This window comes from Perissodus microlepis, chromosome 23 (assembly GCF_051167445.1).
Source record: "Perissodus microlepis isolate ML-2025 ecotype Zambia chromosome 23, ASM5116744v1, whole genome shotgun sequence".
Taxonomy (NCBI): Eukaryota; Metazoa; Chordata; class Actinopteri; order Cichliformes; family Cichlidae; genus Perissodus; species Perissodus microlepis.
The window spans coordinates 3,413,895-3,485,983 of record NC_140482.1 but is presented as its reverse complement, the minus strand read 5'-3'; the positions used below and the strand labels follow the sequence as shown (position 1 = coordinate 3,485,983).

General features: G+C 41.9%; 3 protein-coding genes across 6 annotated transcripts in view; 2 read left to right on the top strand and 1 right to left on the bottom strand.

The window, feature by feature from the left end:
* The first annotated feature begins 15,639 nt into the window (after positions 1-15,639).
* On the top strand, positions 15,640-30,190 carry cd99 (CD99 molecule). 2 transcript variants are annotated; one of them, XM_084921909.1, is made up of 14 exons: positions 15,652-16,023; positions 20,225-20,257; positions 20,340-20,399; positions 20,862-20,894; positions 21,111-21,158; positions 21,330-21,368; positions 21,711-21,764; positions 22,236-22,313; positions 24,249-24,269; positions 24,395-24,415; positions 24,792-24,812; positions 27,161-27,271; positions 27,371-27,424; positions 28,426-30,190. In XM_084921909.1, the coding sequence occupies exons 1-14, from the start codon at positions 15,963-15,965 to the stop codon at positions 28,452-28,454; spliced, it is 663 nt and encodes a 220-aa protein (XP_084778035.1). In that variant the 5' UTR covers positions 15,652-15,962; the 3' UTR covers positions 28,455-30,190. The 2 variants fall into 2 exon arrangements, with proteins under 2 accessions (XP_084778036.1, XP_084778035.1); XM_084921910.1 differs by lacking the exons at positions 27,371-27,424; positions 28,426-30,190 and having other exon boundaries at positions 15,640-16,023; positions 25,393-27,268.
* Positions 30,191-32,132: 1,942 nt separating this feature from the next.
* gyg2 (glycogenin 2) lies at positions 32,133-64,114 on the top strand. 3 transcript variants are annotated; one of them, XR_014799435.1, is made up of 10 exons: positions 32,133-32,431; positions 35,256-35,394; positions 37,704-37,878; positions 38,694-38,856; positions 39,889-40,015; positions 41,160-41,346; positions 42,096-42,218; positions 42,644-42,698; positions 42,779-42,910; positions 63,315-63,428. XR_014799435.1 is itself a non-coding variant. In XM_084921649.1 (9 exons), exons 1-9 carry the CDS (start codon positions 32,425-32,427, stop codon positions 63,432-63,434), a joined length of 1,173 nt encoding a protein of 390 aa, XP_084777775.1. In that variant the 5' UTR covers positions 32,138-32,424; the 3' UTR covers positions 63,435-64,114. The 3 variants fall into 3 exon arrangements, 2 of the variants coding, with proteins under 2 accessions (XP_084777775.1, XP_084777776.1); XM_084921649.1 differs by lacking the exon at positions 42,644-42,698 and having other exon boundaries at positions 32,138-32,431; positions 63,315-64,114; XM_084921650.1 differs by lacking the exons at positions 35,256-35,394; positions 42,644-42,698 and having other exon boundaries at positions 32,140-32,431; positions 63,315-64,114.
* A 7,514-nt stretch (positions 64,115-71,628) lies between these two features.
* mxra5a (matrix-remodelling associated 5a) overlaps positions 71,629-72,089 on the bottom strand; it is a 12,800-nt gene continuing 12,339 nt past the window's right edge. Inside the window, exon 8 of the mRNA XM_084922076.1 lies at positions 71,629-72,089. This exon is cut by the window's right edge and continues 2,268 nt beyond it. The gene's annotated coding sequence lies outside the window, so the exon portion shown is untranslated.

Genomic DNA, 72,089 nt, shown 5'->3' with positions numbered 1-72,089 from the left:
TGAAGACTGTGAATGTAACAGACAGTGTACTTTGGATAAAGCACGTGAAAATGACACTATGAAATAACACACTGTCTATTATTTTGTTTTTAATTAAACTGACTACGCAGATAAGCTACACAAAAGCACCACTGTGTGTTGGAACAGGAACAGAAAGTGATACTCTACCGCAGTGAGTCAACACCGAGTGAGAGCCTCATTACATGGCAAAATATAATGGCACAAAAGGAGGGTGTGTGTGATGTTTGGTGATGCGTGTTGTACCTTCATCCCTGACAATACTGCTGCTAATAGTTCTTTTACATAAACAGTCAGTAAATTAGAAACATTGGCTGATGGATTTAAATATAACATTTGATAAAGATGTCTCACATAAATGAACAACTTATTTAAATAAAGTTTTAAAGCTCTCTTTATGCAGTAGAACAACTAAAGCTAATGTACTATGTGCTAAGTAATGCTTTGTACAACGAGTGCAACGAGTGTGAAGACAGGAAAAGAACTGACTGTAAGCTCAAGACCATGACAAACTTCATTATCAAGCTGGTGTCATGATGGTGAGAATTTCACTCCCAGCCACTGAATTGAGGAAGGAATCTTGCCTTTTTCTCAATGCTGGTACAAACCCCATTCGTGCTGTATTGATCCCTTTGCAAAGTTTTTAACGTTCGTTCAATAAATCTCAGAAAATCAGTTTGGTTTCGATTCTCAAATTATTTTTCCACAACAGCCCACATGAGCGTTGAGTCCCCAGGTGGAGCACCCTCAACCACCAAGAAGGCGATTGGTAAACACTTGTACAGGCTGCACACTTGATCCAACATAAACTTCAAAGGTCCATCCATCTTTCAATGATCCATTCATTCATCAGCTGAACTTCTCACCCTGTCTCTAAGGGAGAGGCCGACCACCCTTCAGAGGAAGCTCATATCTGCTGCTTGTGTTCGTGATCTCATTCTTTTGGTCACTATCCACAGCTCGTGACCATAGGTGAGGGTAGAGACGTAGGTTTAAAACGAGAGCTTTGCTTTTACATTTAGCTCTTTCATTGCTATGAAGAAAGAACTTTCAGGAACTCCACCCCAGGGGCCCTGCCACCAAGGAGTTAACTGCCTCAGTCAGCTCAACCCCAGAGATAGACGACAATGTTCTCAGTGCAGGTGGAGCACCGCTTTCCCCTCCTGAGTCATCTGACAGAAACTCTTCGAGGCAGTCCGAAAGTCTTTTTCCATGGCCTCTCTGAACTCCTCCCACACCCAAGTTTTTGCTTCAGCTACTGCCTGAATCGCATTCTGCTTCTGTCATTCCCTGTCAGCTGCCTCCAAAGTCTCAAGGGCTAACCAAGCCAGACAGGACTCCTTCTTCAGCCTGGTGGCTCCCTTCACCTCTGGTGTCCACAATTTGGTTCAGGGGTTACCACCACAACAGGCATCAACCACCTTGTGGCCCAATGCAACTCAATGCAGTGGCTTCAGCAATGGAGGTGCTGAACATGGTCCATTCGGTGTGCGTTGAAGATCTCGCGGACCGGGGCCTCTGCCAGGCGTTCCCAGCGCACACTCATTATACATTTAGGTACTTGAAAGTTAGGTAATACAAGTAATAAGGCACAAGCTTCATTTTCAATGGTGCTATAATGGGTTTGATGTTTGTTAAACGTTTTTGAAAAAGTAACAGATGGGATGATCTGTGAATTGTCTTCTTGCAGATGAACAGCTCCTGTACCACACGAGCTGGCATCAACTTCAAGTTTAAAGGACGCTCAACAGAACAATGTTTTTGGAAGACTCAAATGCCGCCTGAAAAGCTGGAGACCAAACAAAAGATTTCAAAGGACGAACAAGTTCAGCTAGAGGACTAGGCACATCAGAAACATTTCTGCAAAACCCAAGATAGAAATCACACATTCCCAAATAAAGACGCACAGTTCTTTTGGTCTGTGGGACAGGAAAATCAGTAATTGCCACAGCGATAAAAAGAACACAAAGATGGCAAGAAGCTGTTGTATTATTAACTGCAATAGCCGGTCGCATGACAGCCACGGGAAGCCGACGGGTAAAGAGATCAGTTTTTATCGGATTACGTCGTGGAAGAAAATATTTTCAAGCCATGTTTCCGAAGTAACAAAGAGCCGACGGATGGCCTGGATTGCAACCATTGGAAGACCAAATATAACGTCCCAGAACGCTCCAGCTCACAGGTTAGTCTGCTCCAAGCATTCCCACAAAGGTCAGTCTTCTGTTGTAGTTATTACGTGATTTATCATAACATAAAATACAATATCATTGTATTGAAGCAATCAAGTGATGAATAACTGTTTTCCAGTATGATGTTTTGCAGTGTTGTTGTTTTTTTGTTGCATTGTTGATTTGTTTTTCACCGAAGCAGCTAATAAAGCACAATAGATTTTTACAATGTTGCCTCTTTCTTGTGAGATTCTATAATAGAATTAAACAATAATGCCAGTAATAAATAAAGACAATAAATTGAGTAAATTATGAAAAACTCATTTTATTTCTATTAGATCTGAAAATGTTGTGTAACACTACAACCTGAAACGACAAACAGATGCGTTGGCCTGTAACAGCAGCTGTGAGATGGAGTCGTCCAAATCACCAAAGTAAACTGGACCCGGGCTTGTTGCAGGATCTGGAGTTACTAAACATGTTGTGAGTTTGTGCACTCACACTTAGGACCATATAATAATAAATATGTGATGAAAGTTGGGCAGCACGCTAACGTCCTTACTCCACTCTGTATGCTCGTGTGGGTCTGACCTTTCACTCCTTTGATTTGTTCCTCGTACTTTCTTTTGCCTCTTCGTCACGTCTGTCTTCGTGCGGACCTGCCGTGTTCTCCGTCGTTTTGTACAGAACTGTTTTTGGGGCAAATAAAATGCAAGTAGGGATTAAAACCGCAGAATTAATGATTACCGGTGCTGGAAATGCTGGCGCTTGATGCAGTGTTTTGATTTTGTTGCCACTCATACCCACAATGCAATGTGCAAAAGTCACGTGGTCTGTGAGTCTCTATTGTCTTCAGACACCGAGAAAACTGAAGAAACAGAAAGTTTACAACATGAATGTATTTGATCTTATCAGAGTCTCATGTTAGTGTCCATAAACAGTCTTGAGCAAGCAGAACAGAAAAAATGCAAAATAATGGATATTACTGAACATGTCCTCTTGTTACCAATGTAGAACATGTATGCAACATTATATAAACAACATACATGAAAACCATACTGTGTGCGCCTCTTGGACCACATGCAGAATAACATTCATGTTGTGGCTGTAGCCGCATCTGTAGCTCTGACCCACAATGCCATGGTTGTGCTCTCAACCAAACTCTGCTCTTGTGACCATTACAAACTCTACCTCATACAAACTCTACAGCACTTTGCATCTGTAACAAACCATTATTTTGTAACCACATATTTTAGCCAAGTTTTTTTAATCAATGCTACACTTTTATCATCTTATCCAATACATGTTTAATTCTTTCCATCAAACAAATGAACTAAATTAAGCATGAATCTATCACAGAAACATGTGAAATAAACAACTTTATTTTAACTGTCTCAGGGACAGTTACATCGTGGAAACATCTGAGCACAACAGAGATATTCTGACGATGTCAGAAAATAAATGAGTATGTCATCCAAGTAAGCTTCACAGTTTTTCACTTGAAACAAAACCTTTTGCAGTAAACGTTGAAAAGGTGCAGGTGCATTTTGCAACTTGAAAGGCATAACCGTGTATTGAAAGAAATGATCTGGAATTACAAAAGCAGAGATTTCAGAAGCGTTAACGTGTTAACGCAGCTTGCCAATACCCTTTAAAAGGTCCAACTTGGTAACAAATTTAGCTGACTCGACACTACGAATCCTCCCCCTCCTTCCTGGGATGAGGTAAGCCCAGAGACCAAGACTTCAACAGAACACAACTAAATACCTTACTGGGTCTTTAGATCCATCCCTCTACAACAGAAGAAAAACAAGGCACCAGTGAAGGATCACTCTGCTGTGGTTTGATCAACATTTCACGTCTATTCACGTTCAAGTTCAAATTCATGTCTGCAGGAATAACTTCGGAAACATCACATCTGATCATTTTTACAGAATTACTGGGTGACACAAAAGAGTCTTTTTCATCAAGTGTAGCCATAAATAATCCAGACAAATCCACAATTTCATCCATTATATGAGCTTGTGCGCGTGTAATTGTGCATGCAAGAAACACATCTGAAGATAGTGCAGCAGTCAACGAAACAAACCAGCGTAAGATGAATGGCAAAAACTGTGGATCAACGTCAGCTTTTGATTTTTCCTCAGCATCAACATGCACATTCAGCGGAGAAGCTGCCGGAGAAGCCCACACTGGCAGAGCTTTAGTGGCTTCAGCTTCCTTTCTCTGTAATGCTGGACATGCAGCGTTCAAATGTCCTCACGACAGTAAAAACAGACATGATCATTTGTTAAGAGAGGTTTTGGTGATTTTTTTTGTTCAGATGAAATTTCTTGAAAGAGCCATGAATCCTGAACAAAACACACTTTTATGAGTTGAAACAAACTCACCAGTCAAAAGTGCAGCATTAGTGAGGGAGGACACCTTTTGTTAACATAAATGAGTCACAATGCGTCAAATGCTTTTTGTATGATACGTTTTAACTTTACATGAATAACACCATTTATCAAACAGAACTCTTTTCTCTTGCATCTCAGTGAAGGTCAGGTTAGCAGTTTGCTCATGTTGGTCACTTTATTTCAGTCAAGGTCACTTTAAATCACTCATACTGCAAACTGTAAAGCTGCTACGTTTGTCATTTTAAACCACTTCAAAGTCACTTTAAATCTCAATTGTAAATGGTAAATTTTAGACTGTTACTAAACCATTTTTTCCTTCAAAGTGTATATTTACTCCCCTTACCTCAGTCTCAAAGAGTATATATATTTATTCTTACTCTTCTTATATTTATTGTTGTTCTTTTGCACTGAATGGAACTGGAGCCTCGTCGTCTCGTCTCTCTAATTACTGAACTGTATATAGCAGAGATGACAATAAAGTTTACTTTGAATTTTAACGTGACTTTGAGCTGAGAAATTTGTGCTTGGTGGTGTTGATGAAACTGCAGGTGAGCCCTTTTCAAGCTCAAGAGCTCTGATATCAGTCGGTATAGCTCCATCTATCACTGCCACCATCCTCCTCTGCTTGTCCATCACTACAATGTTCAGTTGGTTAGCCATCACCAGTGTGTCACAATACCACAAGCACAATGCTGACTAATAAACTGGTGCTGAGGCCAGGAATGGAAACGTGCTTGGCTTTCATAGTCCTACAAATACCAACACAGGTGTAAAATGCCTGAAGGCTGCGTGTGCTGCCGTCATGAGAAACACTGTTCACAGTCAGAGGGTGGCCCGCCACATCTGGCCCGCGGGCAACCTGTGGATGCTTCATCACAATTATGTAGAGGATACCAGAAGATCCAGACATGCAACAGCAGATGCAGCAGAACAGAAGACCCCCTCAAGTACTGGGGAGTGCACAAAACTGTGTATCCTGTTTCAGTTCCTGGTGACGTGAACGTGGTGACCAACTTCTTCTGTTCCTAGTTAAAGGGTTTTCTCAAAGACCAGGGAAGTAGTCTCAAAAAAGGGAACCAGTTTAACTTTATTTACTGTGGAAAACTTATTACTTCTTAATAAAAACTCTAAAAACACAAACACAATAAATATGTTGCATTAGCACACATTTCCAGTGCCCCAAGCCAAAGAAAATATCGAGTATACCAAACAGAGAAATAAAAAGAAAGAATAAAGGCCAACTCATTAATGACACCTGCTGCCTCAATGTATGATGTAAAACCATCTGCCCCATGCAGTATGTAGTTCACTATCAGTGACAAATCCACGTCACAGGGTTTTTGTTTTATTGTATTATTTTATAGATAAAATTTGATGTGTTTATTATGTTTGTATTATGTCATACAACAACAAAGACCTATAAAATCGAGTCAGGTTGCCAGGATATTTGGGTAATTCTCACAACATTAGTGACAATTTTGTAGGTGTGAGGCTTTATTTGGCTGTGCAACAAACGCTGTTGCCAGTAGATGTCAGCCATGAGTGAAGTGAATGAATAGAATAGAATAGAATAGAATAGAATAGAATAGCCCTTTATTGTCATTGTACATGTACAATGAAATTTTGAGTGCTCCACACCAACTGTGCAGAAATAATAAGCAGGAGAAATATATGCAGGCAGGAGGAAGGCACACATTAGAAGAACAGGTTGGAAGTAGTGCATAGGACTTGAGTGGAGTCTGTCTTTGAGTGGCCTGAGTGATGATGGTTTCTCTGAAACACACAGACAGGAAAACGGGGAATCAGGAGTGGAGTCAAGAAAACAAAACACAACACACGGACACAACGGGCAGGTCGACCGGCGAGGACTGCCAGACCATGACAGTGCCTCATATTCATCATGGAGTCGGAAGGGAGAGAGGATGCTCTGCCTATTCCTGATAAAAATTAAATGTTATGTTTTTATTTTACTAGTTCATAAACAATTCTGCCCCCAGGTCCAAAACTTACATAAAAATACACTATAGACATACGTTATAATATATCTAAATGTACCTGCCCACTGGTTAATTACAAAAGCACGAGGAAGCAGAGACCTCGTCGCACAAGCACACTCCCAACCTATTATGAGAGTGTGCACGTTATTATATATAAAAGGTTTTTTTTGTTATTTTTACGAATGTCAAGAAGTCAAAGGAGACCACAGCATGGCACATGTTTAAACAAAAAGGTTTATGCATTAAAATTATTTTTTAATCAAACAGACATAACATACATATTCAAAGCACCACAACAATAGCCCGGTATCACACAATTACATGATCTTAAACTGAAGCTGTCAAATCATAATGAAGCAGTTTAATTCAAGCTGCTCTTCATATTTTTGCCCAGCAGATGTCACCAAAGAGACTGTGTTAAAAGTAGAGTAATGAACCTTTTTCAATTATGGAAGCCTGTTTCCGCCACTAAAAAAAAAAAAAAAGGATCCATAACTCAAAATTTCGAGTTATTTTCTCGAAATTTCGACATATTAACTCGAAATTTCGATTTATTAACTCAAAATTTTGAGAAAAGCAACTCGAAATTTCGAGTTAGCGCTGCCAATCAGTAATCTACGTGAATGACGTCATTTCCTTGTTACCCAGAAGCTGAAGCCCTCAGCTACAAATGCTACAGCTAAGCTACCGGTATTACATCCAGTCGTGAATGCACAGATTGCTGAGAGTTTTCAGCCTGGCTTCACAAATGATGAAATCCCTGTGTTATTATCTGAATCACATGGTGTTACTATCAGCAAACGTACTCGCGAAAGCGCCAATTTGTTGGGATCCATTTTTGAGTGCGCGTTCCTCTGCGCCATATGCTTTCGGGTAACGAGAAAGCGACCTCATTCACGTATATTTTTGATTGGCAGAGCTAACTTGAAATTTTGAGAAAAGTAACTCGAAATTTCGAGTTACTTTTCTCGAAATTTCGAGTTAATAAGTCGAAATTTCGAGAAAATAACTCGAAATTTCGAGTTATGGATACTAGCTGTTTTGTTTTTATTTAGTGGCGGAAACGGGCTTCCATATTCAATACAAGCTTCAATGCTTGAGAAAAACTTAATTTGGCCATCACTACTGAAAGCTGTTCAAAAGGACCTAAGAACAACTGAAACAAAAACCAAAGGCTTGGTTGACGGCCATTCTTCTTACAGGGTCACCTTGAACAATCCCTCACCTGCATCAACCCAGGTGTATAAAGCTTAAGCTCCTCCCCAGAATAAACTGTGTGTCACAGCCGCACGGCCATGACAAAAAACCCAGACATGAATAGGAAGGTTTCCAGACTACTTTATTTATTAATAAATAAAACAGAAGAAAACCTACAGTCAAAAAACACAAACTGAGGTGTGTGTAGTCAGTACCATCAGCAGAGTGAGGGAGTGCAAGGGTGGGACAATGGCGCATGTAATGGTGTTAAAAGCCAAACCAAACGCCTGGTGGCATTTGGTTTGGCTTTCCCCGAAGGAAAAGGAGCCAAACACAGCTATTTAAGGCTTTTTGTGGAGCCTTGGCTCACTGGCCCAGGTGTTGCCAGTGTCACTGATTGTGAACGCAAACTCCGCCTCTCCAACGCCTGCAAACAAGACACACATAAGCCAAAAGGGTCGTCACATATGCAAGCAGTTATTAGTTACGTTACATATCAAATACTTTTGCACACTAGCATCTATTTACCCCTTCTGAGGCTTTTACACAAAAACACCAATACACAATTTTGTTTACACGATTCAAGAGACAATTTAAAAAACTCTGATAAACTTCGTTGTTTTTTCCCCTCTTTCTTCCATAATTGGTAAGCTCCAAATTTGCCACTTCCTGTTTGACTCTTTGCAATAAGTGGAATGAGTCCTTGATCAGTGATCAAAGCCCACTGATCAATAACCATGAGTATCATTCACAGAGAGTTGGGGAATGGCTGCAATCACAGTATTGTAAGACGGTGACAGATGTACCCTTAGGCCCCCTCCTCAACTCAGAGATGGTCTTTCCCTTTTCACGTAAACGGAGAAACCAGTGAGTGAACAGAAGCGGACAGTTCTTTGGTAGCTAGCTCGTCTTGGATTTACACTACTTGCTTAGCCCATTGTGCAAAAAGCTCTGCAGTTGGTTTCTTTCTCCAAACTAGCGTCTTCCCACCAAAATCCAAAAATCAACAGCAAAGTCAGCAACAGTCCTTCCTGAAGTAAATCACTACTAGAGTCCTTAGCGAAAACACTTTTACTGTTAAGGCTCGACGTGGGGGACTCAAGCGCAAGACTCCAGAATCAGCTGTACACAAGAATTTATTCACAGAATCCACCAGGTGTATATACAGGAAGTGCAGAGTAGTGCTATATACAAAGTGAGGGACGGGGCTCCAGGGAAAGGGGTAGTCAGTCGTTCTCCTATTCTCCATACACACGACCGCAGTTCCACTCGACACACTGATTCACACAGGGAAGGTATCCAGGAGGTCTGTAGACGAGGAAACGAGAATTAATTACAACGTTCACAATAGACTCTTGACTTAAGTGAGCTGTAGCTTTGACTCTCACTGACGCGTGGTAGACAACGATCCAGCGAAGACCAGCACACTCCTCCTGGCTTAAATGCTGATCGCCTTGATGGGCATCAGGTGTGTTCCCCTTCCGTGGGCGTGGGCCGAGGACGTGAACCCACAATGAGTTCCGCCCCAGCGACAGAGAGGAGGATATGGCGTTATTTTTGTGCCACTATTCTGAGCGCACGTAAAAAAAAATATTTGCAGGTGCAAGTGTTGCATTTTGAGGAGAAATTTATTTTGAGCAAAGAAAAGCTAAATTTGAGTGAACAAAATTCATTGCTGCGTGCAAAACATGTATTTTAAAAAAAATTTAATTTTTTTTTAGTAAAATCCATACAATGAAGAATGTTTAAGAATTCTTTTGCTGCAGGGTCAGAAGGATTATCTATGTGCAGGTTAAAGTCACCGGTTAAAATTATCATGTTATATTTTGAGTGTATGTTTGTTAAAAACTCTGAGAATTCCTTGATAAAAGCAGCGCTGTCTTTAGGTGGTCTGTAAAGTGTGACAGATAAAACTGGAGGGCTGCTAAAAACAATAGCATGGAATTCAAAAGAGGTAAAATGATCAAATAAAATGTGTTTGGTGGTGAGTGTGTTGTTGGTTAAAGATGCAGTCCCACCACCTCTCTCACCACTTCTAATAGAAAAAGAGAAATTTAAATTTGGTGGGGAGGCCTCAGTGAGAACAACTGGTGCATCCGAACCCAGCCATGTTTCAGTTAAAAATAAACAGTCAAGTTTATTATCTAAAATTAAATCATTAATAATAAAAGACTTGTTCAACAGAGAGCGGACATTTAGAAGTGCCATACTGATTGAGACTGGTGGATATTATTCTGTTGCTCTCTGTTTGTGATTATGACGGGTATTGTCTGTGAAGGTTCTCAGTCATCCAGGTCATTGTAGTCAAAGGAGCTTGCAAAGAAAAGCGTCTGGACTAACTGACTGTGGGAGAGAGAGGTCCGAGTCCAGAGTTTTGTGTATTACTGTTAAAAGTGGAACAAATATAGGAGCTGGGACCAGGGGGACATCAGTCAGTGGCGGACAGATCAGCAGGTAATGTGGTTTGGGGTAATGACAGGGCCGTGTGCAGGAGTGCTGTACGCCAAATGCCAAATTGGCGGACAGCAAACAGCGTCCCCAGGCTAGGGATGGGTATCATTTAGGTTTTATCCGATACCAGTACCAAACCGGTACTTTTGAAACGGTCCCGGTGCTTAAACGGTGCTCGAACCGGTGCTTAAAGAACGGAGAACACAGACTTTGTCCAAAAACCTCTCATGTTCAGCTGTTTTTTTGTAAAAAGATAACAATGTTAGCCTTTTTGGCCAGGGTGAAGGGAGCATCTGCCATCAAACAAGAAGACAGCCGCATGTAACTACGACGGTGTTTGCTAGTTCACCTCACATGCATTAATGTAATAACGTGGTTAGCCTACTCAACGTAAATTACACACGAACAACATTAAGCTACTCACGCAGAGAAGAACGGCTGCTGCTGCATCATCATCCTCATCATTTCTGCTACACTGGCAGGGCTAGGGGCCAGGACTCTCCTCTTCGGGTTCTTGGGGGATGTTGCTAACTCCGGGTCCGATAACAGGCACCACACCTGCAGTAGATGTGCACCGTGTGAGGTCTCGCAGCAAGCTATCAAACACGGTGCATTTCTCTGCTTTTAACAAATTGCTATGCGTCACCAGGTGTTTCATCAGATTCGAGGAGTTACCTCCTTTGCACAGTATCACCTTAAAGCACTTGTTGCAGGCTGAAACGGCCTATCCCTCTGCCGCAGGTGGGGGTGGTCCCGGAGATAAAAGCACTCACCTGCAACTGACCAAGGAGGCTGAAGAGTTGGAGGAAGTCCAGCTTCAGCAGCTCAGATTGCTGTTTGGGGATGTCATTGGTGCCGATGTGGATGATGAGCCGGTTGGCCTGTGGGTGGGACGCCAGGATGTTGGGAATTCTGTCCACTATGTCAACAACGGTGGCTCCTGGGAACATCAGCGTGAGCGCCCCCCTCATCCGCACGTTCCTGACGATGGAATCCCCAAGGACCAGCGTGGAGAGAGGAGGTGCCACCGGGGGCTGCTGGCCATCTGAGACGCCCGCACCGTGGCACCGGGGGTGTTCAAATGGAGATGCACCAGCCGGACCGCGTGAGTGACTCCCAGGTAGCAGCGCCGTGGGTCTTCTTCTCCGAGGAGCCGGGGTAAAGCACAGCTCTCCGCGGTGAGTTTGCACCACAGCGTCGGGCTGCCCGCCGCGGCTCCGGGGGCGTAGTGGTGGAGATGGCGCAGACCTCAGCGACACAGCGGGATGGCGAGGGCTAGCGGCCAGAGGAGGAAAGTCCACAGGATCCAGGACATTGAATTTATTCTCCAGTACTACCGCACCGGAGGGGTGAGGGTGCAAGAGACGGATCCTCCTGGCCCCTCTGCTGCCACCGCGCGTCTGAACCACGGTCCATGGCGCTGGTTGGAGTGGAGTGGAGCTGACCAGAGCCTTGGGTCTGGCCCCGAGTTGAAACCAGCAGTTCTCGTCCGTGGCAGAAACACCAGCGACGCAAGTTGAGAGCCTGGGTTGACTGTTGGCGGGATCTTGGGACACAGCAGCTGGGTGGTGCACTGTGTCGGCTAGCTCAGCGCTAGTAGCGGTGGTTTGAGCTTTGCCAAGGAGGATCGTGTCAAGTTCGCGTTCAGCCCCCTGGATTTGGTATAGCGTGGATATCCTTTGTTCCAGCTCGATCACTTTTTGGCTCAGGTTGATGCAGCTTTCACAACTGGATGTTGAGGTAAGTGGTACCATTCCGAAATCTCGTACCGGCGACAGCGTCAAAAACAAAAACAAAAACTGCCACTTTAGCTTACGTCAGCTAGTTGTGGCAGTTGCTAGCATGCGTGCATGCAGTCAGGACGCTCCGACACATGGACCCTGCTAGACCCCTGAAGGTGTGCTGTGGTATCACATCCGCTGAAGAAACCAGCAGATGTTGTGCTAAACAACAGCAGCATGTTCAAGCTTGATCAGCTGTTGTTGGAATTGATTTAATATTAATTTCTAGTATCAGCTGATGTTTGCTGGAGCCACAGCTGTAAAAGCTGCTGGTCATGATATCGGTTTGGAAACATGAAGGTGATACAAATCATACCAACAAGACAGTGTACATCACTGTCACAGCAGCGTTTGTTTTAGTTCAAAGGCTTTATTGTTTTTCCTGTAATACCTGGTGGTGTAGTCGGTGATTTTTTTGTCAGTTCAGCCTTATATATTATGTTTAACCCGAGTGACCACCCGGTCAGCTGGTGGGTAACAGGCATCTCCGAAAACGTCAGAGCACTTTTGCAAATATGTGATGTCTTGATGAATCGAGCAGATATTTGAAGTTTACACAAGTTTACACATGAAAATATCTTAAAGTTTATTTTGTGACCCAGAAAGAGAAATATTTCAAACTCCGCCACTCTGTGTTCCTCGCCACTGCCTCGTTTGAGTTTTGGATGAAATGGATTCTGGGATATTGCATTTCGTCATTTTGAGCTGATTGGAGACCAAAACAGCCAATCAGATTTTTTTGCATCCAAGTCTGTGATTGGCTGGTTTTGTGGCACAAATATAACGGTGTAGAGAAAGAGTTGAGCGCGCACGGGCAGAAACGTTGAGAGCGCAAATGCAAAAACTGAGCGAGAGGGGCTGCTGTTGTGTGTGTGTGTGTGTGTGTGTGTGTGTGTGTGTGTGTGTGTGTGTGTGTGTGTGTGTGTGTGTGTGTGTGGATAATAGCAAACACTAAAATACATTTATTCTCTCTCATTTCCAAAAGTCTTCTGAGTGAGTTCACTCCCCATTTTTTTCTCTCTTTCACAATGTCAGTCTTTGATTACTGTTTTCAAATAATATTTGTGTTTCTTTTTTTTTATCACTCCTGTAAATATATAAATCCCCAAACGATCTCATGGTATAAGCCCCTTCCGCACCTGGAAGCCTCGGGCGCTTTCAGGTGCAAGACTAGTGGGGTCGAAACCTCAGAAATGCTCCATCTCTTTAAGAAGACACACAAAGATACCATATACACATATGAATAAAACACACTTGAATGTAATTGTTTAAAGTCCAGCATCATATTAAATAAATCATGTTTCTCTTCGAGGTCCTGTGAGGACCACAAGTGAAGGTCCTGGCTTTCATAAGACAGGGTAATGCACTAGGTGTGGGACGCTCCATACTGACGTTTCAATACTGTGTTGAGCTTCCAAAGTGCAGATGTTTCGAAACACTGCTGTGAACTGTGAATCAAACACCCACGTCACATGACCATGGCTAACTCGAGGTTTTGGTGCGCTTCACTCATTTTCGACATCCTGCTGCTTCTAGGCATTGCAGAGTGCCAGGATTCCCCTTTTCTATGAACCGAAATGTTTTGTAATTACTGAATGCATGTTTTTGATACCATCTCTTCTATTTATTGCACCTGCATGCATAAAAGCCTCAGTACAAAATTAAAGCACGATCATTACCTTTTCCTTGTGTTATTTCTCATTGTGTTTTAATCACAATTGAAAACAATAATGTTAGGGTGTAAACCAACACCAAAGAAGAGGTGAGGTGGTTCTTGGGGCTGGCGGGCTATTATCACCAGTTCAGCTTTGCCACGCTGACCAGCCTGGCAAAGATAAGTATAGTGGGAACCCTAAGATCAGTAATGGAGGTGAAGCATGGAGAAAAGTGCCTGTGATCAGCTGACCTGTGCTGATATTCTTTCTGGATTTTGCCACACAGCATTCAGCAATACATAAATGAGTCATCACGACTGCTAGACATGTGGAAATCACTGAGTTAATCTAATCAACAAAACTTTAACTTGATGTCTGCTACTATTGATGTAACCCAACCTTGACCATGAACGTCATAACTGCTCTGTAGCAATTCAGCTTCAAACTGCAAACTAACCAGTGGAGCCTGCACTAAACTGTTTAGGAGGTTCATGCAACCTTTGAATAAGACATCAATTTGTTTTGGAAGGATGTTTCCCCACATGAAAAGAGAACTTCAGCAGCTACGTATAGATCCAATGTCTGTTTAAAAACCTCTAAAATTAATAGGGACATTACATGTGAGCTTTTGTTTTCAATTGGTACTGAAGGAAAAGCAGGGAGGTGCCTTAATTAGAAGTTTTGTGCAGATATTTACATGATGCTACATGTGTACAGATGTGTTTTGTGACCAAATGATGTAGATCTGTCTTTTATTGTTTCACATGGATAAAAATCCACTAAACAAATAACTGTCCTCGATACGTTAAGAAGGAAATGCAACAATGATGCAGTAGAATTTAGAGATTCACTCTAACATGTATCCTGTCAAGTGAAAGCCTCGATACTAGCTCAACGTTACCCATGAAAGGGTCAGCTTGGAGCTAGCAATGCACTGTTTTAATGACATGGCAATCTTTTCATTTTGTAAAATAGTAAACAGCATGCAGAGCACTTAAAAGATGTTCTTCCTCACACACTCACTTGGTTGAAGCAGCATTTTCCACTGTAAAAACACAGAGACTTTGGTAAACCAGTAATAACATGAATTCATTACATTAAAACTGTCACTGGTGACTGCCTATAGCCAGCTTTACTAGTGTCTGTTTAGCATGACTTGTCTTTCATACCTGGTTCGGTCCAGCCATGCTTTAGATGTGGTTTAAACAAGTGTTTAACTGACAATTTCTATTTACATATTGATGTTTAAATCCATAGGCGTCTATATTTCTAATGTGTTCAGTGACACATGTATTAGCTGCCATACTCGTGTAAAGAAGTTCTTTCATGCTACACCAACTGGTTAAATGTCTGTTTATTATGAGAGATAAGAAACGTGCTGATTCTTGTTCCTCTCTATGGTGCAAATGAAAAGGCTTTGAGACTGACATAACTTTAACAGGCTGATGGGGTATGTCATGCTGCCAGGTGGGCAGGCAAGGCTGAAATACTAGTTTGTGAATGTGATACATGGAGAAAGCAGTGACATGGGAGTTTCAAATGTGTCTACTAAAAATCTTGAATGAGTTTGAATCTCAGTGACCTCAAGGTCAGAAGTTGAGTTTTCTGAAACTCTTGTGATCATTTACAGGGATCTGATCAGCAGAAGGCATCCCAGGTGTGTTTATGTTGCAAATCTAGATCAGCTCTTACTGTTTATAGTTCTCTGTAATCACACAGGCATGGGCATACACATGGACACCCCTGAACTATAGTAATCATAGCCAAAAATCAGATTACTTGTAAAAGTTAAACTGGAACAAAAATGGATGAACAATGTGGTGAAAGGGTGTAAAATGACCGAGGCGGACACACACTAGGTGGCACACACGTTTCAGAAACTGCTGCTGGTTCTTGTTGTATAAGCTGGTTAGGAGCCTGAGCCCTTGGGCTACAACCAAGCCAGAAAATATGAGTCATCCCATGAAAGACCTCCCACCTGCCTTAAAAAAGCTCAGTCTAATATAGCTACAGGCGTAACTGAAGTACATAATCAGCAGCAAACATACGAACTGTAATATTTATATCGGCTGATGTGAATTTTGTGGAAATCACTGAAAGATTTTAGGCTCCGTTTGCTGTTCTTGTATCTTTCCCTGCGTCTCACGCACAACGCCCTCTCAGAGGCTGCCACACCCAGTCTGTGCTTCACAGGCAAAGTTGACTCATGAAGTGTAAGAAGACACCAGCGGAGTGTTTCTGAGTCCACAAATACCCGGCGCCGAACCACGCACACCACGGCTAAAGAAGAGCCAACATGGAGCTTTGTTTGAGGATTGCGGTGCTGCTTTTCCTGGTTACTGGAACATTAACACAAGGTAAAAGCACAGCTGCCATTATTATCGTGTGTAACTGCTTTTTAAGGTCATGCGAGACGATTATAGCGAATTAAAAAGTTGTTTGGCCACTTGCCAAAAACAAACAAACAAGCAAATAAACAAAGAAGCACTTCTTTGAAAAGCTGGGTATTATTTCGTAGTAATAACGTCTGCTCTTTTGCACATGCGGACGATATGGTCCACACGCGTAAAATAAGACAAATGTTGTTTGTAATAACGTGTAACTTTTGAGGACTGTGGTTCAATGCACACAAAAACACGAAGCAACCTGAGCACACGCTGAACTGTTTTCCAAACGCCTCGATCCAAACCGGGATACTGATCCTTTATTCACAATTTATTTAGTTCAGCTCACGAATCCGAACATTGTCTCTGTTAACAACGTTCCTGTGCGCACAAACGTCTGAAACTGCGCGTAACACGTCTCTCAAAACTTGACTGCGTGTGCGCCAATCGCTGATCACGTCATGCCCATATGGGGTTTTGAAGCAAATTTAATGTTGCCAGCTTCGCACAGATCTATCGCTGCGTTCAATTCCCAGTGTAAAACTGGGAGATCTGGGCTTCCTGTGTGGGGTTTTTGTGTGCTTTTTCAAATAAAGTGGACGTTTCTTTCGCTAAACAAACTCATAACCCGTTTATTAGAAAACATAGATGTATCAGTTACAGACACTACACAGTAGCCGCCGAAATGTTCGAGTTATTGATTGAAGGATGTTCCTCCCAGAGCGCAATGATGTCATTAAAGAGTTTAGGCTTGAAGCTCATATCATACGCATTTGCAACCTATTCCATACTCGAGACAAAATTGTTTGTTTTTTGGAATAATTACATTAACACTACATTTCATATAATGTTGAAAAATGTTTATTACATGTTTGTTACAGTATCCTTTGTGTGGTCCTCTGGTCTTTTTGTTCTTTGGGTCAAACACATGATAGCTGATTCCTCTGAGGTTTCCAGGATTATTTCCTTTTTGGGAATACACCAAATTCCAGAAGTGGAAGCAATTTGTCACACGACTGGTACGAGTTTAGAGCGAAAAGATGCTGCTCGTCAGGATCAAGCAAACAGTTTTATTTTCATTCATTTACAAATGAAGGTTGGGGTGCCTGTAGAAAAGATTGTGAGTGCGACGTTAACATGTTAACGTGTGAGTGGGCCTGACGTGGCTGGATATCTGTTTGGACTAATGTGAGAAGATCCAAATCAACCAAGCTGATCTTCTCCTCGGTTCAAACACTAGTGTCCAAGTCCCTGTTCACTTTACATTACATTTATTTGACCTCTTGGAAATCCAGTTCATGTTTTGGAGACTGGCAAATAACCACAACGATAATTCAATTCAATTTTATTTGTACAGCACCAAATCACAACAACAGTCACCTCAGGTGCTTTATATTGTAAGGTAGAGTCTACAATAATACATACAGAGAAAAACCCAACCCAGTGGGAAGGAAAAACTCCCTTTTAACAGGAAGAAACCTCCAGCAGAACCAGGCTCAGGGAGGGGCGGGGCCATCTGCTGTGATTGGTTGGGGTGAGAGAAGGAAGACAGGATAGAGACATGCTGTGGAAGAGAGACAGAGGTTAATAACAATAAACACATCACACTAAATTACAGACATTAAAGACACTAACAACAAGAAAGTGCTCAGTAACAACTCCAAAAATCACATACAAGTAACACACATATCATATCACATCATATTATACATCTCCAGGATTTGTTCAAGTTATACTCCAAGGTATAAACTTTTTCCACGGGAAAACGTCATGGGGACAAAAATCCATCCATTCATTTTCTGCCTCTTATCTAGGTTTGGGTTGAGATGTCCTGCCTGCATCCTGTTTGGGGGCATTACTAAGCTAGCTGACAGATATCAGTCCAGCCTTTGTGAGTGTCAGCTACATTTAAAGTTTGCACGCCATTTGCACGTCTTCCTCTGTCATACTTCCTGTATGAAGCTCAAACAGAGCTGGTACGGCAAACCACAGGCATTTTTTCTAAAGTAGATGGCACGCACAGTAGTTTAGTAACTGAGGTTTTCTGCTTCACCCACAGCTCGTCACGATACTTTGCATAAATCTTAAATTATAACTGTAACCCAGGAAACATGCCGAAACACCCACACTGGCGTGCTCACCGTGGGGCCATACGCGCATGTTTGCTGGGAAATTGATATTTGGAGAAAAGAATTAAAACACATTCCAAACTGCAGAACTCCCAGGATGGACCTTTGAGCCATCGTCTTACATCACCTGTCATAGGTCATGTAACCATGAGCAACACTGAATCAGAGCCACAAAGAGCTGATCAATAATCTACATGTAATACATATTGTCCTGGCATGAGTCAGAAAAGGCCGTAGGTTTGTGGTGCTGTTTGCATATGTGCGTTGCGTTTTGTCTGTCTGTAAACACGATACCTTCAAAGCTGTTGACTGAATTCTGGGGGGGATTAGAGTGGGCTCATGTCCACTCAAATGTTGCTTACATCCACCAAGGTTGAAACAGACTGAAGAAAATAGACTGAAAAACTCAACTTGACCCCAAAATGTGTCAGATCTTTAACGACAGAACTGTGAAGAGAGGGAACGTTGTACGTTCAGTTGTCTTGTATTCAGCACAACAACAACAGTCGCCTCAAGGTGTTTTATATTGTAAGGTAGACCCTACAATAATACACACAACAATCAAATGAAGAAACCTCCCTTCGCACAGATCTACAAATATAGGCTGCGTATATATTACATAATAAGCCAAACAATTAAACAACAAACTCCCAGCACGGATAAAATAATTGTAGGAAGACACCAGAGAATTAAACTAAACTGAAACAAAATCTGAAAGCTTCTGTTGTCCATCACCTGCTGCTGTAGAACATTTGTCATGCTACACTCATCTGATCACAAACTATATTTAAAAAGTGCAAAGCAGATAAAAGGAATATGCAAAAACTAGTTCGACTCCATTAAAAGTCAGTACTGGCCAGAGAGCGAGCTGCCTTAGTGCAGCTTTGTGCTTCTGGATTCTCGTTTCTTGTTTTTCTGTTCACTGCTGCATTCATGTGGTTCAAAGTGCGTCCTGGTTGTGCTTTATAACCACAATTTAACCAAAAGGCACACGAGCCCTCTAAGACTGTCTGCAGAGCTGCTGCTCTGAGGCAAACCTGTGTGTGTCTGTGGGCGCGTACAGTACAAGATCAACGGGCCCAGCAACTGCTGGATTTCTGCACTTGTTCAGGCAAAGTGCGGCTCACACCTCCTACTTTCAGTTGTGACTCGTGCTTCTTACAGCTTCTTGATGTGTCAGTCAGCGCTGCCTTAGCAACCAGCAAATACACTGTATGACTGTATCCAACACGCAAAGGGCACAGTGAGCTGTGGGCCCGGCACATCTGGCATGTGACTAGTGTGGACTGTAGGGTTGTGACGATACTGAGTGCTGCTTTCAATAGCACAGGGAACATTCTGACTCCATTCTGCAATAAAAACATGAATAGGTAAAAAAATTCAATTTGTTAATTTCAGCCAGTTTTCCCAGTTCTAAGTTCGACTTAGTGAAACTGGTATTTAAGATTGGTTTTACAAAGTACAGATCGTGAAGGTATTTAAAATATGTTAATAAACAAAGGCTACAAATAAACAACACAATGCCAAACATCTTAATAATTCAGTGATGGTGTCGTAGAAAAACATTATAGAAATGTAAAACTATGGCGTTCAGCGGGAAATAAAAACAGCAGTCGCTGTGAAACATGAACCTCACAGCTGCCTGCAGCTAAATCAGAAAAAGATTTGAGTAGATTATTGTTGTACACATCTACCTGCCACCTTCCACACTGTGCATGAAACCATCTAATGTGACGTCACCATTCTGGACATGTTCGCTCTGCCGGTACTCCCAGTACTCCCAGTACTCCCAGTCTTCCATTCATGACCCAGGTCACTCACAGCTTCCCACCATGGGCCCACACGGGCATGTTTGTGTCTGCTAATTAAAGACTCAGAGGAAATCAGACATGCTGACAAAGCTGGATATAAACATATATAGATATAAATATAAAGGGTATTTATGTGAAGTGTGATGTAGTGTGACAGTGTTACCCTCCTGTGGTTACAGTCAACAGTCTCCACTATTAAACTGTAATGCTCTTCCTCATGTCTTCTTCATACAGAATTCAACCTGGGGGATGCGCTGGATGGAATAAGTGAGTGACCGTCACATCGGGCACTTTTCCTAGCATTGGTTTTTTAAAGGTTTCATTCACTCGTTTCTTTCTGTTTCTTTAGAACCGACACCCCAAAAGCCCAAAGAGAAGCCAAAGGCACCAGAGCAGCCCAAAAAGGATGGTTTGTAGTATTTCATGTGTTACGACAGAGCTTTGAAGCACGCCATCAGTGGCCTTTTGTTTACAGTGATGTACATTACACATATGATTCCCCATCTGTGTTAGTCTGTCCCATTGTCTTGAACACAATATGTCAGTGCTCAGTAATGACACATGTATATATGTATATATATGACATTACAGGTGTATTCATTGTAACACATCGTCTGTGTGAATCAAACTCGATGAATCAAACTTGGATGTTTTTCATGCTCTTCTTTGTGGTTTTGGCAGTCATTCGTGCCAACCTTTAAATTTCCCAGAAACTGCTTCATAATAAGAATGTAAGACTGTGAAAGCAAAAATAAAACGGTATAAATATAGATTTAAACATACGTCCTAGTTGATATGCTGCACAGCTTCCTGTTTTGAAGCCACACACGTGGACGAGCTAACAGACTAATTCCATGTGTTTCTCCTTCAGGTGAGCTAGACCTTTTGGATGCATTTGGACCAGGTAGACACGCTGACGTCTTATTTTACTGATTTTCTTCTGCTGAGTGTCAGAATTTGTTCTGCGTAATATATTTGTCCTTTTTTAATCTCATGTCTGATTTTTACTGCTACAAATGCAAAACTGTTAAGAATAAATGATAAAATAGCTCATCGTTAGCCATGCTTGGACTGTCCACCAAATGCGCTGTTTTTGTTTAAATAAATCTTTTTTCCACAGACGAGCCACAGCCGGAAAAACCCAAGAAACCAAGTCCTGGAGACTCTGGTGGGTCTGAGTGCTGACAGCCTTCATACATCCTGTGCTTTTGTATCATTTGTGATGCAGGGACATTGACGCTAAGATGGATTTTACATGTTTGTTTTGTGTGTGAGTGTATTTGAAGGTAAATGAATCATCACTTACAGTGTTTGAAGTATTTTCTTTTTTATGTCACAGATTCCAATGGATTCAATCTGGAAGACGCTGTCAGTCCAGGTAAAGACATGGATCATTCCCATCAGTCACTCCAGTTTTGTTAGTAGTAGTAATGGTGAGTACTGGGAAGCGTTTCCTTTACGCCTCAACAAGGGTGAGAGAGTGTGGAGCCGCCTGCTTTGAGCTGTCAGCTGTAGATTCAGTCATTAATGTTGAGTCTGGCTGATTGACTTCTGTGTGTGTGGCTCAATGCTAACATGGTGCTATCTGCACAGAGCATGGTAGACGTATAGCACTGCTACTGTGCTCACAGGTGGGCCTTTGCCCACATAGACTTTAATCCATCTGCTTTGTTTATCGTATATATTATTATTGGTTCCCATGATGCATTTGTATTTACAGGACCTACCACTAAACCTGACAAACCTGCTGTCAACCCACCAAAGGGTGGAGGAGGTAAGCCTCTGTTTCATAAGCTGCTGTCAGTGGCAGGTTGTTGGTTCGACACTGATTTATGGATGAGATTCCAGTTTAGCAGCTCTGACCTGAGGCTCTTTCTCTTTGCTTCCCTGTCAGTTCTTCAGTGCACATCATGAAGGCAAATAAACATAATAATTGAGGCATTTTGAGGTTGCTGTTTTTGGTCAAGTATAATCACGTGACCTTACATATGCTTTTCCTGTCACAACCATGAACGGAAATAAATGAACATTTACCTTTTTAAGATATGACAATGACTGAATTCATCAAGAAAACCAACATTTGTGTTCACTGATCATCAAGCAGTGTATTTGTGGCAGATTTTCAGTCTCAGCAGATGTTGTTAAAGTGTGGAAACAGCTGTAGCAGTACAGAGCTGGCCTGTGGAAGTCTTGGTGTTCTGATGTGACGGCATAATTGGTTGTTTATGCCTCATCATTTTTTCAGGTGGTGGAAATTTTGATGATTTGGACTTGTTTCATGTAAGCGATGGAGACTACAAGCCTGATGGAGGCCGCTCAGGAGGTACGATAACGGTTATTTTATGATGTTATTTCTATCGCTTTTTATGCCTCTGTTTTGGCTCCAGTGTAACCCTAAATCACAGGTGTCCAACTCCAGGCCTCCAGTGTCCTGCAGGTTTTAGATGTGACCTTGACCCAGCACAGCTGGTTTAAATGACTAAATGACCTCCTCAACATGTCTTGAAGGTCTCCAGAGGCCTGGGAATGATTTGATTCAGGTGTGTTGACCCAGGGTGAGGAGTTGGACACCCCTGGGATAAATACATCAGGATGTTACTCGTTGTGATTCCAGCTGTATACTGCTGGTGTTTGCAGCTGTAGACCTTTGATTATATAAATGACAGACGGCACTATAATACGGTCGAAATCTGCACTGTAGCTGATAAGTGTTTTTTTACTGCTGTCATGCAGTTTGTTTCCCATTTGTGAGTCAGATAGAAAATTCAGTGGTTCCAGTTTGTGTTTAGGAAACATTTTGGAGTTTGTGCACTACTTCCTTTCTGTTGTTGTGTTTTGTTGCCCTTCACTACCGCGGACTCTGCCCAGCTGCTATAATGCTCTCATGTGTCACTGGAAGACAACAACACATTGATATAATGTCACGGTAATGTTGACGCCCTGTGGCTTCTCCAACACTGTTTCATTATTTATCCTTGATGTTGTCTCGAGGGAACTAAAATTACTTAAAGACAAAAGAGACAGTTTCATATGCAAACAGAAGCAACTATCTTTTTATTTTTAGTCTTTATTGCAGTAGATTTTTTTGGCCGTCTTTATCATTGAGGTTAATGCATTTTGGCCCCTTATTTGTTATTTAATGAGTTTACTGCACATCTGTTTAACCCTTCCATGCATGAATTTTGACAGCCTCACTCTGGATGTTTTTCTTAAGTGTTTTTATTCATCTTTAGGCTTGAAAAAAGATTTTTGAACTTCATTTTTTAAACGTGTACTTTTCAAAGAGTTTTTTACATCCACGTAGACAACAGGCACACGAATAAATAATATACACTGTGTAAAAACTATAAAATAACTCAAATATTTTTGATAAAAAACATGTCAATATAACAGCATGTATATAAACTATAATAAATAGGGTTTGGAGTGACACATCAGTGTCCAGTGTAGTGGTTTATGTGCAAGTATACCATCAACACTGACAGACGTACAAGTAAACAGCCTTTGAATAGCTGCAGTGGCCACTGTGTGAAAGGTTAAAAAGCTGGGATGGAGCTTTTGGAACTGTTTTTATTGGTCACATTTGGAGGTTTGAGGATGGGATATAAAAGCATTTTCACTTTGTTGTTTTTGTTTAGACTTGAAGTGGTCACCAGAACTAGAAAGGTGCTACGTTAGGACCAGTCTGAGGTCCTCCTGTGTAGATCAATACTGAGCTGCTGATGCTGTTCTGCTGACCTTTAAATGATTGGAAGCTATTTTTTACCACCAGTTTACCAAAGGACAGATCAAAACATCTTATTGTTTATCAGAACTGCTGCAATGTTGTTTCTTCTTATCATTGAAAAAAAGGAAAATACAGAAAAACAAGTGTCGATCTTTTTGTTTTTTAATTCCAAAGTATTATCTCCTAGATAGTAGGACACAGGCCTCGAGGGCTGGTGTCCTGCAGGTTTTAGAGATCACCTGAATCACATGATCAGTTCATTCCCAGGCCTCTGGAGACCTTCGAGACATGTTGAGGAGGTCATTTAAATCAGCTGTGTTGGATCAAGGACACATCGAAAACCTGCAGGACACCGGAGGCCTGGAGTTGGACACCCTTGGTCTTGGTTTAGTGACAGCATTAAAATAATTAGTTGTATTTTGACCAAAGACAGGAAAGAGAAGTCATGACTGAGGTATGTGATGTCATGTTAATTTGCTGTGCTGAGAGTCTGAGGTCAGCTCTCTGACTGACGTCTAACCTTTCTTTCAGGTCGTGCCAAGGATCCTCAGGGTATGCAGTACTTTGGTTCATCTTGTCTCGTTTTTATTCTGCCTTACAAATATTTTGACTACATGTTTCATTTAACAAGAGTGTAATAAACAGTGTTGATTAATGTGAATCCCGTGTTCTCACAGGTGGTGCTGAACAGCCTCAAGGTGAGTCCCACGTTTGATCTTCAGTCCATGCTTTGCCTGGACGAGTGCAGAAACGCAGCACTCGATGGGCCTGTTGTACTGTACCCCCCCACACACACAGGTTTGCCTCAGAGCAGCAGCTCTGCAGACAGTCTTAGAGCACTCGTGTGCCTTTTGGTTCATCTGTGGTTATAAAGAACAACCAGGACGCACTTTGAACCACATGAATGCAGCAGTGAACAGAAAAACAAGAAACGAGAATCCAGAAGCACAAAGCTGCACTAAGGCAGCTCGCTCGTCCTCGTGTTAGCATTATCATGACATCACGTCAGTGTCACAGTATAAAGCATGTCTGTAATAAACACTGTTGATTAATGTGAATCCCGTGTTCTCACAGGTGGTGCTGGACAGCCTCAAGGTGAGTCCCACGTTTGATCTTCAGTCCATGCTTTGCTAGACCTGCACAGTGTCCAAGCAGCTTTTGTCCATTATGAGGACCGTGCTCAGTCTCCAGCACTAACAGTCTTCTTGTTTTTATGATCACGTGGAATTTGTTTAAATGTGGTGATCATATAATCATGAGCTGTAATAATAACAGTGGATCATTTGGTTGTGCAGTCGCTATAAAAAGGTTTCAGCACATGAGACCAACATTTATCTATTCGGCCTTGAAGACACGCAGCCCTTCTTCCTGTGTGTTCGTCTTCAGAATCGAAGCTCTTGAGTTGTTGTTGGTCATTTCCTGTTTCCTGTCATGGAGGAAGCACCACAGAATGCCTCTGCTTTCCTACATTAGTTTTTATCATTATGGACTTCCTGTTACGAGTTGTTTTGGAAGCTCTGCTAGCTCATTACCTTGGTGGGTAGGAGCTGGATTATGTGCTGGCTGTTTGATGGGTTGCATTTTGTTTAAGTTGCTAATGAGCCTGATTGTCTTCACACTGGCCCCCTGGTCTGGTTTCTCTGGTTAAAACCCTGCTACGATTGTGTCGTTGCAGATCCAGACTTTCTGTGGGGCCACATCCTGAAGATGTTAAACGCTAACATGCCCGAGGAATTCTATGTTTGGATGTCCAACTTAAAGCAAATCTTAACACCTCTGTTAGAGCGGGCCATGGATCTGTTACAAGCTGTGCAATGAGCTGTTGGGTCATGCGGTGGTTTACAGAAGCTGTTTTCAATATCTGATGGACTCAAAATGAGCAGACATGTTGTTTTGCTGGGTGCCAGGATTGTGGTCATTGGGATACTTTTTTTTATGTTACTTGCATTTTCTGTGTGTAATTTGTTGCTCTGCAAACAAATGTGTGCTTTGTAGTACTTTGACAGTCAGAGTGGACCACATACCAGCAGCACTTCATACTGGGAGAGTTTTTTAAAGAAGGTCTGACTGTGAATGGAGCTAAATATCACATGTTCATCCATGTGGGGATCATGACAACTGGTTTGCTTACTGGAAATCAGGTTTTTTACTGCCGTCGCTTTGTGTCGGGACACGCCTGCTTATCTCTTCCACAGTCGGCATTCTTAGGATAGCACGCATTCAAAGCCTCAGCTGACACATCCAACACGTAGAGCTGCAAACTTCCCGGGACAGACTTTCTGATGTGTGATCCGATGATGCTTCTTCTGTTTGGCACAGCTCAGCTTCTGAACTGCTCTGTGTACGACTGGAGTTTTGGTTTTTCGTACGTTTGCTTCGAGTCTTTAAGGGATTTGGATTTTATTTTGAGAAAAGTGTAACACATAATAATAAAATCATAAAAGCAGCTTGAAATGGTCAGTGTATCTGAAATATGATTCCTAAATCCACAAGAGTTGTTGTGCTGTAGGATTTAGATTTTATAATGACCTCGACTTATATCCCAGTATCATAATAACCTAACAGACACATCATGCTAAGCCCTCGGGGGTCCTGTGTGAGACAGGAGAGCAGTGAGTGACATTCTCCACATTTCCCAGCAGTAAGTCATGCACACAGCTGCCTGCCTGCCGTGTATTCTTGTTGTTTAATATCCAGGCAACTCCCTGTTTTAGTGATCGGCAGCATCATGAGACAAAGCTCAGTGACTCAGTGTGGCTTCAAAGAACAGCCAGCTTCATTATTCATGCTGCCACACCCTGCCCTGGAGCTGCTGTATCTGCTTTTCATTTGCCTTGCTGCACATTTTTCCAGTGCTGCCAGTAACTGTGGCATTGAAAGTTATTAACGCCACAGGTACCGCCATCGTGTGGTGAACTGTGGTCATCACAGCTCATGGACTGGGTCTGGATCAAGCTTTTTGAATTGTTCTTAAAATCTTAAACTCTAACGATCATGTTTGTGAGCCAAACAAACACAGAGCGCTGTTTCGATTTCTCACTTGAGCAGGTATCAAGTTACAAGTATTTGCAAACATTTGCCACTCTTAAAGCAGGGGTGTCCAACTCCAGGCCTCGAGGGCCGGTGTCCTGCAGGTTTTAGATCTCACCCTGGGTCAACACACCTGAATCACATGTTTAGTTCATTCCCAGGCCTCTGGAGAACTTCAGGACATGTTGAGGAGCTCATTTATCCATTTAAATCAGCTGTGTTGGATCATCATCTGAAACCTGGCCCTCGAGGCCTGGAGTTGGACACTCCTGCTTTAAAGCGATTTTACTCTGATCTTGATAAACGAAGTCATTTGACAAACCGATTAAAAAATAGAATTTGAATAAATACATTTAAAGTGGGTCCTTTCCAGTAATGTGTGTGTCCTTTTTCCTGTCCTGCTGCATTCGAAGGGAGTGGTCCGATTGCAGGAATCATCAGTGCCGTAGGCGTTGCCCTGGTGGGAGCAGCGTCCAGTTACTTTGCTTATCAGAAGAAGAAACTGTGCTTCAAGCTGCAGGGAGGTCGGTATCCCTCATTTCTGTAATAATGAGTTCAGTATTACTGCTGATTACAGATAACAGGACTCTGACATCATCCTGATAAGAGTGTTTCTGATCCAGGTGCAGATCCAGAGAGTGGTAAAGGACACCAAGGCACTCATTCCGAGCCTCAAGGTAAGTTCTTACAGTCCACGCACGGTGGCGTGACACGCCCCAAAGCTGCCCGCGCATGCGCCACTTTTGGTGTTGTTTCGGATGGCCTGCACATCTTGATTTTTGTAACCTGGGTTGAAGACGTGAGTGTACGATCGTATTCTCTCCACCACCAGGGGCGAAGGGCTTCAACAGAATGAAAAATGTGAGGTTTTTGGAGAAACAAGCCCCCAGAACTGTTTTCTTTGTTTCCTATCTTTACTTCTATGCCAGTGATAATTCACCGTTTATTTCTGAGAAGGCTGCAGAGCGTCAGGGCTCTGTGACACGGCCATGAATCAGGCTTAAGCTGGCTGCTTACTACGAAGTTACAAAAGGTGTCTTAATAAGGAGTGTTCACTGGACTGAGATCTGCTGAGGACAACAGCATATGAGTCACCTCATCAAACCGTTCAGTGAACCTTCATGATGAGGAGACCACACCCATCACCTTTCATCAGAAGATGAAGGTGATCACTGAGACCTGCCTTGGGTCCTTGACTGTCTCGCTGCCACAGAGTAACAGTAAAGAGTACCTCTCAGCTTCTCATTACAGAGTAGATTCTAGTTACTGTAGCTTTAGTGTTACTTGTTTTCTCAGCTGTGACACATGAGTGATGACTGGTCAGTCAACAGTTTTAAAACTGTTATGCTCTGAAATGTGTGACCTGAGCAGTGAGTGAGCTTGTTTGCTAACAGATGTTCATTGATATGATAAAGTCATGTTAAGTGTGAACTAGAAGGAGAAAAATCAGAGTGCACAAAGTGAATATTTAAAATGTTTGAATGCAGCTTGAATACTAAAGAATGATTAGGGGGAAATAATCAGTGATTATATGTAAAAAGTCTTAAATGAAGGTCCGAGGGAGCGTGATATTGGCAACATCCAGAACAGCACCAAAAAGACTAACTAAACCCAGCCTGCCCCCTGGTGGTGCCTGTGAACAGGCACTGGCTTATCGCTGTGCTCTTTCTAACTTCAGTTCTCAGCAACCTGCTCCAGACAAACTAGACGCGTCTCTCCTGCTGCCAGAGGACTTCATTCAACTTCCAGTCAGCCTTGTTGGTGGTGCTTCTGCAGCCTGATCGACTTAAACCAGAACTACAACTGTAGCCCAGCTTGAAGACTGTCCATTTGCAAACATCTGAGTGTGCATCTTCTCTTTGTATCTTTAACAAAAATCAGAATATCCCAAAGGTGATTTGAAAGGAGCATTTGTATTTGTGTTTGTTGGCTGTGTGTAACTACTGTAAAGATGAATACTCTGGCACTGTGGTAATACGCACATTTATTTTAAAGTAGGTGCAAATATTCATGCAGGTGATATTTTTAACAGTAAGTCTCCTCTGTAGGGTTCCCGTTTAAAACACTCGTTACTACAGTTTACTAAAGTAAATACACACATATACTATTCAGCGTAGCGCACACCTCTGCAGAACACCTCTGCAGCACACCTCTGCAGCACACCTCTGCAGCACACCTCTGCAGCACACCTCTGCAGAGAACAGGGATATAAAAGCTGCTGTGCAGTGCAAAATGAACACATCCAAACACAGCAGTGACCCCGTTTGGAGCAGGGTGTGTTCAGGTCACATGCTAGTCAGCCTGGTCCCTGGAGGTGTTTCAAACTGAAGGAGAGCTTTCATTAGTTGAGCTGTAGTTTAGGCTCAGTGTGTGACCAATGAAAATCAACTGGAAATGTGTATTTTAGAGTAAAAGAACCGTGTTTGTCACATGATTTAAGCGTTTAGTGGAAGTGCACATTCTTCAGGAGGCCACGCACCTTTCCAGTGATGGTAAACGACAGCATGAAGCACAGCTCGTGCTGAGCGCATGCATATAAAGCCAGGAGGTGTTTGTAGTTCATGAAACACAAAAAATGCACATTTATTAATGCACTCGTTGCAGACAACTCTTAGGATCTTTGCTCTTAATGTAACATACAGCACAAACATGAGTTTCTTGCTATCTTGAGCTTGATTATAAAAATTCATTTTTCTCCGTCTGTCCAAAACCTTTTTATCGTCTTAACAGTCAGTCTGCTGCTTTGTAGATGAACGCTCAGAATCAGCAGCTCTTTATCAAGATATGATTTATGCCAGAAGATGAGAAGTAATTGTACACAGCGTCCGGATCATAAATACGATGTCACTAAAAGTTTGAACATTTAGCAGCTGAATTCAGGTGTTTGGTATATTTACATGGGGTGTGTAGATGTGTCGGCTCATGTTTAGCAAACAGAGTTTGTCTTATGATTTTCATGTTTAAAACAAACTTATATGAAAAGAAATGATGTGAAAGGTTTAATGAATCAGTGCCTTAGAAGAGCAGCAGCCACAGATCACTGACACTGGGCCGACGCATTTATGCTCATCAAGTGTTTGTTTTAGTGTGACACGTTGTGCGCTGTCCCACAGACTCACACTGGGACATCAGTCATAAATGAGCACATCACATTACAGTCTGAGGGCTCATCAGCAGACACTCAGACTGTAATGTGATGTGAACTCTTACGATGCTAAAATATTGAAATAGTTTGCATCCCTGTGAGATGTAGATAGTTGGGGAGATGGTGTGTACAGATGCTTTGAGCTTTGTTAGTCTGTTACTAATTTGTCTGGGTTTACAAACCGAGATGTGATCCAGGTTATTTCGTTTTTTACATCTGACTTAGAGTAGAGAAATGTTGCATTTGTGAGTGGATTTAATGTACGCAAATGTTTCAAATAAAATGATCTGTGTTTGTATTTTGGAACCCTCGTTGTGTTTAACCTGCACCAAGTCCACACAAACATACCTGAGCAGCTGAAAGTCTGCTCCCATTTTTAAAGTTTCATTTTAAATCCTTTTGTTGGAGTGCAGAGGCAAGGCTATTGGACTTGTTTCATATCTAAATGCTTCTCTAGTTTTTATGAGAATACACATATTCAGGTAAAGACCGTACAGTAATACAGAGAAGATCCCCTTTGAGCGCTTTGGTGACAGTGGGAAAGAAGACTCCCTTTCAACAGGAAGAAACCTCCGGCAGAACCAATAAAAACGAACGATTCAGTGCAGAGAGGTCTATCAACACATAGTGAGTGAAGCAGAAACTCCCAGTGCATCATGGGAATCCCCGGCAGCCTACGTCTATTGCAGCATAACTAAGGGAGGATTCAGGGTCACCTGGTCCAGCCCTAACTATATGCTTTAGCAAAAAGGAAAGTTTGAAGCCTAATCTTGAAAGTAGAGATAGTGTCTGTCTCCTGAATCCAAACTGGAAGCTGGTTCCACAGAAGAGGGGCCTGAAAACTGAAGGCTCTGCCTCCCATTCTACTTTTAAATACTCTAGGAACAACAAGTAGGCCTGCAGAGCGAGAGCGAAGTGCTCTAATAGGGTGATATGGTACTACAAGGTCATTAAGATAAGATGGGGCCTGATTATTTAAGACCTTGTATGTGAGGAGCAGGATTTTGAATTCTGGATTTAACAGGAAGCCAAAACAGGAGAAATCTGCTCTCTCCTTCTAGTCCCTGTCAGGACTCTTGCTGCAGCATTTTGGATTAGCTGAAGGCTTTTCAGGGAGTTTTTTGGACATCCTGATAATAATGAATTACAGTCGTCCAGCCTGGAAGTAATAAATGCATGAACTAGTTTTTCAGCGTCACTCTGAGACAGGATATTTCTAATTTTAGAGATGTTGCACAAATGGAAGAAAGCAGTCTTACATATTTGTTTAATATGTGCGTTGAAGGACATGTCCTGGTCAAAAATGACTCCAAGGTTCCTCACAGCGTTACTGGAGGCCAAGGTAATGCCATCCAGAGGAAGAATCTGGTTAGACACCATATTTCTAAGATTTTCAGGGCCGAGTACAATAACCTCAGTTTGATCTGAATTAAGAAGCAGAAAGTTAGAAATATACACATAAAAAACAGGAGTTTCTTTATGTTTCATCTAGTTTATAATGAAATCTTGTGTCATATTCAGCAAGATATGATCTAAAAAAATTTTGATGGAAACCACTTATTTCCATTTTAATTTCTAACCTCTAATATGGACTGGCTTTGTCGATGTTGCACCACGTATACACATACGGTTTCAACAAATGCGCTGTTATAAACAAAGAATGTAACGGTGACACACAGCGTTACATCTCAAAGGCTTACTGAGCTCATAATAGGCAGCTGTCACTGGGTCAGGTGGGCATCGCACTGGTCCTGGGGTTGGTTGTCACACCTGTGAGGTAGACATGTGAATGCTGGTGTCTGTTAAAAGATACATTAATGCCATCAATGACACAAAAGTCCATAAAATAGATTAGATTAGACTTTATTAATCCGTCTGTAGTGCGGTGCTGCAGAGCTGCTGGGAAAAGCTGCTACAGCCACATAAGTCATGAAATGCAGGATTTGTTCTCTTTGATAAAAGCTACATCATTAAAGCATTTCACTGCTCATATGCACAGTTATTACTCACACTAAGTAAACTTATATCTGAATAAATGACGAGTAACGTTGTTTTTACTGAAGGTGTTCGTGTTGTGATGGCCAGCTTCCTTTTTGCAGCAGTTCGTTACAAACAGTAACAGCCCACCACAGAGCGGGGGTGTCGAGCCGAAACACCGGCTGGTTGGTAACCTGTCACGTATGTAAAGTGAAAGGAGGGCGGTCAACAAAGGGGCATTAGGGCAGAGTGTGTTGCACAACATCAGTCAAAGCTTCCTTTGTGCTGGTTGAATGACCAGTTGAGCAAACAGGTAACCAGCAGCACCAGCAGCAGCCCAGTGTCACACGGTCGGGAGGAACAACTGAATGAGCTGTGGTTTGGTGGCGTTTCTCGGGATTTAGCCGCTGCTAACCCGGGTCTGTCCTCTGGGCCTTTGTGATTGGCTGTTCCCACAGCACTGCAGGGAGACTTTCACACACGTGCCGCATATTCCTGATCTCCTCTGTGGATAAGTGCAGCTGTCAAGTGTGCACAAAGTTTCTGTCAACAGAAATGTCAGGTAGGTGACTTTTCCTTTAACACACGTGATCTAGTCTTTATCACGTTATACTTTGTTCTACTGAGGAATCAAATACGCGTCAGTGTGCGTGACCTTCTTTCAATTCAGTTTTATTTATACAGCGCCAAACCACAACAACAGTCGCCTCAGGGCGCTTTATATGTAAGGCAGAGCCTGCAGTAGTAACTCAGTTAACCTCTCCACAGGTTAACTTCATTAACTGAGTCGTAACTCGCTCAAGCTTCCAGTCAATGAAAAACGGCGCAGTGAGTAATTCTGACATGAAAGTCATTGCTTGCTGTTCCCCAACACTCTCCCACACAGTGAGCCGCGTGAAATGTGACACTCGTGCAGACAAAAGGTTAACATGCTTGTGATCTGACTGCATGCTCGGGATATTAAGCCATGCACACTTGGTGCTCTACGTGACGCGTGATTTACAACCACAATAGGAGTGTAACCAGGTATCCACGCATCAGAAGAACCAGCAGTGGGCTGTTATTTATTATTAAGAGTGTTCCCGGCAGAGGCCAAGTCTAAAGGTTATTAAAACATACTTACATTCACAACAAAACTTCAATCCTGTGTCTGTGTCACTGCTATGGTGGTGATGCAGCCACTCTGTAAAACTACTGACCCCTGCAGAGTGACTGTGGCTTTTACTGACACACACAAACAACAACAACACAAATCCCACCTAAAATACATCCCATCCTAAATGTGCAACCACAGTTACCAACGTTGGGACTTTGTGTAGATGTAAATCAAAACAGAATGCAGATATCTTTAAGCCATATTTGATCCGAGCATCTCAGCTGTTTAAACTTAGAAATCTACTGTATTTTTTTTAAAAACAAAGTAAGTTGAAAACCGAAACCAGTTTGTTGTTGATGTTGTTTCTTGAAGATTCAAATGTTTTTAGATGGTAGTTTTCAGGCTGGTCAGCTCACAACCCAGACAAAGGCATGCCTTTCTAAAAACACAGCAGAAATAAAACACACGTCTGGACTCCGTGTGACTCTAAATCAGGGGTGTCAAACTTAAACAAGCCACTTTTGGCCACTTTAGTGTTCGAGTAGCACAAAAACCCCAACAAACAAGAAAACAGCCACAAATATTTCCTAAAATGTTTTTTTTTATGTCAAATATTGTATGACAAGCCTGTTTGCTCCTCCCTCTTCACTAAACGAATCCTTTCATTGAACTACCAAATAAACACACTGGTCCTCTGTGTCTGTGCACACACACGGCAGCACTTGTGCTACACACTAGTTTGTGAACTAACACAGCCAATCCCTCAGCATGTTTGTGCTCTCTGCTCATATTGCCTTCATATTAAATCACTTATTTTAACAAAAAAAGTCACTTCAAAGGCCAAACTGCATTATAATTCTTCACTTAAAATTTGGTCTGCAAGCAGGGGTGACGTGGGCCGCAAGTGGCCCCCGGGCCGCGAGTTTGAGACCCCTGCTCTAAAACCTGTATATACTTTCAGCCTTGATGGTACCTTTGCAGAGCTGACCACTCCACAGGCATTGATGTATCAGCTGACCAAAGTGCTTAAAGTAACCCTACCCTTCTTTTAATACTACGAACTCACATCAGCTTAGGTTACTTCAGTCTGTATTATGCAGTTACCCTTTCATATTTGCGTTTATTCTCACATTACTCTTATATTTATCTTCCTGCCAGTAGAGCTCCCCATGTTTCAGAGGTCCTTCTGCTACCGCCCGTGTATTGCTACCCACCTTGAGAGGTCACATGTGTGCTGAACCGACTTTACAGTACAGGCCCCTGCGCCCTGTACTACAAAGTGAATTTAGCTCATCTGTAGCAGTGGCGATCTAATGATCAGGTTTGATGTGTTCCAACTACTCCAGAGACATTCTCAAATGGGGATTAAAAACTGGTAAAGAAGGTAGAAAATGTGCCAGTAAAATGCAACGCTGGTGCAAAATGCCACAGATTGAATGGTGTCGTGTGGTGATTTTAGCACACGGAGCAGTAAGATAAAACATTTTAGCTCCAGTTTATTATTTTATGGCTGAGTGTGTTCTCAGTGCTGCTGCAGATTTCTACACATCAGACGTGCTAAAACATTAAAGCATAATGGAAATCACTTTAGTTTATTGCAGATCAAAGTGAAAACAATTTAAACAGTTACTCAATACAACAATATGATGCACTGCTGGTGCATTTACTGGTTTTCGTGAGGTAAGCTTGAAAACAGGCACTTGTAAAACGTAGTGCAGTGTTCTGAACATGTTACGACTGGTTTAGAGAGATTTGGGTTTAAATTCTGTCAAATAACATTTTGAAAGGTACAGTTTCAGAGTCTGAACCTCAACATATTTTCCACTGAGAATGACCAAAATTAGTCTGAGTTGGTCTTACTAGAAGTGCATCTGCTTGATGTTAACCTATCATAGGCTCCTTAATGGGTCATTAAACAGTGTCTGGGGTGGAGTGCATGGATTTGGACCAGGGCAGGCCTGGATCTGTCTATAGTGGCTTTCTGAATTGTATTCTTTATTTAAAATAGCTCCTTGTTCCACAAAGATCCTGAAATATTTTAAATACTACAAGTAGTCTTTTTTTTTTTTTTTCTTTTCTAACATGCCTTTACTGATATCGCTTGTGAAATGGTCACTGTTACTTAACTCTCAGTGTGAACAGGGTATCAGGACCTCGTGTAAAAGTCAAACCATGCAGTGGTTACTTTTCCTGCTGCAACAAAGAAACACCAAATCCAACAAAGATTAAATGACAAACACACGTCAGCCGGGTCAGTCAGCCTGATGGGGTCTTTTTGTTCTTTCTCCAGCTGGGGAGGCTTTTGTGACCCTTGCCACCACAGACTCTTACTGCATGGGAGCTGCTGTAGTGGCCAGAAGTCTGCGGCGGCACGGAACAACTCGCCACATAGTTGCCATGATCACACCAAATGTCTCTGAGCAGTCAAGGTGGGAGAATGATGAACCATGTGGCAAACGTTAAAAGAATTTAGTCTCACTCCCTCATGTGTGCTCGAAGTATGCTCAGTCATTGTTAAATATCTTTTCCAAGTGTGTTTTCATCTTTATGCAGTGGCTCCAGAAAGCTTTCGTTCCACATTTTGTCCTGTTACAGCCCTATTCCAAAATATATTAAGTCTAAAAATCTTCATATGTATATAAGTATTCACAGCCTGTGTTTAATGCAGCTTTTGCAGCAATTGCAGCCTCAGTTCTTTTCGTGTATGACTCTACAAGCTTGATGCATCTAATTTTGGGCAGATTCTCTCATTCTGCTTTGTGGAAGAAGAAGAAGAAGAAAACTTTATTTGTCAATTTCTTCAATGTACTTGCCATACAAAGGAATTGAAATTACGTTTCACACTGTCCCATGCGTAGACATTGACAACAATAAAGTGCAGATGCACAACAAAAACAGCCCTAACAATAAGGTAATATTAAATAAGACCTAAAAATAGATAAAATAAAATAAAGTGTTCCAACAGTGTTCCCTGGAAAATAGTATACTAGTCTACTTGAGGTAGTCCCAGGTTGTGGTTGGTAGGGGTTTTTGTTTTAATGCAGCATAAGACTATAGCAGCAGTAATAGTAATATAATAATATAAATAGTGCTAAAAGAAATACTAAAAATATATAGCAGCAGGTGTGTGCAATTGCAATGCAGAGGTAGTTGTTTCCAGTCAGGAATGTTTTCTAGTTCTTGGTTCAGAGAGTGTTTCCTTGTTGGAGAGTGTGCGTGGATGGTGGGAGGGGGGGGGTAGAGTCCAGTCTGTCTTCCTATACTTCTGCCAATCTGGTGATTCTGCTGGCTGGGAGCCGGGAGGGAAGAGTTCAGCAGTCTCACAGCCTGGTGGATGAACTGATCAAACTCCGTCAGGTGGGAGATGTTGGTGCACAGTCATTGTCTGAGTCCTACAGAAATGTACATTCAGCTCAGGACACGAGAGATAAAGGGAGACATCAGGCTGAAGAAGCAGTTCTATCAGGCTTGGTTAGCCTGTGGGACTTTGGAGCCAAGACCTCCTTAAACCCAATGACACGTCTTCTGTAGAGGACGCAGAGTCTGGGGACGGGTGGATGACTCCTCCATCACTGAGGCTGAGGTCACTAAGGCAGTTAAACAACTCCTTGGTTGCGGGGCCCCGGGGGTGGATGAGGTTCGCCCTGAGTTCCTGAAGGCTCTGGATGTTGTAGGGCGGTCTTGGTTGACACGCTTTGAAATGTTGCATGGTCAGGGGTGGTACCTCTGGACTGGCACACCTGGGTGGTGGTTCCCATTTTTAAGAAGGGGAACCGGAGGGTGTGTTCCAAATATAGGGGGATCACACTCCTCAGCCTCCCTGGGAAGGTCTATGCCAGGGTGCTGGAAAGGAGAGCCCACCATCCATTAGTCCAGGGGTGGGCAACTCCAGGCCTTGAGGACCGGTGTCCTGCAGGTTTTAGATCTCACCCTGGGTCAACACAGCTGGATCACATGATTACTTCATTCCCAATCCTCTGGAGAACTTCATGACATGTTGTGGAGGTCATTTAGCCATTTAAATCAGCTGTGATGGATCAAGGACACGTCTAAAACCTGCAGGACACCGGCCCTCGAGGCCTGGAGTTGGACACGCCTGCATTAGTCAAACCTCGGTTACAGGAGGACCGTCCCAAAACTGGACCAGCTCTTTACCCTCTCAAAGATATTCAAGGGTGCATGGGAGTTTACCCAACCAGTGCACATGTTTTGTGGACTTGGAGAAGGCATTCAACCGTGGCCCTCAGTGTTCTGTGGAAGGTGTTTTGGGAGTATGGGCCCATCTTGCCCGTTTCTACGAGCCATTCGATCCTTATCCAACTGTTGTAAGAGCTTTTTTAAAAAAAATAAATTTGCATCCAGACTTTGTCACTTTTCCATTATGGGTTATTGTGTGTGTAGAATTTGGAATTGGGACTGTAACATGAAAAAATGCAGAACAAGTGAAGTGCTGTAAATACTTTTACTCTGGTCTGAACCAGGTGATGAAACTTGTAGTTGTGGTTTGGTTTCTTTTCATATAGGAAAAATTCAAAGTGAAGTAAGTGACCCACATTTGTCACTACATGAAGTAACGTTAAGTTGGCATACTGGCCAGATGTTATTGGGAGGGGAGCAACAAACATAAGATGAAATGGGAGCTGTGTGTGAAAATGTTAGGTGTCCCATTACTCTTGAACAAACAGGCTCTGAAGGTGCATCTGCTAAAAATCATATACTGACATTTATCGCCCGACAGACTCGCCCTTAAAGATGTGTTTGATGAAGTGATTGTGGTGGATGTGATGGACAGTGAAGATTACCACCACTTGTCCTTGCTGGGACGTCCTGAGCTCGGTATCACTTTCACTAAGATCCACTGCTGGACTCTGACACAGTATAGCAAATGCGTCTTTCTGGATGCCGACACTCTGGTGAGTTCACTGACACATGCCAATATGTCTGAAGCTGGTTGAGGGGAGGATCACAAACACTCGGGGTGGGAGGAGTGGGTAGCAGTTTCCCTTGTGTCCTTGTAGTGAAGGCACATTTGAGCCAGTCGCCTTCTGAGCACAGAGGAAATGGTGTCTCTCAGATATCTTCATTTAGCATAGAAAAAGAGTTTGTTACAATAACAATAAAAACAAGAACAACCCTAGTTTTCTTTTCGGTGCTGTAGCCAGGTTAGAACAGTCAGCTCGTTTTTTATTAGAGTGGGATGTAATTGTAGAAAGTCTGTGATGATATATTACTCCAGGTGAACTGAGGGGGTTTGTGCTTCTGACCAGGAACAAACAACAGCAGAAACACACATATAAGCTGCTCGCCTTCAAACTTCACAGCAGCTGTGATCTGTGTTCAGAGGAACAGCTGGAGTGTTACACTGAAACGGATCAATGGCAGGCTGGTTCACTGGTTCATTACCTATGATAAAGTCCACAGTGTGTGGAAGTCACTTTTAGTACCCATGCAGCTCTGATGTGGCCTGTTGGCCAACATCTTTAATGGCTCAGTGATGTCAAATATGTTCCTACTGAATGAAACCAGCTGAGGTGTTTCACAGCAGGCTCTGTAATGAGTAATGTTCTCATGCTTTCTGTAAAAAAGCACATTTGAAGACTAAAACTTATTTTTTTATCCCTTATGACGCCTGTTTCTACACAAAGGTAACATGTATACCTCCAGATGTCAACTTAAGGTGGATGAAGTCCGTGTAGATGTGAGTTTAGATGACCTCTGGTCTCCTCAGGTGCTGTGTAACGTGGACGAGCTGTTTGACAGGGACGAGCTGTCAGCCGCTCCTGATCCCGGCTGGCCCGACTGTTTCAACTCGGGAGTGTTTGTCTTCAGACCGTCCCTGCACACTCACACCAGACTGCTGGATCACGCCAGTCGCCACGGCAGCTTTGATGGTAACACACGACTCCACGGGCTCAGGCACAAGCAATGAGCTACAGTGCTTTGAATTCCAATGGCTCAACTAATTGGAGTCATGTGCTCATAGAAAGCAAGTCAATGATGTTTTATTCCCAACAAAAATATTCAGTCAGCTTTTGATTTTGTTCTGATCAGGGAGAGAGCGGTGACTGGTCTGATTCAGAAATGCATTATATTATGTCAACCTAACCTCACCAGGACACCAGGACTTCAGCTATCGTAGTGAGGAACTTCACTGACATAATGCTGTCCCTAGCCCCTTCCCCTAACCATTAAAAATGAATGCCTAACCCTGACCCTAAACCTAACCATAACCTAATTGCAACCCTGACACTAAAACCACATTTTGAGCCTCAAAAATGTCTTCAAACTTGTGAGGAGTGTGTCCTCACAAGTGACTGTCGGTCCTCACAAGTATAGTAGAATGCAGATGTCGGTCCTCACAAAGATAGCTAGACAGGAACACACACACACACACGCACAGGCAGCCTCTGGTGGGTGTGGATCTCACAGTTAACCCTTTCACAATGAACTCTTGGACAGCTTTGCATCAAATGTAATGCACTGACATAACATCATGTTTTTAATGTGCAGGATCCTTTAGCACCTGTACACCTACCAAACTTTAGGAAGAATAAAATAAAAGAATATTGAGATTTTGGCCTGTTTTCAGCTTTTTATATCAGGACTTTGTTTCAAGGATTTAAAAAAAAATCTAATTCCTTGAATTACTCGATGAATCGTTGCAGCCGTTGAGCTGATCTGAGGACAAATTCTTTGCTTTGATGCTTCGTTTATCAACTGCGGCCTAAACTCAATTAATGCATGGAAACATCAATAGGATACTGGATTACTAAAATAATGGCCGCAGTCCTTGTAAATGTTGTGTTGCTTTATTGTTCAAACCTGGGTAATTGTTACACATTCACACAAAAAAAGGGGAACAAAAGATAAAACAAACTCAATGTATGGTTTTTATTGTGGACTTTGTTCTTGTGTGCTGACAGGAGGAGACCAAGGACTGTTGAACTCTTTCTTCAGTAGCTGGTCAGTGGAAGACATCAGTAAACACCTGCCGTTTGTTTACAACCTCAGTGCCAGCTCGGTCTACAGCTACCTTCCTGCTTTCCAACAGTGAGTGTGTCTGCGCTGCCTGTGGTTCTTTTCCACTTAAAACCCACAGTTAAATATCTCCATATGTAAAAGCTAGTTCTACTCCTATAATGCATGTCATTATTTTGGGCATAAATCAAATAGTTTTGTATTTATTGTCACAGGAGCACCATCTGCTGCCTGCATCACTGAGGTGAAAACATATTTGCTAGACGTGCAGTCGGCACTGAAATAAAACTTGGATAACAGATCAGTCGCTGACATCACTCTGAGAAATCTCTTTAATCTGGACTCCAAAATCTGATTTTCTTCAGAGGTGGACTTTCTATGCTCGTCTTGTTGCTTTAGCTGTCCTCTTCCATCTGTGCAGGATGTGTTTGCACAATGCCGTCGAAGCAGAACCGTTAAATTTGACTCCACACGCCCTCACTGACCGTTCACCCTTGTGCTCGGTGCAGAACTGCCAAGTTTCCAGACTCCTGAATGCTCCATGATATATATGATATATACATGTCCAACTGTTGCTGTATCAGTCTTAATGCTGCAGTTTTGAATGTGGCATGAAAAGCTCTGTATGAAAAATGCTGGCTAGAAAGCACTTATACATAGAAACGTGCTGTAGCAGAAGGCCACCAGTCCATAATCCTGTTGGTGTGAATGTGTCCTGGTGTTTTAGGCAACGCTTTGCTTCTTTTTCATCTCTTTGTTAGTGTGACACTTTTCAGCTTGTCTATGAAGGCGACCGTTGATTGGATGCTGCAGTTATCTGGCTTGAGTGTGTTTTTAGTATAACATCTGTAGTATTGTAGTGTACCTTAATTTTAGGTACACAAAAACGCAGAAGAAATCAGGATGGTTTTTAAGCCCTGCGCGTTCTCTGTTGTTCGTTTTTAATTTGAGCTAACTGTGCATCTCTGCATTGACTGTGAATGTAATCTTACAGTCTGAACACAACTGATAGAGTTCTTATGAAACGAGAATAAACTCACAGAAAACAAACGGTGACAGCTGATGGCGCTCCAATGAACCTTCTGGAACATAAATATAGGTTTGAGGAATTGATAAATTGGGAAATACTCTGAACCGTGTGGGTTTCAGTCTTCTCTGTGTTACAGGTTTTACAGCCACAGTTGGACATGTTGGAGTTACAGTTTTGTTCTTGCAGGTTTGGCCACAATGCAAAGATCATCCACTTCCTTGGAGCAGACAAACCCTGGAACTTGCAGGGAAACAGCAGCTACTCACACAACATGGAGCAGTTTGTGTCTCTGTGGTGGAAGGAATACCTTATTCACACAGTGTCATCTGCTCCAGTTGTCCAGCCCAAGCAAGAGCAGAAGAAACCACAACAGGTAGGAATGTGCATGAGGGCGGGTAAAGGTTTAATCGGGGGGGAAACGGAACAGGTGTGGGACTCACTGGTGGGTGGAGGTCCAAAGTCACACACCAGGAGTCAAAGGGAGGGATCTGAGTGGGACAAAGACAAAAATGACATCTGAAGCTAAAGATTGGCTTTAAACAGCAGCAGACGTTACCATCATGAGTTACAACTGAGCTATGCATACGTTCACATGGGATGAGCCGTCAGTCTGATAGTGAAACCCCCGAGATGTCTCTGCTTTACCATCGTGTGCCTGTGTAGTACAGCAGCTCACAGGTGGCGTCCTTGTTAGTAAACCAGTATCACTGTCATGATGTTGTAGTGAAGGTACCAGACTGGCTTACTCACACTGTCTGGGTTAAATCCGATGCTTTGTTGAACTGCATGGTACTCATGTAAGGATACATTGTCACCAGTTTGCTGGAGTTTGTTTCATTGTGAAGAGTGTTGCTTTGCAGGAAGTCGACCATTTGCCACGTTTGGCAGATGCTCTGCACGTTTTCTCTACAGCCGCTCCAGCACCAGTTTTCACTGCTGACTTCTCCCTCTGTAGCTGAAGATTTGTCAATCTGTCACATAAGTTGCTGCAGAGTTTGGCTGCAACATGAACGTGCAGATCGGCAGCTAGACGTGTCAGATGGCTGTGTAGCGCTGGTCTTGGTTGTCAGCCCAACATTTACTATCCTCCTTTTTTTTTTTTTTTTTTTTGTCTTCGTACAGATCCAAGAAAGAGAAGCCAAGATGCCGTTTACAGAAAACTTGGACACCTCGAATTCACTGCTTGCACATTTTTCTCCTCCTCCTCCTCCAGAGTACCTTTATTCACAGTCTGAACCAGCTGTGGTAAGCTGAGACTGACATGCTGATCTGTATGTTAAGCTCTTGGACAGTTTCTGTGTTTTGTTGAAGCATCATTTTTTGCTTTTGTTTGTTTATTCCTAAATATAATTGTCATAGCTGTGCATCTCATGAGTCAGAGTAGGGGGATTAACTACTTTAAACACAAGTCAGACTTTTCCTGTAAGTACTCATTCGATATAATCTCTTATCAGTACATTAATTAGCTTAATGAATAACCTTATTAGCTAGTTGTGTTTTTCATATATCATAGTAATGATTGTAGTAGTTGTGAGTATGTCAGCCTGCTGTCTGCCACAGGCCTCCGAGCTTCTCGTTGTCTTTCGGTCATTTGTTTAATTCATTACAACTTGATGCACTGTGTTTATACAAGCTTGTACGATTAGTTTGAACAACCACATTCCCTCCAGTATGATCACAGCTATGAACATGCATCAGCAGAGTTATCACGATCCCCACGATCAGGTGATGTAGACGCTTTTACAACAGCGTACGGCACATACAGTCATGTTTGCTGTTTAGTAAAATGATTCCTGCGTCTGCAGTGTTCCCACACAGATGGCACACAGTTGGAGGAGGAGTCGAGATCATCTGAGGAGTCAGAAGCTGAGGATCCACCTTTGGGGGCAGAAGGCTCTGAAAGCAGTGACGTTCCTGCAGACACGGCTGCTGATCCTGTATGTAGTCCTTTAAACCACACAGAAGTATGAATGTACAGCTGCCAGATTTATGTTCTGTAAAACAATTTATGTTGTAATAATCTACAGATTTTGCTTGTCAACAGAATCGAAAATGAAACAGTAATTATGTCATTCCTTAGACTAGTTCTGACGGCCCCTCAGACGTAGTGTGGAAATATTAGCACGTTCTCCAGGCTCAGAGCAACTCTTGAGTAATGTTACGGATTCAAATATTGGGGATGGATACAAGAGGAAAAACCACAATAACAACACTGGTCCGGCCGGGTTGAGTCAAACGATGATTTTAATGATCACACGCGTGGGAGATGGACACCGTACGCAGACAGCATCAGATCTCAAAATGGTGGAGCATTGATCAAACTCTTATAGCCTCTAGTGGCCCCCACCTAATCATAAAAGCCTAAACATTCACATTCTTTCTCTCACACGGCGCCTAAGCTACGACCTTGGCTCCCTGTTTATCTGCTCCTGCTGAGATGGGGCAGAAAACTCCAGTATGTTCTGTTCTCTTCTAATCAGACAAATAAGGCGATGACTTTCTGCAAACAGTATTTCTCATAACTCAGCAGTATAATGCATCATAAAACAATATCATTCATTCACAATCACCCAGCAGTCTAATGTAATGCAAATCAGCTTAACAAATGCAATAGTTATCACCTTCTTCTAATTCAGGAGAATAATGCAAACTAAAACTACATAATAATTCACCATCTTTAATTAAGGGTCTAACATGGCATAAAATAATATTATAATCTCACAGTCCCCCTGTTGAGCTCTTTAGAATAAAGAGCACACCTACACCCTGTAGTCCAATGCGGCCGGGTTCATTTCTTCTTACGCCTGAGGCCCTTTGTCCCCCTGTTGGACGAACCATATGTGAGATGACCTCTGTGTTTGCGCAGTCCAGGTGCAAGAAGAACTATTATTCCAACAGTAGCAGGTACAGATGACCCTCCCCAGTTCTCCCACAGCTTTATTTTGGTGCTTCCTTATACCCTTCAGACGTACTCAGACTAGAACCTCTGTCTGAGGAGCTTTTAGCCTTTATTTTATTGCTGCAGCCACCAGTGTCTTCCAGTTGGGTGATCCACTGCTCATCTTTCTTCAACCTCAGGGGTTAGACAACCCTTCAGTCGTTGCACAGATCAGGGGATTATTCTGCCCCGATGTCAAACAACAATCTGTGTATCCTCGGGTCACAGCTGTGTCCCCCAGAAAAAGGAACAGGAACGTGTCCCCCTTTTGACCAAGAGCCTCTCGAACCTCGTTGGTCTGGTGTTCCTGGATCTCCACCAACCCCTTCATGGTTATTGCTGTGTTTATGGGATCCATCCTTTTGAGGTGACTAATCGGAGCCCAGACGCCATGACACTTGGACCCAGTTGGTGTCTCGGCAGTCACTGTGTCTGCCTCTGCTGCGAAGGATCCTCGTATATCTGTGACCTCGTCTGGTGTCTGTTCCTTTCTCTGTAAGAGACAGAAAACCCAAACACCTCTCTGCCTAGCCCTAATAATCTACTGTTGTTATCTACTGACCTTCTGGTGATTCAGAATTGGTTTAGAATATTCAGAATGTCCCAGGGACTTATTCTAATCATATCCTATGTGTGTGTAAGCGTGTTTGCATTTAGCCCTCTGCACTCAAAGTCAATACCTGCAATATATCAGTCCGGACCATCACGCCGGACGAAGCTTATGACCAAGTGCCAACTCCTTATAAGCACATTTGCAAGGTGTGTCTGAAAATTATTAAAACCACTCATTTTAACAAAAGACATCAAAAACAAATTAGCCATTTTTAATTCTAACCTTTGCCCCCCGTTTTCACAAAAATCATGTGTTTCCTTCCACCTACCGTCCCACGGTTTCCTCTCCAGTGTGGTACTCAGCTTCTCGTGAACACAGGCTTTTATCTTCTAAATGCTATTCAATTCATTTCAATGATGAACGCTTAAACATGGAAATAATGATTTATGCTTCTCACTGATTCTCTAAAAAAGTCCGGAGACCTCTTGCGTCACTATTAGCTTAAGCTTTACCGTACCTAAGTTATTAAAACACAAATGAAGTCATAAAAATGTTCATATAACCCCTGTTTGATGTTAAAACTCAACTTCCCCCCTTTTTTGACACATTCCCATGTGTCAAATCAACGGAGCTAGAAAATTAAAGAAAAGGTCAGTGACCATATATTTTAGAAAGTATCAGACTTTCACCCATCCAGTGTCGTTGCTCCAGTCCTGTCATCCTGTGCCAGGGAATGAAATCAATTTAATTGTCATGTTAGATCTGTTCAACTCCTGGCTCCGCCCAGAGCCTGCGTCCGCAGAATTGCCAAGAAACAAAACCTGTATTAATATGAACTTCACTTCAATATGAACCTGTTGACTACTTTTGACACAGCAAAGGAACATGCTCTCCTTCCCGAGGACAGGCACTGACTCCCACTTATCTCCTGGAGCCAACTGTCCCTCATGGAGACCCAACATAGCAGCTACAAGGTTTTCCAGATTTGTTAAGTTGATCGGTGTGTAATGCTCTCAATCAAGTATGTAATATTAAATGAATGTCGTTTAATCAACTGCCACTACTTAAAACTTAACAAACGATATAACTGAATAAAAGATTACAAAGAATAACATGATATCAGTGTAATGTAAGCGTGTGCGGCCTTCCCTGCCCAAAGTCACTCCAGTCCATAGATCAGCCAAACATCGCGCTGACTGTAGCTTTTAACCCTTATTAACTTGAGCACAACTCTATAATGAGCAACAAACTGCAATATGTATAAAAATGATCATGGTTACACCTGCAATGGAAGATCATACGATTATCCTGACACCTGTAAATAGAAGATTAACCTGAGGTTATGACAATCACTGGAACACAAATGTTAATATAATGTCAATAGCTTCAATAAATGATTAACGCAATGCTTGTTATATGATTCTCATGTAATAATAATCCTGACACTAAAATAACAGTAAAACACCCCCTTTTATCCCGTTTATAAACTTCCCACATAAACGTTTATCCATGCCTCTTTTAATTTTATTTCCCCCTGTTTTCCCCTCACTGACCACAGCAGGGGAAGCTTTGTTTTGATTCAGCCATGAATGCAGCTCACCTGATTCACCACTGAGCCCCACCGTCACTGGCGTCTGACAGGGTGGTGCTGCATACTCTTCCTTTAATGTCACTATTTCCAATCTGTTAATTAGAGTGCTTAAACATGAAGTAGACTACGTCCACAACAAGTCAATACAGCTGTAAATGTGGCCAATTAACAATCTATCACCAATCAATAACAAAAAATAGCTTTTATTTTATGCATGCTTTTAGTCAACCACTCACCCAGAGGATCTCCAATCCCAGGAAATTCCTTCTCCTCATTTAATGAGTCCGTCCTCCTTCCATGCCCTGGTAACTGGTCCATCCAGAGCCATATCATCTCGAAATATACATACAACAAGCCAAACCACACCTTGGTCACACCAACCCGTTTCTGCCCTGAAGATGTCCAACGCCATCTTAGTCTGGACTGTCAAAGGTGACTTTAACGCTGACTGTTCCGGCAATCCATTTTATAACATTTGCTGGTCAGATTAGCCAATCTCTGCACCAGGGTTTTAATAGTTTTGCAATTTTCATTAGTTTTTATTTTGATTTAGTTTTGATTTCAGATTTTCAATTTTATATCAGTTTTAATTCGTTTTTACCAATTGTTTGCCAGTTTAGTTTGTATTTTTTAAAAATCCTTAGTTTCAGTTTAGTTTTGATTAGTTTCAGTTATAGTTTTAGTTTTGTTTGCAATAATTAAGTGTAACAAAATCCCAGTTTCATCATATCAGTCAGGCTCTTCTGCTTATCCTTGGGTATGTTGCTATTCCAGCTACCATACCGCACCCTGGACAGGTCGCCTGTCTGTCGCAGGGCTAACACGCAGAGACAGACAACTCACATTCCCACCTATGGATCCTTTAAATAAATAAATAAATAAATAAATAAATAAATAAATAAATAAATAAATAAAGGCAGATGAACAACCATTGATTCCAGGCAACTACAAAATGAGACTATTAACTCTTGCAGCACCGGGTGTTCGTAAATTTGGTTCAAGTGAATTGATAAACTTTTTGAAGGCAATGGACTCACACAGTTGTGTAGATTTCCCCGTCCTGTTGTCTCAGGATGCATCACGCTGCCTTGCCTGGGGTTAGCTTCTGTTTTCTGGGGATGAGGGTTGAGTGTGCTCCCTTACCTTCTCAAGGTAAGCTAGCTTAGCCTTCTTGTGTGAGCTTTTCAAGTGCACTTTAAGGTCTGTGGGATTTTTCCCTTTAGAAGTGTCCCTCATAATTTGTCTCTTTCCACTACAAGACACTTGCTTTATCCCAAACACAGTCATATTCAAAGTAATCCCAAATTGGACTCTGGCGCTTTCTCCCGACTTTTCCTGACATGATCCTGCACGTGGACGGAGCAGCGACACACACGACTCGACTAACGTGCTGCCACCTGCTGGCATAATGAGACGGCAAGAAAGAAATCTGGAAACTAAACTTCACTTTCACCCTTGACTATTGTAGGACATGCACACCTCAATGAAAACTAAACACGTTTGCTATCAATTCAGTTAATTCTAGTTAGTTTTGTGAACACTCATTACAGTTTTAGTTAGTTTTACTTTTTTGTTTTTATTTTTTCCGTTAACGAAAATGTTGTTTTTTTTTTTCACTTCTAGTTTTCGTTATTTCGTTAGTTTTCGTTAACGATAATAACCTTGCTCTGCACACTGGAATAAACATAAACAACATGATCAACATTTTACTGCGTGTTGTTTCACCATCTTATCGATTCCAACTCTCCATCCGCATGTGGTTTGGCACATTATGTTTATCTAGAACTCCACTCTGTCTCTAAATGTTTGAAGAATTTTTCATGTTTGGGGTCAAATTTTAAGAATTTGACCATAAGTGAAAGTCATGGTGTTATCATCCCCTTTTGGGGCTTACCTTTCCCACTTCTGATGATATTCCTCCCTATTCTTTGCAAGTACCCCCTTTTGGTGGCGAGAAACTGTTGGTGTGGTCAAGTGGGTGCTGTAAAAACAAAAGCTCAGGACAGAACAGTCACCAGTCATGTACTCACACACAAAATTAGCATATATTTGATTTCATATTGATCCTCTGAGTGTAATGGTACATTTTAATTTGAATTTATCAAAGCTAAACACAATAATTTTTCCTTCTTTATTTTGCTCTTGTTCTTGTGCAGCACCACCTCCTATCACATGCCCCTGTCGGTTATATCTCTACTTTTCTAAATTATTGACTATTTCAATGAAAGGACCTAAATGACGGGGACCAGTGTTTATTGTTACATATCTCCATTTTGAGTGTGACAAGTCTACCATTTCCCTGTTATTCATAGATATTAATAGAGGTTTTTTTGGCTTTTTTTTTTTCCTCTATTAAAGTTAATTGACTCTTTACAGCAGCCTGCTATGGTTAATAATAACATGTTCAGTCATGAGTGAAATCAAACCTTTTCTTCACTTTAGCATTTAACATTCCCAACAATATAATGTGATACCTTAATCGAAACACAGCTACTAAAACACAATTTTCTTAATGCAAACATCAGTAACTCAAAATTAGCCACCAAAGGGTTCAGTCTGCAGCTCACACTCATGTGAAGCTACAGCCTCCCCCTCTAGTCTCTGTCATCCTTCTGTTCTTGCAAAAACAAAACAAAGCAAGACAAAACATCCACCTTTTTTTTTTTTTTTTACAGGCTGGGTGAATTGTTTGTGGACATTTACTAATCCTAAAGTCGGCACCGTTTTTGTCTCAGTATCAAATCAGTTAAAACTTTTAGTCGTCAGTCCATCACAGTCCAGCCACATGCATACATCCACACACATTCATGCCAGAAGTTGCTGATAATGGAGTCTCACGCGCAACCTATTCGAGCCTCCCCCACCAGCAAGATGACGTCATCATTTTAAAGGAAAACAGTTCCTTGTTTTTTGACTGGATTGACTCGCTGCAATCCTTTTAGGCTCAGGACTTCTCATGTGATCAGTGTCCCATATAAGTGAATTTCTCCCAAGCCCATTATAATCATGGAGAAAAACACTTTGCGACTGTTTCCAGTAAGAATATTTTATAGCGCTTTAAAGTTCAATCTCTCAGGCCTGGATTAAAGAGCTGATTTGTTAAATCAGGAACTCACAAAATACCAAAATATCAGCACCGGTGGATCACACCTCTCAGATGTTCTTATTTCAGTGCACTGTAACAAAAGCAAAAACAAACGTAACCAATAAAATACTCATAAAGTAACAAATACTGGGGCCCATTGCAAACATGTCCAAGCATAAAACCATCTTTCTCTCTCTTAGAGGAAGAAAACAATCCAAACCTCACTGATGAAATCAACCTGGTGTTAAGCAAAACCCAAAAATCAACCAAAACTTCACCAGAAAGTTTTTCTCCCTCCCGGGACAATATTGTGCAGGAATACAGGGACCGTAACTCCTTTTTGCCCTAAAAAACGTGTTGGATTTACTTGATTCAATAGTGGACACTGGTTGCACACAAATGTTTTGCTCTGACAGAAACTTAAACAACTGAGTTAAATCAACACAACCTTTTCATATTCAGTAAACCTGCATGTTGTGTTCATAAAACACGATTGAAACATGTTCAGATGGAGTAAGTTGAGCTCCTGGAATATTTTAATCCTTCACAACTCTGTCAGTTTATTTCAACACTATTCAATAACTTTTATCCAAATACTACTTGGTCACTTAAATACTACATGTTGTCTTCATATTGCATACGGTTCAACAAAGTCTAGATCCTGGTTACCATAAAAATTGAATGGGTCTACAACAACTACCATCCTCCTATCTTTATCCTGGTTGCAGCAGGGCTGGGAAATAACCCTGAAGTGATAGGTTACCAGGCAGGGTGCACCCCGGACAGCTGACCAGTCTATCAGATAGAAACAAACAGCCATTCACACTCACATTCATGGATAATTTAGAATCATCAATTAACCTAGCTCTAATAGCTGCATGACTTTTTCTCTCACACTGGAAACCAGAATTTCGTACAGAGCTTTAAAGCCTGAGGCAATTGTGTTAAACACACGCGAGATGCTTACGTAAATCCAAGAGCTGGCCCCCTTTTTTTTTTCAGTGTGTTCCTCCTTCAATTAAATCTCACTCACAACAATGTGGGGCTCCGAAATAAAACTCACACCGTTAATTCATCATTTTCACTCTGTACCACTGCTCCTTATCAGGCTGTGTGAAGCACAGTGAACAATTCAGTCGAGGCCTTGAGCCATAAACAGACATCACGCACAGACATTGTTTTCATAACCAAACTGCTTTAGACCCTGTCCCCTAAATCTACACAAACGCCCTCTGGGTGACATGAAACACATTTAACCAATAAACAATCAATGGCTTCTTGTTGCTGTAACAGATTCTGTATTTGGACGTTTGTGTGCAGCATTTTGCGTGTCAGCATAAGCATTTGTTAGTAAAGCATTCTTCATTGCAGCAGCGTGTGTGTGTGTGTATCACTCTTCATTGCACAAGCGTGTGTGTGTGTGTGTGTGTGTGTGTGTGTGTGTGTGTATCACTCTTCATTGCACAAGCGTGTGTGTGTGTGTGTGTGTGTGTGTGTGTGTGTGTGTATCACTCTTCATTGCACAAGCGTGTGTGTGTGTGTGTGTGTGTCATTTCTTACTCAATCAACGAGTGCATATGTGTTCATATGTGTGTTTCTCTTCATTCTGAGTCAGTGCATGTAGATGTGTGTGTTTGTGTGTGTTTGTGTTCATCACCTTCCTGTTCTGGTGTTCTGGGTAAACCACGGCCTGAGGCGTGCCCTGGGGTCCTGCCCTCCTCCATTTCAGTCTGTTTGCATCCATTGGTGCTGCTGCTCAAAGTTCTGTCCATACTGGTTCTGGCCTCAATTGAGGCAGTCCTTTTCTCCAGTGTCCTGCATCTTCTCCTTGTCCAGCTCCTCCTTAACTTGACCCTTTTGCTTCTGTAGCTCCTTCAGGGTTTGCTCCTGCTGTAGGAGCTTCTTGTCAGGTTTGGCGAGCTCCTGCTCCAGCAAGCTCCGGCCTGATTTCAAGTCCTGCATCTGGGACTCCAAGCCTGACTGATGGGTTCGATTATCAGCCAGCTCCTCCTGAGCCATGCTCAGTTTCTGCTCTGATGCCTTGAGCTCTTACTGAGGGCAGAAACCTCAGAGTCTTTTCTGTACACGTCAGATTGAAGTTTATTGATGTTTTCCTTGCTTTGCTCCACGGCCTTCTGCAGCTCTGCTGTCCGGCTCTTCTCAGAGGTCAGCTCCTGGCCGAGCCCCGACACCTGTGCCTTCAGCTTATTTTCTTCTGGTGCTTTTGTCCATTCTGAGGTGCCTCCTGACCTCAGTTACTCCTCCTGTCTCTGGCACGCCCTTTTTGCTGCCCGATCATCCGTGTTGGTCCGTCACTGTCCTGCACAGTTTTAATGCAGAGTTGTTAAGGTCAGCATTCTTTTGCTCGCCCTCACTTTTCATCTGGGCTTAATGGGCGTCTCGTCAGAAAATCAGCGTCTTAATTACAGGCATGTATCATTGTTTGCAAATCATAATTATAAAACTCACTAACACGCTAAACAGGAAGCGAACGTCCTCTGTGCGCTTCACAGCAGCCACCTCATTTGCATGTTCACACACCGTCTAAAAATAGCTCGCAGCGCTGCAGCGCGCTGTCGTCACACACAGCCTCACACACAGCTCTGTTATTTTATATTACAAAGACGTCTTATATTTACAATCACTCTCAGGCCTGACAGCTTTAGCGCCTACACAATTTTGACAAATTTAAGTTAACGGGTCCAACCGAAGAAAGTCCAACTTTTTTGTGATCAGTTAACCAGTATCAGCCTCTAACTGTATCTGGCCTAATCTCTAAAGTCCCTAACTCAATTTAACAGTGTCCAAAAAAGCGCAGATACCGTTCCAAACGGTAAAGTGGTGCAACCACTAGTTATTCTGGAGTGCCCCAAGCTCCACAGTGACCAACTGACTATCCCTCAAAGAGGACAAGGCCTAGGCGTCCCTGGCCTTGGCAAGCGTTACCTCTGAGCACTGCGCTTCCTAGCGGTTCCACCGCCGTTCTAGGATAATTTATAACACTTTTAAACAGCAGTCAACTCCCCAAAACAAGAGTATGACTGAGGCAGGTGCAACCTAGTGGTCAATGGAGCCTCTAACTCACAAAATGACCAACTCAGGTCCAACCATAACCAATGGAGCCTCTAACCCAATTTCACTGTTTTACTTTACTTTGGGCCTCTAACCCAATTTCACTGTTTTACTTTACTTTGGGCCTCTAACCCAATTTCACTGTTTTACTTTACTTTGGGCCTCTAACCCAGTATTTTAACTTATAAACTTCAACTTGAATTAGTCTCATGAGATTTTCATTAAAATCAAAACAGACATCTACCAGTAATTTCAGTGAGTAGACTTCAATTTTGTCATGTCCAATTTGGCACACTTTGGAAATAATTCAACAGGTAGTGCCTTATCTTTGTATAAGCCGGCTTATGCCCACTCACGTCAGACCACTGGCTCGTGCCTGTCCGTTCGACAACCTCGGACCGTCCAAACCTCCAACTTCCACCCCAATACCACAGGACGAGCCCCCAAACTGCTACGGATTCAAATATTGGGGATGGATACAAGAGGAAAAACCACAATAACAACACTGGTCCGGCCGGGTTGAGTCAAACGATGATTTTAATGATCACACGCGTGGGAGATGGACACCGTACGCAGACAGCATCAGATCTCAAAATGGTGGAGCATTGATCAAACTCTTATAGCCTCTAGTGGCCCCCACCTAATCATAAAAGCCTAAACATTCACATTCTTTCTCTCACACAGCGCCTAAGCTACGACCTTGGCTCCCTGTTTATCTGCTCCTGCTGAGATGGGGCAGAAAACCTCTCCAGTATGTTCTGTTCTCTTCTAATCAGACAAATAAGGCGATGACTTCCTGCAAACAGTATTTCTCATAACTCAGCAGTATAATGCATCATAAAACAATATCATTCATTCACAATAAACCAGCAGTCTAATGTAATGCAAATCAGTTTAACAAATGCAAGAGTTATCACCTTCTTCTAATTCAGGAGAATAATGCAAACTAAAACTATATAATAATTCACCATCTTTAATTAAGGGTCTAACATGGCATAAAATAATATTATAATCTCACACTCCCCCTGTTGAGCTCTTTAGAATAAAGAGCACACCTACACCCTGTAGTCCAATGCGGCCGGGTTCATTTCTTCTTACGCCTGAGGCCCTTTGTCCCCCTGTTGGACGAACCCTATGTGAGATGACCTCTGTGTTTGCGCAGTCCAGGTGCAAGAAGAACTATTATTCCAACAGTAGCAGGTACAGATGACCCTCCCCAGTTCTCCCACAGCTTTATTTTGGTGCTACCTTATACCCTTCAGACGTACTCAGACTAGAACCTCTGTCCGAGGAGCTTTTAGCCTTTATTTTATTGCTGCAGCCACCAGTGTCTTCCAGTTGGGTGATCCTCTGCTCTTCTTTCTTTAACCTCAGGGGTTAGACAACCCTTCAGTCGTTGCACAGATCAGGGGATTATTCTGCCCCGATGTCAAACAACAATCTGTGTATCCTCGGGTCACAGCTGTGTCCCCCAGAAAAAGGAACAGGAACGTGTCCCCCTTTTGACCAAGAGCCTCTCGAACCTCGTTGGTCTGGTGTTCCTGGATCTCCGCCAACCCCTTCATGGTTATTGCTGTGTTTATGGGATCCATCCTTTTGAGGTGACTTATCAGAGCCCAGACGCCATGACACTTGGACCCAGTTGGTGTCTCGGCAGTCACTGTGTCTGCCTCTGCTGCGAAGGATCCTCGTATATCCGTGACCTCGTCTGGTGTCTGTTCCTTTCTCTGTAAGGGACAGAAAACCCAAACACCTCTCTGCCTAGCCCTAATAATCTACTGTTGTTATCTACTGACCTTCTGGTGATTCAGAATTGGTTTAGAATATTCAGAATGTCCCAGGGACTTATTCTAATCATATCCTATGTGTGTGTAAGCGTGTTTGCATTTAGCCCTCTGCACTCAAAGTCAATACCTGCAATATATCAGTCCGGACCATCACGCCGGACGAAGCTTATGACCAAGTGCCAACTCCTTATAAGCACATTTGCAAGGTGTGTCTGAAAATTATTAAAACCACTCATTTTAACAAAAGACATCAAAAACAAATTAGCCATTTTTAATTCTAACCTTTGCCCCCCGTTTTCACAAAAATCATGTGTTTCCTTCCGCCTACCGTCCCACGGTTTCCTCTCCAGTGTGGTACTCAGCTTCTCATGAACACAGGCTTTTATCTTCTAAACGCTATTCAATTCATTTCAATGATGAACGCTTAAACATGGAAATAATGATTTATGCTTCTCACTGATTCTCTAAAAAAGTCCGGAGACCTCTTGCGTCACTATTAGCTTAAGCTGTACCATACCTAAGTTATTAAAACACAAATGAAGTCATAAAAATGTTCATATAACCCTTGTTTGATGTTAAAACTCAACTTCCCCCCTTTTTTGACACATTCCCATGTGTCAAATCAACGGAGCTAGAAAATTAAAGAAAAGGTCAGTGACCTTATATCTTAGAAAGTATCAGACTTTCACCTATCCAGTGTCGTTGCTCCAGTCCTGTCATCCTGTGCCAGGGAATGAAATCAATTTAAATGTCATGTTAGATCTGTTCAACTCCTGGCTCCGCCCAGAGCCTGCGTCCACAGAATTGCCAAGAAACAAAACCTGTATTAATATGAACTTCACTTCAATATGAACCTGTTGACTACTTTTGACACAGCAAAGGAACATGCTCTCCTTCCCGAGGACAGGCACTGACTCCCACTTATCTCCTGGAGCCAACTGTCCCTCATGGAGACCCAACATAGCAGCTACAAGGTTTTCCAGATTTGTTAAGTTGATCTGTGTGTAATGCTCTCAATCAGGTATGTAATATTAAATGAATGTCGTTTAATCAACTGCCACTACTTAAAACTTAACAAACGATATAACTGAATAAAAGATTACAAAGAATAACATGATATCAGTGTAATGTAAGCGTGTGCGGCCTTCCATGCCCAAAGTCACTCCACTCCATAGATCAGCCAAACATCGCGCTGACTGTAGCTTTTAACCCTTATTAACTTGAGCACAACTCTATAATGAGCAACAAACTGCAATATGTATAAAAATGATCCTGGTTACACCTGCAATGGAAGATCATATGATTATCCTGACACCTGTAAATAGAAGATTAACCTGAGGTTATGACAATCACTGGAACACAAATGTTAATATAATGTCAATAGCTTCAATAAATGATTAACGCAATGCTTGTTATATGATTCTCATGTAATAATAATCCTGACGCTAAAATAACAGTAAAACACCCCCTTTTATCCCGTTTATAAACTTCCCACATAAACGTTTATCCATGCCTCTTTTAATTTTATTTCCCCCTGTTTTCCCCTCACTGACCACAGCAGGGGAAGCTTTGTTTTGATTCAGCCATGAATGCAGCTCACCTGATTCACCACTGAGCCCCACCCTCACTGGCATCTGACAGGGTGGCGCTGCATACTCTTCCTTTAATGTCACTATTTCCAATCTGTTAATTAGAGTGCTTAAACATGAAGTAGACTGCGTCCACAACAAGTCAATACAGCTGTAAATGTGGCCAATTAACATCTATCACCAATCAATAACAAAAAATAGCTTTTATTTTATGCATGCTTTTAGTCAACCACTCACCCAGAGGATCTCCAATCCCAGGAAATTCCTTCTCCTCATTTAATGAGTCTGTCCTCCTTCCATGCCCTGGTAACTGGTCCATCCAGAGCCATATCATCTTGAAATATACATACAACAAGCCAAACCACACCTTGGTCACACCAACCCGTTTCCGCCCTGAAGATGTCCAACGCCATCTTAGTCTGGACTGTCAAAGGTGACTTTAACGCTGACTGTTCCGGCAATCCATTTTATAACATTTGCTGGTCAGATTAGCCAATCTCTGCACCAGGGTTTTAATAGTTTTGCAATTTTCATTAGTTTTTATTTTGATTTAGTTTTGACTTCAGATTTTCAATTTTATATCAGTTTTAATTCGTTTTTACCAATTGTTTGCCAGTTTAGTTTAGTTTTTATTTTTTAAAAATCCTTAGTTTCAGTTTAGTTTTGATTAGTTTCAGTTATAGTTTTAGTTTTGTTTGCAATAATTAAGTGTAACAAAATCCCAGTTTCATCATATCAGTCATGCTCTTCTGCTTATCCTTGGGTATGTTGCTATTCCAGCTACCATACTGCACCCTGGACAGGTCGCCTGTCTGTCGCAGGGCTAACACGCAGAGACAGACAACTCACATTCCCACCTATGGATCCTTTAAATAAATAAATAAATAAATAAATAAAGGCAGATGAACAACCATTGATTCCAGGCAACTACAAAATGTATATCTTGGCCCCAATGAGACTATTAACTCTTGCAGCACCGGGTGTTCGTAAATTTGGTTCGAGTGAATTGATAAACTTTTTGAAGGCAATGGACTCACACAGTTGTGTAGATGTCCCCGTCCTGTTGTCTCAGGATGCATCACGCTGCCTTGCCTGGGGTTAGCTTCTGTTTTCTGGGGATGAGGGTTGAGTGTGCTCCCTTACCTTCTCAAGGTAAGCTAGCTTAGCCTTCTTGTGTGAGCTTTTCAAGTGCACTTTAAGGTTTGTGGGATTTTTCCCTTTAGAAGTGTCCCTCATAATTTGTCTCTTTCCACTACAAGACACTTGCTTTATCCCAAACACAGTCATATTCAAAGTAATCCCAAATTGGACTCTGGCGCTTTCTCCCGACTTTTCCTGACATGATCCTGCACGTGGACGGAGCAGCGACACACACGACTCGACTAACGTGCTGCCACCTGCTGGCATAATGAGACGGCAAGAAAGAAATCTGGAAACTAAACTTCACTTTCACCCTTGACTATTGTAGGACACGCACACATCAATGAAAACTAAACACGTTTGCTATCAATTCAGTTAATTCTAGTTAGTTTTGTGAACACTCATTACAGTTTTAGTTAGTTTTACTTTTTTGTTTTTATTTTTTCCGTTAACGAAAATGTTGTTTTTTTTTTTTCACTTCTAGTTTTCGTTATTTCGTTAGTTTTCGTTAACGATAATAACCTTGCTCTGCACACTGGAATAAACATAAACAACATGATCAACATTTTACTGCGTGTTGTTTCACCATCTTATCGATTCCAACTCTCCATCCGCATGTGGTTTGGCACATTATGTTTATCTAGAACTCCACTCTGTCTCTAAATGTTTGAAGAATTTTTCATGTTTGGGGTCAAATTTTAAGAATTTGACCATAAGTGAAAGTCATGGTGTTATCATCCCCTTTTGGGGCTTACCTTTCCCACTTCTGATGATATTCCTCCCTATTCTTTGCAAGTACCCCCTTTTGGTGGCGAGAAACTGTTGGTGTGGTCAAGTGGGTGCTGTAAAAACAAAAGCTCAGGACAGAACAGTCACCAGTCATGTACTCACACACAAAATTAGCATATATTTGATTTCATATTGATCCTCTGAGTGTAATGGTACATTTTAATTTGAATTTATCAAAGCTAAACACAATAATTTTTCCTTCTTTATTTTGCTCTTGTTCTTGTGCAGCACCACCTCCTATCACATGCCCCTGTCGGTTATATCTCTACTTTTCTAAATTATTGACTATTTCAATGAAAGGACCTAAATGACGGGGACCAGTGTTTATTGTTACATATCTCCATTTTGAGTGTGACAAGCCTACCATTTCCCTGTTATCCATAGATATTAATAGAGGTTTTTTTGGCTTTTTTTTTTTCCTCTATTAAAGTTAATTGACTCTTTACAGCAGCCTGCTATGGTTAATAATAACATGTTCAGTCATGAGTGAAATCAAACCTTTTCTTCACTTTAGCATTTAACATTCCCAACAATATAATGTGATACATTAATCGAAACACAGCTACTAAAACACAATTTTCTTAATGCAAACATCAGTAACTCAAAATTAGCCACCAAAGGGTTCAGTCTGCAGTTCACACTCATGTGAAGCTACAGCCTCCCCCTCTAGTCTCTGTCATCCTTCTGTTCTTGCAAAAACAAAACAAAGCAAGACAAAACATCCACCTTTTTTTTTTTTTTTTTACAGGCTGGGTGAATTGTTTGTGGACATTTACTAATCCTAAAGTCGGCACCGTTTTTGTCTCAGTATCAAATCAGTTAAAACTTTTAGTCGTCAGTCCATCACAGTCCAGCCACATGCATACATCCACACACATTCATACCAGAAGTTGCTGATAATTGAGTCTCACGCGCAACCTATTTCGAGTCTCCATCACCAGCAAGATGACGTCATCATTTTAAAGGAAAACAGTTCCTTGTTTTTTGACTGGATTGACTCGCTGCAATCCTTTTAGGCTCAGGACTTCTCATGTGATCAGTGTCCCATATAAGTGAATTTCTCCCAAGCCCATTATAATCATGGAGAAAAACACTTTGCGACTGTTTCCAGTAAGAATATTTTATAGCGCTTTAAAGTTCAATCTCTCAGGCCTGGATTAAAGAGCTGATTTGTTAAATCAGGAACTCACAAAATACCAAAATATCAGCACCGGTGGATCACACCTCTCAGATGTTCTTATTTCAGTGCACTGTAACAAAAGCAAAAACAAACGTAACCAATAAAATACTCATAAAGTAACAAATACTGGGGCCCATTGCAAACATGTCCAAGCATAAAACCATCTTTCTCTCTCTTAGAGGAAGAAAACAATCCAAACCTCACTGATGAAATCAACCTAGTGTTAAGCAAAACCCAAAAATCAACCAAAACTTCACCAGAAAGTTTTTCTCCCTCTCGGGACAATATTGTGTAGGAATACGGGGACCGTAACTCCTTTTTGCCCTAAAAAACGTGTTGGATTTACTTGATTCAATAGTGGACACTGGTTGCACACAAATGTTTTGCTTTGGCAGAAACTTAAACAACTGAGTTAAATCAACACAACCTTTTCATATTCAGTAAACCTGCATTTTGTGTTCATAAAACACGATTGAAACATGTTCAGATGGAGTAAGTTGAGCTCCTGGAATATTTTAATCCTTCACAACTCTGTCAGTTTATTTCAACACTATTCAATAACTTTTATCCAAATACTACTTGGTCACTTAAATACTACATGTTGTCTTCATATTGCATACGGTTCAACAAAGTCTAGATCCTGGTTACCATAAAAATTGAATGGGTCTACAACAACTACCATCCTCCTATCTTTCTCCTGGTTGCAGCAGGGCTGGGAAATAACCCTGAAGTGATAGGTTACCAGGCAGGGTGCACCCCGGACAGCTGACCAGTCTATCAGATAGAAACAAACAGCCATTCACACTCACATTCATGGATAATTTAGAATCATCAATTAACCTAGCTCTAATAGCTGCATGACTTTTTCTCTCACACTGGAAACCAGAATTTCGTACAGAGCTTTAAAGCCTGAGGCAATTGTGTTAAACACACGCGAGATGCTTACGTAAATCCAAGAGCTGGCCCCTTTTTTTTTCAGTGTGTTTCTCCTTCAATTAAATCTCACTCACAACAATGTGGGGCTCCGAAATAAAACTCACACCGTTAATTCATCATTTTCACTCTGTACCACTGCTCCTTATCAGGCTGTGTGAAGCACAGTGAACAATTCAGTCGAGGCCTTGAGCCATAAACAGACATCACGCACAGACATTGTTTTCATAACCAAACTGCTTTAGACCCTGTCCCCTAAATCTACACAAACGCCCTCTGGGTGGCATGAAACACATTTAACCAATAAACAATCAATGGCTTCTTGTTGCTGTAACAGATTCTGTATTTGGACGTTTGTGTGCAGCATTTTGCGTGTCAGCATAAGCATTTGTTAGTAAAGCATTCTTCATTGCAGCAGCGTGTGTGTGTGTGTATCACTCTTCATTGCACAAGCGTGTGTGTGTGTGTGTGTGTGTGTGTGTGTATCACTCTTCATTGCACAAGCGTGTGTGTGTGTGTGTGTGTGTGTGTGTGTGTGTGTGTATCACTCTTCATTGCACAAGCGTGTGTGTGTGTGTGTGTGTGTCATTTCTTACTCAATCAACGAGTGCATATGTGTTCATATGTGTGTTTCTCTTCATTCTGAGTCAGTGCATGTAGATGTGTGTGTTTGTGTGTGTTTGTGTTCATCACCTTCCTGTTCTGGTGTTCTGGGTAAACCACGGCCTGAGGCGTGCCCTGGGGTCCTGCCCTCCTCCATTTCAGTCTGTTTGCATCCATTGGTGCTGCTGCTCAAAGTTCTGTCCATACTGGTTCTGGCCTCAATTGAGGCAGTCCTTTTCTCCAGTGTCCTGCATCTTCTCCTTGTCCAGCTCCTCCTTAACTTGACCCTTTTGCTTCTGTAGCTCCTTCAGGGTTTGCTCCTGCTGTAGGAGCTTCTTGTCAGGTTTGGCGAGCTCCTGCTCCAGCAAGCTCCGGCCTGATTTCAAGTCCTGCATCTGGGACTCCAAGCCTGACTGATGGGTTCGATTATCAGCCAGCTCCTCCTGAGCCATGCTCAGTTTCTGCTCTGATGCCTTGAGCTCTTACTGAGGGCAGAAACCTCAGAGTCTTTTCTGTACACGTCAGATTGAAGTTTATTGATGTTTTCCTTGCTTTGCTCCACGGCCTTCTGCAGCTCTGCTGTCCGGCTCTTCTCAGAGGTCAGCTCCTGGCCGAGCCCCGACACCTGTGCCTTCAGCTTATTTTCTTCTGGTGCTTTTGTCCATTCTGAGGTGCCTCCTGACCTCAGTTACTCCTCCTGTCTCTGGCACGCCCTTTTTGCTGCCCGATCATCCGTGTTGGTCCATCACTGTCCTGCACAGTTTTAATGCAGAGTTGTTAAGGTCAGCATTCTTTTGCTCGCCCTCACTTTTCATCTGGGCTTAATGGGCGTCTCGTCAGAAAATCAGCGTCTTAATTACAGGCATGTATCATTGTTTGCAAATCATAATTATAAAACTCACTAACACGCTAAACAGGAAGCGAACGTCCTCTGTGCGCTTCACAGCAGCCACCTCATTTGCATGTTCACACACCGTCTAAAAATAGCTCGCAGCGCTGCAGCGCGCTGTCGTCACACACAGCCTCACACACAGCTCTATTATTTTATATTACAAAGACGTCTTATATTTACAATCACTCTCAGGCCTGACAGCTTTAGCGCCTACACAATTTTGACAAATTTAAGTTAACGGGTCCAACCGAAGAAAGTCCAACTTTTTTGTGATCAGTTAACCAGTATCAGACTCTAACTGTATCTGGCCTAATCTCTAAAGTCCCTAACTCAATTTAACAGTGTCCAAAAAAGCGCAGATACTGTTCCAAACGGTAAAGTGGTGCAACCACTAGTTATTCTGGAGTGCCCCAAGCTCCACAGTGACCAACTGACTATCCCTCAAAGAGGACAAGGCCTAGGCATCCCTGGCCTTGGCAAGCGTTACCTCTGAGCACTGCGCTTCCTAGCGGTTCCACCGCCGTTCTAGGATAATTTATAACACTTTTAAACAGCAGTCAACTCCCCAAAACAAGAGTATGACTGAGGCAGGTGCAACCTAGTGGTCAATGGAGCCTCTAACTCACAAAATGACCAACTCAGGTCCAACCATAACCAATGGAGCCTCTAACCCACAAAATGACCAACTCAGGTCCAACCATAACCAATGGAGCCTCTAACTCACAAAATGACCAATTCCCTATCAAACTACTTGGGCCTCTAACCCAATTTCACTGTTTTACTTTACTTTGGGCCTCTAACCCAATTTCACTGTTTTACTTTACCTTGGGCCTCTAACCCAGTATTTTAACTTATAAACTTCAACTTGAATTAGTCTCATGAGATTTTCATTAAAATCAAAACAGACATCTACCAGTAATTTCAGTGAGTAGACTTCAATTTTGTCATGTCCAATTTGGCACACTTTGGAAATAATTCAACAGGTAGTGCCTTACCTTTGTATAAGCCGGCTTATGCCCACTCACGTCAGACCACTGGCTCGTGCCTGTCCGTTCGACAACCTCGGACCGTCCAAACCTCCAACTTCCACCCCAATACCACAGGACGAGCCCCCAAACTGCTACGGATTCAAATATTGGGGATGGATACAAGAGGAAAAACCACAATAACAACACTGGTCCGGCTGGGTTGAGTCAAACGATGATTTTAATGATCACACGCGTGGGAGATGGACACCGTACGCAGACAGCATCAGATCTCAAAATGGTGGAGCATTGATCAAACTCTTATAGCCTCTAGTGGCCCCCACCTAATCATAAAAGCCTAAACATTCACATTCTTTCTCTCACACAGTGTCTAAGCTACGACCTTGGCTCCCTGTTTATCTGCTCCTGCTGAGATGGGGCAGAAAACTCCAGTATGTTCTGTTCTCTTCTAATCAGACAAATAAGGCGATGACTTCCTGCAAACAGTATTTCTTATAACTCAGCAGTATAATGCATCATAAAACAATATCATTCATTCACAATAAACCAGCAGTCTAATGTAATGCAAATCAGTTTAACAAATGCAATAGTTATCACCTTCTTCTAATTCAGGAGAATAATGCAAACTAAAACTACATAATAATTCACAGTCTTCAATTAAGGGTCTAACATGGCATAAAATAATATTATAATCCCACAGTAACTAAAGGCTTCAGTGAGGAGGTGTGTCTGAGCCAGCGCTATGCAGGGCACATTCTTTCAAGGCAACACTGGTTGCTCAAAACCGCACAGAGCACATGCTGGTGGCAGTTATCATTTTGATTTTGTTTACTTACACATCGATCTGAAATATTGTATTGCAACAGTTAAATCTGTTCAGAATGAAGTAGAGCTGCTACACTGGTTGAAACGTCCTTTGACTGTCAGTGTTCACTTAAATGTGTGGCACAGAGTAGCAGACAGCTTGTGAAAGCTTCACTTGTGTTGCCAGAACATGATTCATGGAGCGGTGGTTTTGTTCTTTTTAGCTACTGTGATACTCCTCCTCCTCTTCCACAGACGATTCACACTGACTCTTTGTGTTTACACTGTGTTGTCTTTGTGTAAGAATTCAAATCCAGCCAGATTTCAAAACGAGACTTCTGTTAAATGCATCTATATGGAATAATTATGTGATGTTTATTTCCCACTTTGTCGTGGCAGACACCTGCAGACACTGAGCCGCTGGATCACCGCAGGCTGTGGGAGATGGGACAGGTGGACTACCTCGGCAGAGATGCCTTTCAAAACATCCAAAGGATGCTGGACCGCTTTTTGGATTAAAAAATGTCAAACTTCATCAGCCTTAGTGTTTCCATGTTCTGTAGTGTGGTTATTAAAATGCTGGGGTTTGACAGTTTGCACGCCTTAATACATAGAAGGGCACACAAGTATTTATAAAAACTGAAGTTACACACAGTAACACGCTTTTTACCTGTTTACATACTTACTGATTTATTTATTTGAGCAGTCTGATAGACATCTACATCGTTCATAGATGGTTTGGTTTTTTTAAAGTATCTCCCCTGTGCTGCTTCTTACTAGATGGCCCAGTCAGGACAGAGGAGAGCTAGTACCCGTTTTAGTTTCTGTAGTTTTCTTTTCTTTTTGTTTTATTAACCTGTGCTTTCTTGGTATTGTGCTGGACTAGTCTTCATCATTCTCTGACAGTGACCACAGGCCAAAACCTGTTGGTCAAGGATCAAAGCTGTTCTTTATACTCCAAGTGTTTTTGGACCCTTGTTTTTCTGCATGCACCTTGGAAGTAGGTGACGCTGTGGCAGGAACAGCCTTTGTGCTGGAAGTGGCAAATGCAAAATTAATATTGCATGTGAGAATCATAAAAATATGATATAGATAGTTTAATTGGAAACTTTAAATTGCCCATAGGTGTGAATGTGGAAGTGAATGTGAGTACAAATGGTTGTCTCCTGCCTATATGTTGGCCCTGCGACAGACTGGCGAGCTGTCCAGGGTGTACCCTGCCTCACGCCCTAAGACAGCTGGGGTGGGCTCCAGCACCTCCCGCCATCCTGAAAAGGATGAGCGGAAGCAGATGGATGGATGGATAGTTTGAAGTTGACTTTAAGTATGCACTTGGCTTTCAAACTTGGATCATTTGAACACCAAAATGCAAGATGTCATGCTACTCATATCCCACCGAGTCATGCAAACTTTGATCCATTCTTTTAAGACGGTCCTTATAAATACATAAAGATTTATGACTATCATTATAAATAATGAAAATCCATAGAATTTACAGAATTTACAGAAATTCTGAACAAGAGTGACTCCAAGATGAACAGGTTGTAAAACCTTAAAGGAAAAGGCCAAAAAGGCAGATGCTTGACCCCTGGAGTCTGTCTATACACATGCTTGTTTAAATATTTAAACCTTTAACACTGGCACTGGTCTGGTGATACCACTAACACTCACTGATGGCTAATAGATGTTTTTCCCATTAGAAATGGTTGCAGTCCTTGAGTTGGTTTTAAATGACTTGATATGAATGATTAAATAATGACCAAATTCTACATACCTCAGCACTGACACGATCTGACCAGTACACACGCAATGAAAAGGCCTAATGTCTCAGAGTAGTGGAGGAGAGGAACTGCAGCTCAGCCATTAAGGCCTCGTTCACTCAGTGTTGACTGGAGTGGGCTCCAACCCTAACCCTGTCTCCCGATGTCTCCTCCACCCTCATGAGACTGCTGGGAGATGGAACAAGCCCTGTGAGCGCACACATGGATGTCTTTTCCTCGACGAGCTCAGCTGCCTGTGCAACTTGAAACGGCTGCAGGCACTGCTTCATGCCAGTGATATGGACACAGCAAAGACAGACCTGTGGCCAATACCTGCAGAACCATTCTTTTTTTGGAGGTTGTCTTCTTATTGCCAGTGTACTACGGTGTTATTTTTGTGCCTCTATTCTGAGCACACGTAAAAAATTTTGCAAGTACAAATGTTGCATTTTGAGGAGAAAATAATTGGCACTGGTTAAACCAATCCACTCCACTGGGTTTAGCTACATTTTGGACAGTGTTTCTGGAATGCAGTAGCTAACGAGCCGATTGGAGAAAGAGTTGAGCGTGCGGGGAGCAGAGATGTTGTGAGTGTGAGCGACACACTGAGAGCAGGTGTGCAGATGTCTGTGAGCGCACAGAGCAGAGATCTGTTATTGTGTGTGTATACGGATAATAGCAAACACTGAAATACAGTTCTTGCACACAGCAATGAATTTTGTTCACTCAAATTAAACTTTTCTTTGCTCAAAATAATTTTCTCCTCAAAATGCAACATTTTTTTTATGTGCACTCAGAATAGAGGCACAAAAATAACACCATAGTGTAGCTGGTGTCTCTTTAATGTGCACCAAAGCAGGTGAAATGATTGATGATGGCTTCTGCTTTTTAACGTGTAATAAGAACTGCTTTCTGTTTTAGCTGGTTTTGAGAAACCAGTAGCACCAGTTTAATTTGTGATTTCTGAGCTGGTATTGAATCAACTTGCAACAAAATTGCTTGTTTTGTGGAACTGTTACTTTTGGTCATGTAGTCAGATTTATAAAAACTTCCTAGGCCACCACATGTGTGCATCTGCACAAACACACACTCTCACTACCTTATTTCTTAAGGATGTACTTTAATGTTTCCAGTAGGGGGCACTGTGGTCCTTTGGAGTGGCCATCTTCTCAGCTCATCACAGAAGCAAAAGCAGAGATTAATAGCTGTCTGTCTGCTGTTGGCAGGATGCTGTGTGATCCTTATCCAATGGGCACACAGTGCATGTAATTTTCATAAGCATTTCTCCTATAATGTTGTCACCACAACACAATGCAGTGTGCTGAATGTAAAGCAAGAGTAAAGATGTGAGCTTGGGCCGCTGGTGAGAAGGCCTCGGCTAAGAGCAGTGATGTGCCCGGCTTTCTAAGCAATTCCTCCTTCAGTCTAATTCATTCAAGATTAGTGTGTGAGTGCAGAGTTGGGATAAGTTAACCCTTTCACACATAGTAGTCACGACAGTGGACAGCTATGCAAAGGCTGTTGTATTCGTGTCAGTGTTGATGGTGTACTTGCACTTAAACCCCTACACTGGACACTGATGTGTCACTCCAAGCCCTGCCTGGTCCTTTAATGTTACTATAGATGTATGATGTGTTTCTTTGTAATTATTTTTATTTAACTGTTTCATGCATGAATTATGATAACCTCAATCAGGAGTTTTATTCATCTTTTCATGCCTAAAGATGAATAAAAGTCCTGATTGAGGTTGGAATAGTTCATGCATGACAGGGTTAATAAGTTCACCACCTCATTCATTAAGTCCTGAAAACTAAAAGGAATCAAGAGATCAGTCCACGGAGGCGATACAATTCTTGAAATGATTCGAGTAACTGCAGTTAACCTAGGATGACTAACAGAAAGCTGGGTTAGATTATTTCAGCCTTTGTTGTGTGACAGTCACCTGCACTACGCTGGCAGCAGCTTAACCCTCATAATGTCCTCCACACACCTGTGGTCCTCAGGGGTCAAACATGTCCCCAGCTCATTTGAGTGTTTTTAAAAGTACAAAGTATAAATTGTCAATCATTTCAGTGTTACACCTTAGTTTAACTTAAGACCAACACATTAACACAAAATTTACCCAACATTTTGCAATTTAGGGCCACCAGACCTTGTTTACATAAAGTATCGTCTGTTTTTGAGCAAAAATAAAACGAGACAATAAAATATGTTTAGATTAGAAAAATTAGAAAAAATGTTTAGATTATTTTGACTGTCTGACTAACCACAGAGTGCTGTATGTTGAACTTTAGTGAGAATTGTTTTTTTTTTTAATCATTTCAAATGTTAAATGGCAGCGAATAATCACAGCTGTGGTCCGATCTGGTTTGATTGATACTTAATTAATATGAAGTAGATTTTTCCCCACTTTTAATTAAAACTTAATTCAAACATTTTGACACAATGTCTTTATTCCATTTCAAATTTATGTCTGATAAAACTTTATTTATACAAAATGTTTCTTTGTTTTTGGGTAAAAAATAAATTAAATCATCAGTTATCGTGAGGATCGTTTCACAACCAGAGTCGGCTGCTTTAACAGATGATCACAGACGGGTTTATGTCAAAGTTAATTTAGAAAGCTGTTTTTAAACTACTTCAAGTTTTTTACTGGCAGCAAATAATCACATCTGTTGTCCTCTGGGCTCAAAAATGTCCCCGTCTGGTTTGACTGTTTATAAAGCCATAAATATAAAATATCATCCATCTCTGTGTTTCAAGGTTTTATTCAACTTTATTCCAACTCATTACCTGACAGTTTTCTATATTTTGGCATGGTAGGAACAGCAGGGCATGGGTCTGAGTGAAGGCAAACTTTCATGAGGACAAAGACGTGTCCATATTTGACCCAAGTGCAGGAGGAAGCTCAGGTTCATTCCTCTGCACTGGTCCCATCATGGACAGCTTTCTTTCTGCAGTTGCAGGCCAAGGGTCATATACAGTAAACAAGTTGTTACAGGTGATTGTTTTCTTTTGGAAACCTGCAATGTTAGGGACAACTCGCGTGTCCTGACTGCAGGACAGACGGTTTGCCATCGCACACGAGCATGTTCCATGTACAGCTGGACCTGCATCACATGCTGCCCATGTTTTTATCTCATAGCTCCCTGGTTTACTTGGATGTTCTGTTGGACAGAGTCCTCTGAAGGGGACTTGGTGCTCATACAGTCACATCAGTACCAGGATCTTACATCACAGCAGGAGAAACACCCACTTGTTCCATACACCTCATGGGAGCACGTTTGTGTCATGAACGACGATCATCTATTGTGTCTTTATCAAGAAATTATATCCTTTTTGTGCTTCTATGATTAATCTTGTGTCAGCATGAAAACTTCTCTACCAGACTCAGGATGTCATAAACTGATCGTTGATTCTCCCTCCTCATTATATTAGAGGACAATATGTGCTTTGTTCTACTGCTCATTGCTTTGCACAACATGGTAAAAAAAATGTACTTTTTCATACTTTGTGTGTACGTATTATTGTAGGGTCGACCTTACAATATGAAGCACCTTGATGCGACTGTTGTTGTGATTTGGTGCTGTATCAATAAGATTGAATTGAATATAGAGCACCTGCCTCCTCATTGTGCTGCCTGTTGTTGTTGTTGTTGTTGTTGTTGTTATGACCAGTGCTTGACCCCACACATCAGTGATCCAAGATCCAAGATGTTTGAAAGCAGTTTGGTGTGAAAATATGACCCTTTGCAACACTTTGTACTTTGGGGTCATTTTTGACCCCTGAGGACCACAGGTGTTATAAAATCCAATAAAATCCCCATAAATAAATCAAATTACTTAAAACTTATTCCAATCATGCATAGCATAGTAATAAATAACTCCTGTTATTTTCAGACCATTTGATGAATAAAAAACACATTTTTGATGGCGAAAGATTTATTTTCGGTTCAGAAATGACCCGAGGACAACACAAGGGTTAACTGATCACGGAGCATGCCTCTCATGTTGAATGTCCAGAAATCTGAAATCTGATTTCTATGACCTGTCCACTGAAAGAAGCCCTTAGGTCAGGTTTCAACAAGTCGACAGAAAATGCTTTCAGCAGGCACATCTATCTATTAATGTATCGGTCGATTGATTGAAGCTTCTCTTTGGACAGTTCTTCTAAATAAACATGTTTCAGTCTGTAATCTTTTAAAAGTTCTGAACTAAAGGTTATTGAAGAAAACCAGCACAACAAGCAACAGTAAGAAAAAAAAGAAGAACTCAGTATTTTATTCATATCCAGTAATTCTGGAAAATACCAATATGCATTTGAACATAAACTACTGACAGAGAATACAGAGAGTGTATTTCTCTCATGCTGGCTTCTCTTCACAGCGTGAAGGTCAATTGTATTTACACCAAATCACAATGTAAACCACCTGGAGTTGATTGTTTTTGAAGGTAAAGGCTCTACAGTAACACAGAGAGAGCCCCGTCAATCAGACGACCCCTTTTGAGCAAGCATCCTGAGAAGGGTGGATTCAGGGTCACCTGGTCCGGCTCGGTGAAAATCTTTTTTGAAATTCTTAAGCCTAATCTTAAAAGTACAGAGTGTCTGTCTCCCAAATTGAAGCTGGAATATGTTCACACTTTTCCTCGATTGATGACATCATCATTGAGGTCAAGGAAAAGAGATTAAGAACAGAAGATGGGAGGTTGTTTGGAGCATGAAAGGAAACTCACCTAATTCAACAGGAAATTCAGAACTATAGATGCTTTTAAAACATGTATGCTTCTGTTTTTGTTCCTTACCTCATTTCAACAGAACTCTTTGAATGTATACAAGTCAACTAGAAGCTTTTTCAGATGATGATATGATATGTTTGTCCCTCTTCTTCTTCTACTTTTGTTGTTTCTGACCCTGGTGGGTTGTCACAGGGACTGTGTCAGATGAGGCGGTTGGTCCTGCAGGTGGAGGTATGTGTGGATCAGGTTTATTTCATCCCATGTTTGGATTGGGATCTGGGGAGGCTGTTTGTGCTCACTTTGGATGGTGTGATGGGCCGTAGTGTACTGCTGGGGTAGCCCCCTGTTGTGTGGGATTTCAGGTGGGACGTGTTTATTCTTTAACACTTTGTACGTGTCAGAATAATGTCTATGTAAACGACAAGGCCAGAGCAGGACACTGTACTACAAAGTGATAACCAATGCCCCACTGCCAGCGGATTTAGATGTTACAGATAAAATGGTCACAATAGTTTTTATAACTGACTGAAGTTTGGATGCCAAACAAAGCGAATTTATATTTAAAAATCTGATTATCGAACACAGAAGAACTCATTTTGGTTACACAGTGTTGAACACTGGTAAATATTAAATGGAAATGGTGAAGTGAACATGTTAGCACAGAATCTCATTGGACTGGCTGACCATCAGGCAGCTTGTCTTAGTCTCCCAGTAAATAAACTCGTCCCTTTTTCAGTCTATCTGATATGATTTAGAATGAGCACGAGCATTCACAAAGACAGCTCAGTGTCTTTGTCACAAATGAGCAACCTGCCACATTAACACTCACAGTTAGCTCAAAGCTCCAAATCTGATCATTACAATGAGTTAGTGCTGCTTTCATTACAGAGGCATCTGTACGTCCTTATTCTCATGGTCCAAAGAGAGAAAGCATTTTCTTCTGATGAAGCACCCCTTTAACCATTACATTTATCTTCTCTGTTACGCAGTCATGAAGTGCCTCTCACCCAGCTTATGGTTCATCGGTCAGCTGTGACATCATGTGAAAATCTCTAGTCATCCATAGATCACAGCAGATTCTCCATATATTGATGTTTCTGAGCAGGAGGGCACATGCTTTGATTACCACTAATCCCTGAAGTAAGGGTCCTTTTCCATTTCCTATGATTTGACTTCCCTTAGTAAATCATCTGAAGTCAGAGCGGGTAAGCACAACAAAGTAACAGGTACATATGAAGAGCATAAACATCCAGAAGAGAGGCATTACATAATCCTGATCAGTGAGAAAACCACAGTTACAGCAGGAGGAAACCATCCGTGGTGGCATCTCCAAACTGTAGTCTAGTACCTTCTGGGTCACAGACCAAGACTTCAAGGTTATTCAGTTCTGCATTTAAATCTTTGTAGCCACATTATCAAAAACATGCACCGTTGCATTCCAGTCATTTTACCGGTGAAAAAGCTGCACAGCATTTGAGAAGTTGGGTGGTGTACCACAGTTGAGTACTGCGCTCCGGGAGAGTAGAAAAGCACTTTACAAAATCTGTCCGTTTACTGATTAACCCTGACAATTCTGATACCAGCTGTCACAAAAAGAGTAGCTGATGCTAAAATTCTCATAGTGGGATTGTTTTAGGACATATATGCTAATCTAACTGATTTCCTCACAGCTTTGCAGACTGTGGCTGTATTCCCAGAGGCGACTCTCAGCGTAGCTGCGACCAGCTTCCCTCATCCTAATTGCAAAGTTCGATCTATAAGGCCAGCTAAACAAAAACGACACTTTTGAATTATTTATTTAGAGTTAGAAAGTTATATTTCCAAGAAAATACTACAAACATTTTTCTCAGTTATGGTGTCATTTTTAGCAGAGTGGCAAACATTCTTGAGTCATCACTTTTTCAATTTGTTCCCTTTCCAACCTCAGCAGAAATAAAGGTTTTATTTTTGAGCTTAGTGGAAATGTGGAGGAATTTTATATTCAAATAAGGAAAACTGCTACGCATCACAGTCTGACAGACACAAATTATTTACATATGAGAACGTAGTACAGTGTCAGCACTCTGCAGAAGCAGATTCAAAGATGCTCCACGTTGCTGTGAAAAATCTGAACCAAGGTATAAAAACATGGAAATATTCAGGTTGGGCCTTTATTATGAAAAGCACAGGATACCAGCAGTTTCAGCTTCTTTAAATAAAAATACAACAACAACAAAATTACATATATTCTCAGTCAATTTTATTAAGTTCAAAAGTATTTCACAATTAAATGAGCTGTTTAGCAATTCTTTACAGGCTGACATCATCTGTCCTTGTCAGAAATAACTGTTCCACTGAAGAAAAGGTACACATACAGCTGGGAATATATGCTCACTGATCAACTGAAGATCAGCCAAAGGATAAAATGTTTTGGCGTGATTAACTTTGAGTGGAGCTGATAGAGCCAAAGCCGGATAGTTTAAGGCCGGGTCTGGAGAGTAACTCTTTGCACAGCTTTGTCCCGCCAGGCTACATTTTAACATGCTGAACAGTTTGGCAGTCATTGGCGTAAATGCTAATTATTCCAATGTTGTTCATTTAGCACCAGTCTCATGTAGACGATTGTGGTTAGGCGTGGTCCATCTGTCATAACCGGCACATCGCACCCCGGCAGCATCACTAAGCAGCTGAGGTAATCA

Bases quoted from the DNA above. Each gene is read 5' to 3' on its own strand.
- cd99 (XM_084921909.1), top strand. From the start codon at position 15,963: ATGGAGCTTTGTTTGAGGATTGCGGTGCTGCTTTTCCTGGTTACTGGA. The intron at 20,895-21,110 runs GTAGACACGCTG...TTTTTTCCACAG, and splicing joins TTTGGATGCATTTGGACCAG to ACGAGCCACAGCCGGAAAAA. The intron at 27,425-28,425 runs GTAAGTTCTTAC...TTCTAACTTCAG, and splicing joins CACTCATTCCGAGCCTCAAG to TTCTCAGCAACCTGCTCCAG.
- gyg2 (XM_084921649.1), top strand. The intron at 41,347-42,095 runs GTAGGAATGTGC...GTCTTCGTACAG, and splicing joins AGCAGAAGAAACCACAACAG to ATCCAAGAAAGAGAAGCCAA. The intron at 42,219-42,778 runs GTAAGCTGAGAC...CTGCGTCTGCAG, and splicing joins CACAGTCTGAACCAGCTGTG to TGTTCCCACACAGATGGCAC.